This window comes from Thamnophis elegans, chromosome 11, assembly GCF_009769535.1.
Source record: "Thamnophis elegans isolate rThaEle1 chromosome 11, rThaEle1.pri, whole genome shotgun sequence".
NCBI classification, from domain to species: domain Eukaryota; kingdom Metazoa; phylum Chordata; class Lepidosauria; order Squamata; family Colubridae; genus Thamnophis; species Thamnophis elegans.
In genome coordinates, this window is record NC_045551.1 from 67,736,671 (window position 1) to 67,808,759 (window position 72,089).

Consider the following 72,089-nt stretch of genomic DNA (forward strand, 5'->3'; position numbering starts at 1 on the left):
ACACCCATCCAGCAACCAGGCAGACAACTGATTGCTAAAGTTTTTCAATCCCATCCCTGGATATGGTCATTGACATAGTAAACATGAATTTGGGCAAGCTCTTTGAGACAACACAGGATGGCATGTTGTTCAGTGACGTGCGGTGAGGTTTATGGCTGGTGAGGCAGCAATTTTTTTAGACTTGTGGACTTCAACTCCCAGAATTCCACAGCCAGGCATGCTCAGTTCCGATTTAAAGCAGCAGCATTTGTTTTTCTCCTTTGCTAAATAAGTTTCCTTCTTTCTTTTTCTTCTCCCTTCTCCTCCTTCCTCCCTCCGTCCCCCCCTTCTCTCTCTCACACACACACACACAAAGTTGCACCAGGAGGATGAAGTTTGAATTCCTCCCCCTCCTTCCGACACACACGTACCTTTTCCAGCTGTTTCAGAGAGGATTTCAACTCTGCTCTTGCCTGTCATCATGAAAAGAAAAAAAATGTAAAAGGAAAAAGGCAAGAACTGAGGTCAGGCTGGGCTAGTTGCTCCCAGAGTCACCGTGGATGACTCTGCTTAACTGTTTAAAAAAGCCTCTTAAAAAGCACCCTCTACAGGAGGAGGCAGGAGAATGACGTGCCTCGCCTACGTCAGGAATTTTTAGGCTTTTAACCCTTGCTTAACTATGCTCGCTTAAAGTCAAACTAGATGAGGCACATCGTTCTCCTGCCTCCCACTGTAGAGGGCACTTTTTAAGAGGCTTTTTTAAACAGTTGAGCAGAGTCACTGTGGGTGACTCTGGGAGCAACTAGCTCAGCCTGACCTCAGCTCTTGCCTTTTTCCTTTTACATTTTTTTTTATTTTCATGATGACAGTGGTGAGGCTCTGCCTCCCTTGCCTCCCCTGACTGCATGTCCCTGGTTGTGGTTCATGAGTTGATGAAGAGTCACACCTGACTCGTTCACCGAACCACAAAATCTATTTCCGCCATTTCAGCGTTGCATCACTCATCTCCTTATCTTAATATTAGCGATGGTAATAAGACTAATAAAAAAAAATGATTCCTAGAATACACATAAAAATGCTTTACGGCTGGAGATATTTGCTCAAATCTATGGGTCACCAAGGATTGCAACCTTTAAAACTAAAGAAAGGGTATTCATATTTCAAGCAAATTATCACTTGCCACAGATTTTCATAAAAGTCGTTCTACAAAATTAGAACGGCTTGTTCCAGCAGTAAATCCGGGCCACAAAGCTATTTCGGAAAATACAATATTATTGTTTTTTTTTTCTTCTTGCACCAACTACGCGGCTGAAAGTTCCTTGACTTCAGCAAATATTAAAATTCAGCGGTGGGAAGGAAGAAAAATAATACGTTATTTCTATGCACTGTCTTTGCTCAGGCCCATTATATATATGAGGGCAAACTTATGAAATTTAAACATCGCATTACGGGGAGCATTGCTACTGAAAAGGCAATTTTCAGGCGGAATGTTTACACAATGGCCTCGAAGTGTATTGTCGGTCCAAGCATCCCCCAAAAATAGTTGGAATTCTACGCGTGTCGGGGGAAAAAAAACACAATGCAGCAAAAGGCCAGGTTCAGAGCTACTGATGTTGCTCCCCCGTTGGTGTTTCAACCGCTCCTGTTGTTGCCTTCTGCAGGAAGGATGAGGAGACGGTGTCGCAGCTAAACACTAAAGATGAAATCCTGATGTTAACGACATGCTCAAGCTGAGGTTGGAGAAGCCGCAGAAATAACGAGGGGGAGAAGCAGCGGCAGGAAGCTGCCAAAACAAGAAGGGAAAACTTGAAAATAAGATTGTCAAGTGGCTGCGTCATCCACCATTCCCCCATCACACTGGAAGGTCCTATCTACCCACATCGCACACACAATTTCCTGATAAGATTGCTTGCATCGCTGGTGGGTTGTTGTTAGGAGTGCTGTGATGTCCATGCACGGAGGAGTAAAAAGAAATTAAATCAAATTGTTCTGATTTGGGAAGAAAGGGTTTATCAATCCCAGAACTCAGGCTGAGCATTCAGTTGTCTATACTGAACAGACAATCAAGAAAACCAATAACAGAAACCAAACCTGGTTTTTGTTATTGATGCTGTTAGCTAGTTGGGTCATGAAACGTCTGCAAGAAAACAAGCAAGCTCAGAGAGCACCAAGGACCCTACAGACATTCTCCTCCTCCTCCTCCTCCTCCTCCTCCTCCTCCTCCTCCTCCTCCTCCTCCTCCTCCTCCTCCTCCTCCTCCTCTCCAAAACCTCCACTCCCTTCTAGCACTGATGATGTTACCTAGTTGGGTCATGAAACATCTGCAAGAAAACAAGCAAGCTCAGGGAGCACTGAGCTACAGTCTTCTTCCTCCTCCTCCTTATCCTCCTCCTCCTCTCCCCCTCCTCTCCACAAACCCCACTCCCTTCTAGCACTGATGATGTTACCTAGTTTTGTCATGAAATGTCTCCAAGAAAACATGCAAGCTCAGAGAGCACCAAGGACCCCACAGCCGCCTCCTCCTCCTCCTCCTCCTCCTCGTCCTCGTCCTCCTCCTCTTCAAAACCTCCACTTCCTTCTAGCACTGATGATAATACCTAGTTGGGTCAAATTGCTTGGCACCCAACTCATATTTGTGACGGTTGCAGAGTCCTGGAGTCAAATGATCCTCTTTTGCAACCTTTGGATGAACCAGGTCCTGGGAGAAAGCTGGGGAAGTGTAGCCCTCTTAGCCAATTCTTCTGGCCCAAGTTGGTCCAGCCAAGAGATTCTCCCACAATGCACTTGCAGAACTGAAGGGAAGAGTATTTGCTCGTCTTGCTAAGAGATGGCACTGCATATTTGCTGACATCAGGCTCCAAAAACATCTGCTTCCCTTTCTGGCTTTTTTTTTTCTTCCCAGGAATCACTTGAAGAGCTGAGTCCAGCGTGTGTGAATGTCACTGCTTGAAATGAAAATTGGCCAAGCTGAATGACTGTTATTTCCCAGACCAGCTGTCAGAATCTGCTCGCCTTGCTGAAGGAACCCACTTTGTCTCTTTTGTTTAGTAGACTGAAAGGGGAGGGAGGGGATGGGAAAGGGAGGGAGAGAGGGAGGGAGGAAGGGAGGGAGAAAGGAAACAGGGAAGGAAGATATGTGGGTGGGTAGGTAGGTAGGTGGGAGCAAAGGGAAGAAGGGAGGGAGAAAGGAGGGGGAGGGAGGGAAGGAAGGAAAGGATAGAGGGAGGGAAGAAGGAAAGGAAGGAAGGAAGGAAAGGGAGGGAGGGAGGAAGGAAACAGGGAAGGAAGATATGTGGGTAGGTAGGTAGGTGGGAGCAAAGGGAAGAAGGGAGGGAGAAAAGAGGGGGAGGGAGGGAAGGAAGGAAAGGATAGAGGGAGGGAAGAAGGAAAGGAAGGAAGGCAAGGGAAGGAGGGAGGAAAGAAGGAGAGAGAGAGGGAAGGGAGAAAGAAGGGAGAGAAGAAAGAGGGTAAGGAAGGTGATGTGAAAAGGAGGGAGGGGAGGAAGGGAGGAAGAAGGGAGGGAAGGAAGGAGGGAAAGGAAGGAAGGTAATGGGAATGGGAAGGAGGGGGGAAAGAAGGAAGGAGAGAGGAAAGGAAGGAGAGGAAGGAAGAAGGGAAAGAGGAAGGAAGGAAGGAAGGAAGGAAGGAAGGAAGGAAGGAAGGAAGGAAGGAAGGAAGGAAGGAGAACCCTATAAGTAGTACGTTATATGCTTTCTAAAATATAAAAGCTCACACGCAATTCCAAGTTATTACAAATACTATTAGTATTACATTCAACATGAATTATGCAAAGCATTACATTTTATGTAAATGTACTTACTTCCCCAAGCTGACACAACATCTGTGTTTGATTATGCAACTACTTTTGTTTGGGGGTTTATTATTGTTATTATTTTATTAGTCATTATGTAGAATTTATAGGGCAGACTGTAACGTGCTGGAAACAAACTCCTGCAAAGCAGAGCAGGAGGATAATTTTAGCCTCTCAAAATCAGGAGCATTCAGGAATGATAGGGACTATTTATCAGGTTAAAAACTAACCAGGAAACATTAGAAATCCTTGCACGCACGCACGCACACGCACACACACACATACATACGCAAAAACACAATGAAAGATGAGAATGTGCTTGTTTTCAATAAAAGGAACCTTATTCTCTCTGGAGCAAAAAGAGAGGAAATTGCAGGAGTGCATAGAACAGACAGAGTAACTAACAGAGAGGTGTTAAATTGTGTAAAACCTGACACACAACTGGAAGCTAAGATCACAAGACTACCTCTGATTTACTTTGGCCCCCGTCCTGTTTGCAAATTCATTGGAGAAAGCTAGGAATGGTCAGTGGAACAAGGAGAAGGAGCAAGCCAAGAACACACTGGCTTGACAACATCAAATCTCATACAAAATTATCTACACAACCCCTCATATCCTGGACGTTAAATGTTTCAGCTTCTCCCCCTCAAGGTGACGCTACAGAGCATTGCATGACAAAACAACTTAGACACAAGGTCCGTTTTTTCCCCCACGTGCCATCACTCTGCTAAACAACTAATTCCCACAGCCCCGTCTTATGCCCTAGGATGCCTGGGCTGTGTTACTATTCTCCTTCTCATCTTTCCTGTTCCCTCTTCTTTTGGCATCTTATGACAACCACTTTGTTATTTGTATCTCGTGATTTATGTAGATGATTTTTATTTAGTATCCTATGACTATCACTGTGTTGTAGATTATGATTTACGTATGATGAATGTATTTTATGATGATTATGATCATGATTTGTCACTTGTTGCATGTATGTACAGTGAGAACTTATGCACTGGAGACAAATTCCTTGTGTGTCCAGTCACACTTGGCCAATAAAAAAATATTGTTTTGTTCTGTTCTGTTCTGTTCCGTTCCATTCATTTTCTATATTCTATTCTATGTTATTTCATTCCATTCTGTTCCATTCTGTTCTACTCAACTCTGTTCTATTCCATTTCATCCTATTCCATCCTATTCTTTTCATTTTCTTTATTCTATCCTATCCCATCTCATTCTGTCCCATTTCATTCCATATTTTCTATTCTATTCTATCCTATCCTATTCCATTCTTATACTCTATTCCATTCCACCCTATTCTATTTCTATATTCTATTCCATTCTATTCATTTTCTATATTCTATGCTATGTTATTCCATTCCATACCATTTCGTTCCATTCCTTTCCATTCCATATTCCTATTCTATTCCATATACCATATCCCATATCTCATATCCCATATCCCATATCCCATATCCCATATTTCTTTTCTATTCTATTCTACTCTATTCTACTCTATTTCATTCCATCCTATTCTATTTCTATATTCCATTCCATTCTCCTACATTCTATTCTATTCTATTCTATTCTATTCTACTCTACTCCTCTCTATTTCATTCCATCCTATTCTATTTCTATATTCCATTCCATTCTCCTACATTCTATTCTATTCTATTCTATTCTACTCTACTCTACTCCTCTATTTCATTCCATCCTATTCTATTTCTATATTCCATTCCATTCTCCTACATTCTATTCTATTCTATTCTACTCTACTCTACTCTACTCTACTCCTCTCTATTTCATTCCATCCTATTCTATTTCTATATTCCATTCCATTCTCCTACATTCTATTCTATTCTATTCTATTCTATTCTATTCTATTCTATTCTACTCTACTCTACTCTACTCTACTCTACTCTACTCCTCTCTGTTTCATTCCATCCTATTCTATTTCTATATTCCATTCCATTCTTCTACATTCTATTCTATTCTACTCCTGGAGAGGAGCCTATCAGAAATAATTCTATTATGTTTGATTAATAATGTTTCGATTAAAATCTGAAGTTTGTAGAAACAAAGTCGAACAGACAGCAACTGAAAGAAGTTTTGCTTGACAAGTTGGCATGGAGAGCAGTTGCCTATCAAATCACCAAGAGTCGGATGCGACTAAATGGTTAAAAATGGAATAGGCACGAAACAAAACTTCCAATGCCGGTAACGTTCTATGATTCCTGGTACAACTAAATCACTTTCGAACATGCTCTAAGTGAAGAACATGAGAAGGATGGCAATAGCAGCTCCTTGTAAATCAGATTACATCACCTTGCTAACTGTCAAAGAGAGAAATGCAAATGGTGGGGGAGCCCATTTCTTAGGACAAAATATTGTGCAACATAAGCATTCTCTGGCCAGCAATTTAAAAGGATTAGCCCTCTTCGTCCCTGGGGCAGGATGAAAGCTAACATGGCATTACAAATATCTTAGCGCTTCGATAGGAATGGTTGCAATGCAGTCCCATTTCGATATTGAATGTGAGAGTGGACTTTTACAACATTCGTGAGATTCGGCTGAGCAAGACTAGGGATCGAAACGAAATGATAAATATTTTTTTTAATAATCAGATTTTTTAATTATTTTTTCCCTTCTACAACACCTTACAGTCATTACATCAACATTGTTAGGTCATCATACCTGTACATGTATATAATATTTCACTTCTATATTTACACACCTTTATACACAGTTCTATATATATTTATATATAGTTTTTTGGCTTAATTAATTTTATTCTTGTTTTGTAGCCATTTGTACCAATTGTTCCAAATTTTGTAATATTCCGACTCTTCTTTCTCTTTTAATTTCAGTGTTAATTTGTCCATCTCTGCACAATCCAAAGGTTTTTTTAATCACTAATTCATTCAAGGGGGTATTATTTTGTTTCCAGCATTGGATAAATGCTATTCTAGTTAGCAGATGTGTTAATATGTACTTAATTTTCTTTGTATATTTCCCTTTGATTATTCCCAGCAGAAAGATTTCGGGTTTTTATTTTATCTGTTCTCATGTAATTTCTTGCATCCATTTCCAAATTTTTGTCCAATATTTTTGTGTTTCCGGGCAGGGAATTATATGTGATAATAAGTCCCTTGAACTTTTTTATACTTCCAGCAGGTCGGCTTAATGTTTGGGTACATTTTAGCCAATCTTGTTGGTGAATATTTATTATTTATTTTGAGTAGGGGTCAAAAAATTTAAAAAAATAGGGGCCAACCGATTTTCCAAAGTGCCAGAAAGCAAGGCAAGAAAGAACGGATGGAAACTAAGCAAGGAGAGAAGCAACTTGGAATTAAGGAGAAATTTCCTAACAGTGAGGACAATCAACCAGTGGAAGAGCTTGCCATCAGAAATCATGGGTGTTCCATCATTGGAGGTTTTTAAGAAGAGATTGGACAATCACTTGTCTGAAATGGTACAAGAATTCCTGCTTGAGCAGGGGGATGGACTAGAAGACCCCCAAGGTCCCTTCCAAATATTCTAGTCTATTCTAGTCTATTTTCTATTCTAGTCTATTCTAGTCTATTCATCTTTCCTCTTATGGGGACCCCATGCTTCTCTAGATAGCCACCTACAGTATCTGAAATGGTATGAGCAGAGGATTGGACTAGAAGACCTCCAAGGTCCCTTCCAACTCTGTGAGAACAATTAATTGTGAGAACAATCTAACAGTGGAACAGCTTGCCTTCAGAAATTGTGGGTGCTCCAACATTAGAGCTTTTAAAGAAGGGATTGGACAATCATTTGTCTGAAATGTTAGAGGGTTTCCTGCTTGAGAAGAAGGTTGGACTAGAAGACCTCCAAGGTCCCTTCCAACCCTGTTATTCTGTTATTCATTAAAGAGAGATCCAAGCTAGAATGAAGGAGAAATTTCCTGATTGTGGGAAATAATTAATTCATTGTGAGTACAATTAACCAGTGGTGCAGCTTGCCTTCAGAAGTTGTAGGACCTCCTTCACTGGAGGTTTTAAAGAAGAGATCAGAGAGTCATTTTGTCTGAAATGGTAGGGAGTCTCCTGCTTAAGAAGAAGGTTGAAGACCTCCAAGGTCCCTTCCAAGTATGTTATTCTGTTATTCATTAAAGAGAATAACAGAATAACAGAGTGGACCTTGGAGGTCTTCTAGTCCATCCCCCTGCTTAGGCAGGAAACCCTACACCATTTCAGACAAATGGTTATCCAACATCATCTTGAAAACTTCCAGTGTTGGAGAATTCACAACTCCTGAAGGCAAGTTGTTCCGCTGATTAATTGTTCTGTCAGGAAATTTCTCCTCAGTTCTAAGTTGCTTCTCTCCTTGATTAGAGATCCAGCCTAGAGCGAAGGATAAATTTCCTGATTGTGAGAACAATTAATTGTGAGAAAGGTTAACCAGTGGTACAGCTTGAGCCTTCAGAAGTTGTAGATCCTCCTTCAATGGAAGGTTTTAAGAAGAGTTCAGACAATCTGTTAACCCTGGAGCCATCTTTGAGCGCCTTCAGGATTGCCACCGCGAGGCTGGGTGGAGCTGTGGGAAACGGAGAGGGGGAGTAGAGATAGCTGAGGGGGATATGTAGCCAAAACAATATTCTTTCTCCTGGGAACCAAGGACACACTCACCAGCACCTGGAGGGGCATGGATGAGAGGCATCCAGGATGGGGAGGAAGACCTGATTGGAGCATGTGATGGCTGTGTGTAATGAGGGGAAGGAGGAATGTGGTGGCTCAGTGGCTAAGACGCTGAGCTTGTTGATCAGAAGGTTGGCAGTTCAGCGGTTCAAATCCCTAGCACTGCGTAACGGAGTGAACTCCCGTTACTTCTCCCAGTTTCTGCCAACCTAGCAGTTCGAAAGCACGTAAAAAATGCAAGTAGGAAAATAGGAACCACCTTTGGAGGGAAGGTAACAGCGTTCCGTACACCTTTAGCTTTTAGTCATGCCGGCCACATGACCACGGAGACATCTTCGGACAGAGCTGGCTCTTCAGCTTTGAAACGGACATGAGCAGCGCCCTCTAGAGTCAGGAACAACTAGTACAGATGTGGAAGGAGAATCTTTACCTTTAATAAATCTATACTTTGAGGAATCCTGCCTTGGAGTTTTGATTTCATATGGGCTGTTACTCGGAACCCTGACGCAAATCATTTCATTTGAAATGGTATAAATTGAAATTGAAATTTAATGAATTTATATGCCGCCCAATCCCGAGGACTCCGGGCGGCTTAAAAGATACAATTCTAAAAAAGATAAAAAATTAAAAATAGGGAAGAGAAACAGATTAAAAAGGAAACACGTCATGCACTCAATCTAGGCGGGATTGGACCTCATTCCTGAGGTCAACAGCCCCAGGCCTGCCGGAACAGCCAGGTTTTAGTAGCCTTTCGGAAGGCCGAGAGAGTGGGAAGGGTCCTGATCTCTGGGGGTAGGTCGTTCCATAGGGTCGGAGCAGCTACAGAGAAGGCCCTCCCCGGAGGAGTCGCCAGCCGGCATTGTCCGGTCGACGGCACCCGGAAAAGGCCCACCCTGTGAGATCTTATTGGCCGTTGGGAGGTATGTGGCAGGAGAAGACGGTCTTGCAGATATCCGGGTATAGGGTCTCCTGCTTGAGGAGAAGGTTGAAGATTGGCCAGAAGAAACGTTAAGCGAATCTCCAATTAAACATTCCAGGAGCCATTGTTTTTACGTTCTCAGCAAAGCGGAGAAGGAATAGCTTTGCACAAACCTACGGCAGGGTTGACATTTTGCAAACAACATGACACACACACGCCCTGAGTGGTTTCTTAAGCTAACCCCACTGAAATGAATGAGCATGCTGTGCCGGTCGCCTTAATTCCACAGGAATGTTTCAAGAACGCCCCAGGAGGCCCTTTTACTCCATGGCAAAGAAGAGTTGTAAATTCCACCCTGTCGGAACCCCTGACACACATTCAGACTGTGACCGAGGCAGACAGCACACACATTGCGATAGAAACACATTTTCTCAGCAAGTCATGATTGCAATTCTGAATGTTGGAGAAATGGAAGAAGCCGGTGAGAGGAGAAATGTTAAGCCCACAAAGAAAATATCCATTTATTTGGATGGCGGAGTGGAGAGATGATAGATAAATAGATAGATAGATAGATAGATAGATAGATAGATAGATAGATAGATAGATAGATAGATAGATAGATAGATAGATAGATGGGTAGGTGGGTAGGTGGGTAGGTGGGTAGGTGGGTAGGTGGGTAGGTGGGTAGGTGGGTAGGTGGGTAGGTGGGTAGGTGGGTAGGTGGGTAGGTGGGTAGATGGATAGATGGATAGATGGATAGATGGATAGATGGATAGATGGATAGATGGATAGATGGATAGAGAGACAGAGAGACAGAGAGACAGAGAGACAGAGAGACAGAGAGACAGAGAGACAGAGAGACAGAGATAGAGATAGAGATAGAGATAGAGATAGAGAGATAGAGATAGAGATAGAGATAGAGATAGAGATGATAGATAGATAGATAGATAGATAGATAGATAGATAGATAGATGATAGATAGATAGATAGATAGATGACAGATACGTAGATAGACAGACAGACTGAGATAGATATAGAGATAGATAGATAGATAGATAGATAGATAGATAGATAGATAGATAGATAGATAGATAGATGACAGATACGTAGATAGATAGATAGACAGAAAGACAGATATAGAGATAGAGATAGACAGACAATATAGATAGAGATAGTGACAGAGACAGAGACAGATACAGAGACAGACAGACAGACAGATATATACAGTATGTATGTATGTGTGAATAGATAGATAGATAGATAGATAGATAGATAGATAGATAGATAGATAGATAGATAGATAGGGAGGGATGGATGGATGGATGGATGGATGGATGGATTTAGAAAAATCCTGTGGCTGAGATGAAGGCATTGTTTTTATTTTTATTCATTCCAGGGGGGGAAAAAAACCACATTACATTTTATGCAATCTCAAATATACACAACAATTGCCGAAAACTGGTGGATCTGGAACAGATAGATGCTAATATAACTGAATGGGACCAGTATGCATCAGGCTCAAAATGGTTGTTATGGCAGCATGATTGAAGCCACGGCCCTTCCTGCCGCCATCTTAGCTTAATCCCCAAACCTCTCAATGGCTGCCACTCAAGGCAATTATCCTACTTTAAGTGCAGGTAGTCCTCGATTTACAACAGGTTGCCCTGGCACTGAAAAATATGGCTTCACAGCCGTTTTTTCAGAGTTATTGACCTTTGCTGCATCCCCAGAATCAAGTGATCAAAATTCAGATGCTAGGCAACTGCTTCACACTTATCACAGTTCCTTTGCCCCGGGGTCACGTGATCCCCTTTTGACAAACGAAGTCAAGGGGATTCACTTAACAACCGTGTGACTGACTTATCAACCGCGGCAGGAAAAGCCGCAAAATGGGGCAAAAAATGCACTGGACAAACGTCTCACTTAACAACAGGAATTTTGAGCTCAATTGTTGCCATAAGTCGAGAACTACCCATACTTTTTTTAAAAAAAAATGAAATTTATGTGAATCTGCTAAAATGGATTGTCCTATCTACACAAAATATAGGATATTGGGGTTGCAGTGTTAACCCAACAGGCTGCAGCTGGTTTAACCTTTTTTAATAAGTTCACACCACACACTGGACCATAAAAGTAATCGAACTTTTATGTGTTTGCATGACACTTTGTGGTATTAAAAAAAAAAAACATAATCAAGGAATGAAGGCCAGCAAAATTAGGAAGCCACTGGATCTGAAACCAGTTAGGTCTCTCGGGTTGAATATCAATAAAACTCTAAGCCTCTTTTCCCAAAACCAGTTCTCACCAAAAACCTATGCCAAATTTGTCCCAAAAGTAGAACAATTTGGATTGGTTTTCTTTCAGAAAACAGGAGTGTATAATCCCTGTTAAAAACAAACAATTGGGGGGGGGATTTTTTTCAACTCTCTCCTGATACACTGATTATATCACCTCTACTCTACCCAAATCCTGTTGTTGGCTTTTAAAAATATATATATTTTTAATGAAGTGAGCAGCCAATTTTCTTTGCTATGTTTGATCATCATCATACTCTTTTAATGACCCCATAATCCCTTGCAGGGTGAAGTCTGGGCAACCGAATGGACCTAGCAGAGTGTTTTAATGGCCAGATGCCCTTCCCTGTCGCCAATGTGGAGTTTTGTTCAGCAGATAAATTCTCAGTGTGCCCAGAGAGAGAGAGAAATATCTCCCTCTACCTAGGATTGAACACACCGCCTCCTGGTTGTGAGGCGAGAAGTCCACCCCTAGGCCACCGCACCACTCCTTTTGCTATGTGTGATGACGATTTGCCAATGGATCCAATCTTTGTTCCCTTTTGCCTTTGGATTTCTCAATATTTTGCAGGATTTGGAGAGTGAGAGCTTCTAATTTCCCTGGGAAAATTACTGTGGGGGAAGGGGCTCAAAATTTAAGCCGTAGCGAACCAGGTAACCATCGTTGTAGACGTACAGCCTCCTATCTATGGGGCTGTAGTTGATGCTCTGAATGGTTTCCAGGACTTTATCGACAATAATGCTCAGCCTCCCTTCTTTCCCAGTGTTGATATCAAAGGAGTAAAATATCTCCTCTTTCCGCGTGTTGAGAGGCCTGGTTGCATAGAGCACCCCACATATAATAAATGCATTAGAGACTGCGGGCTTATATTGCGTCGTTTGCCATGTGTTGAGCACATCCAGAGTCGTTTCATTAATCTTGCTAATGACAATGTTACCTTGGCTCGCTTCGGTGGAGTAAATCACCCACAAGCCATTCTCATCCACGGCAAAATCTAAGTCTTGCCAAGCTACCCCTGCGTAGGAGAACCGATTGTTATACACGGCATTTGGGAGAGGCTTCCTCAACACCAACGTATTGGTGGCCAAATTTATCCTGCCCATATCTCTTGAGGAATAGATATTAATGTACATGTGATTGTTATGCACAGCTGTTCCACTGCCTTCACCGTACCTATACATGTATTCCTTGGAGTATTTGAAGAGCAATAAGTTGTCATAGGAATCATGGAGTCGATAATATTCCAGGTATCTTCCTTCTGGGTTTAGAGGTGCAACCCAATACATCTCTTTTCCAGGGCTAAGAGGGGAGGAGTATCTTCCCCAGGCTCCGTATTTGTAGGAAAACCCTCTCCAATTCAGTTGGATCACGTAAGGTTGGCTGACGTTTGTAATCGGGCCATGACCACAGTTTCCTATAATCAAGGAGAAGAAGGGAAAAAACCAGAATGTTTACACGTGGGAGATTACAAACTAATTCATGTCTTTGGTTTCCAGGCCTGACATCCAGAATATTTGACATTCCCTGTAGCTACCTGTTGTTGTTGTTAGTTGCAAAGTCATGTCCGAGCCATCATGACCCCATGGACAATGTTCCTCCAGGCCTTCCTGTCCTCTACCATGCTCTGGAGTCCATTGAAGCTCACGCCTGCTGCTTTGGTGACTATCTATCTATAGGTACATCGTAGCTACCTACACATAAGCCTAAGATTCAAAATCAGGCTTGCCAGATGCTACCTTGCTCTGTAGAGTGGAGAGTTGGTCTCAGACAGAAAGCCACTTGAAGGGACTAGAAGCATTTGCAATGTAGATTTACTGGCAGCTGTTATGTGTAAGTTCAGTTGACAAAATCAGAAATGAGGAGGTGATAGGCCACCTGGGAAAGCCAAGGGAAATCATCAAAACCATTAAAAAGTGAAAGTTAGAATATTTTTGACATGTGATGAGACACTCTGAAAAAATATGACATCCTGTACTTAATCCTCCAAGGAAAGATTGAAGGCAACTGAGGTCCAGGCAGAAGACGAACATCATGGCTTCAAAATCTAAGGGGCAGGTTTGGACAAAACTCAACAGCACTTTTTCATATGGCTGTTGATAAAAATAGAGTCGCCAATATGATCGTTAATGGCTGATGATGGATATGGAAGAAGAAGAAGAAGAATGAGAAGGAGAGGAGGAGGAGGAGGAGGAGGAGGAGGAGGAGGAGGAGGAGGAGGAGGAGGAGGAGGAGGAGGAGGAGGAGAAGAAGAAGTAGTAGTAGTAGTAGTAGTAGTAGTAGTAGTAGTAGTAGTAGTAGTAAGGATTGCCCCTGGAGTTAACAATGGTCGTACTGAAACTCAAAGCTCTTCTGTTGACTCCACCTTTTATTCTTCCAAGGTGGGTAAAATGAGGACCCACATTTGGGGGGCAAGAGGGTGACTCTGTAAACTGCTTAAAGAGGGCTGTAAAGCACTGTGAAGTGGTATATAAATCTAAGTGCTATTGCTATTGGATGTCGTTCCAACTGTTGAAATGAATACTGGGATGAAGCTACGATAATGATCTCTCTAGTCTTCTCCAAATGAATCCTGGGATGAAGCTATCATAATGGTCTCTCATTTTCTTCTCTCAGTGAATCTGGGAATGAAGCTATCTTAATGATCCCTCTTGTCTTGTCTCAATGAATCCAGGGATGAAGCTAGCATAATGGTCTCTCTTTTTCTTGTCTCAATTAATCTGAGGATGAAGCTACTCTAATGGTCTTTCTTGTCTTGTTTCAGAGAATCTGTGGATGAAGCTATCTTAATGATCTCTCTTGTCTTATCTCAATGAATCAAGGGACGAAGCTATCCTAATGGTCTCTCTTTTTCTTGTCTCAATGAATCTGAGGATGAAGCTACTGTAATGGTCTCTCTTGTCTTGTCTCAATGAAACCTGGGATGTAGCTATCATAATGGTCTCTCTTTTTCTTATCTCCAAGAATCCAGGGATGTAGCTATCTTAATGATCTCTCTTGTCTCAATGAATCCTGGGATGAAGCTATCATAATGATCTCTCTTGTCTTGTCTCAGAGAATCTGTGGATGAAGCTATCTTAATGATCTCTCTTGTCTTATCTCAATGAATCAAGGGACGAAGCTATCCTAATGGTCTCTCTTTTTCTTGTCTCAATGAATCTGAGGATGAAGCTACTGTAATGGTCTCTCTTGTCTTGTCTCAATGAAACCTGGGATGTAGCTATCATAATGGTCTCTCTTTTTCTTATCTCCAAGAATCCAGGGATGTAGCTATCTTAATGATCTCTCTTGTCTCAATGAATCCTGGGATGAAGCTATCATAATGATCTCTCTTGTCTTGCCTCAGAGAATCTGGGGATGAAGCTATCTTAACAATATCTCTTGTCTTGTCTCAGAGAATCTGGGGATGAAGCTATCTTAACAATCTCTCTTGTTTTGTCTCAATAAATCCTCGGATGAAGCTATCATAATGGTCTCTCTTTTCCTTGGCTCAGAGAATCTGGAGATGAAGCTATCTTAATGATCTCTCTTGTCTTATCTCAATGAATCCAGGGATGAAGCTATCCTAATGGTCTCTCTTTTTCTTGTCTCCAAGAATCCGGGGATGTAGCTATCTTAATGATCTCTCTTGTCTCAATGAATCCTGGGATGAAGCTATCATAATGATCTCTCTTGTCTTGCCTCAGAGAATCTGGGGATGAAGCTATCTTAACAATCTCTCTTGTCTTGTCTCAGAGAATCTGGGGATGAAGCTATCTTAACAATCTCTCTTGTTTTGTCTCAATAAATCCTCGGATGAAGCTATCATAATGGTCTCTCTTTTCCTTGGCTCAGAGAATCTGGAGATGAAGCTATCTTAATGATCTCTCTTGTCTTATCTCAATGAATCCAGGGATGAAGCTATCCTAATGGTCTCTCTTTTTCTTGTCTCCAAGAATCCGGGGATGTAGCTATCTTAATGATCTCTCTTGTCTCAATGAATCCTGGGATGAAGCTATCATAATGATCTCTCTTGTCTTGTCTCAGAGAATCTGGGGATGAAGCTATCTTAACAATCTCTCTTGTCTTGTCTCAGAGAATCTGGGGATGAAGCTATCTTAACAATCTCTCTTGTCTTGTCTCAATAAATCCTCGGATGAAGCTATCATAATGGTCTCTCTTTTCCTTGGCTCAGAGAATCTGGAGATGAAGCTATCTTAATGATCTCTCTTGTCTTATCTCAATGAATCCAGGGATGAAGCTATCCTAATGGTCTCTCTTTTTCTTGTCTCCAAGAATCCGTGGATGTAGCTATCTTAATGATCTCTCTTGTCTCAATGAATCCTGGGATGAAGCTATCATAATGATCTCTCTTGTCTTGTTTCAGAGAATCTGGGGATGAAGCTATCTTAACAATCTCTCTTGTCTTATCTCAATGAATCCTGGGATGTAGCTATCATAATGGTCTCTCTTTTTCTTGTCTCCAAGAATCCGGGGATGTAGCTATCTTAATTATCTCTCTTTTTCTTGTCTCAATGAACCCTGGGACGAAGCTGCCGTAATGGCCTCTTTCGTCTTCTCTCAATACCTCCAATGCATCTGATCTGGCATCATAACGCCAGCCAAAAACAGGGGAGCTACGACATTGATTTTTTTTCTGCTGGCGCTACAGGAAGAACCAGAGGAATTGTCTGCCTTTATACACTGGCATGACGTCCAATGGATGTCTTTGTCTTTGATGCTTACAGGGAGCTTCGTGACCAAAACTGTCAATTTGTATCTCAGAAGTTTCCCAGTTTGTGGATCTATTGCAGTTAAGAAATATCTTTGTGTGTGTGTATCGATCAAAATTCACCTTTGGGAAAGATGAGAGTCAAATGCGTATTCTCTGTTGAGTGCTTTTATAATAAGCAATTGAACTATGATTCATTTCATTCTCCTCTCTCTCTCTCTCTCTCCAATTGGCATGCACTAGAGTGTTCTGCATTAGCAGGTGAGGGAAATCAAGAGAGGTTTGATATGTAAAAATAAAAAAACAGCATCCATGAATTATAAAGGAATTAGCTCAGGGTTTCTCTTCAGTTTCAGTAGGTAGCTGTTGCCTGCGATGTTTGCAAGAGATATTTACCTCCATTTATAGGTTGAATGATCTCACAATCAATAAAGAAGCTACGAGTGGTGCAAAGATCCATGCTCGGCATCACAAGACAAGATAGAAAGACCGGCGCATGGAAGGAACTAAGGAAAGGATACAATGCCGTCAAAAAAGAACAAGAATTGAAGTGGAAAAGGAGAACTGATGGAAGGTGGCCCAGGGATGGATTTTTGCCACCAGTACTGCTGGTTCGGTGCACTTTTTTTTGGCGCAAATGCATGCGTGCGCATTTGCACCTTAAAAGGTCTGCGTTAGAAAAGGGGGGGGGGAATTGATTTTTTTTCAGTGAAGATTGTTCTGCGCGTGCGCAGAAATGAAAATCAAGATGGCGCCGCCGCCAATAGAACCAGTTCAGGGGCGTGGCAGGCCAAGTTACTACCTACTCAGCCGAACCGGTCCGAACCGGTAGGAACCCATCGTTGAGGTGGACCAAGGTGGTCATAGAATGGAACTTAATGGAGAGATGACAACAGCAGGGATGGCTGGCCCAATTGGCAAAAGAAAGTTCAGGACTGCATGGGTTGGAAACATGTGGAAGAGGCCTTCATCCTGTAGTGCATAGACAATGGGGAGGAGGAGGAGGAGAGGAGGAGGAGGAGGAGGAGGAGGAGGAGGAGGAGGAGGAGGAGGAGGAGGAGGAGGAGAGGAAACCATGGATGGAAGCTTACCAAGGAGAGAAGCAACCTAGAACTAAGGAGAAATGTCCTGATATTGAGAACAGCTTGCCACCAGAAGTTGTGGGTGCTCCATCACTGGAGCTTTTCAAGAAGAGATTGGGCAACCATTTGTCTGGCATGCTATGAGGTCTCCTGATTCAGCAAGAGGTTGGACTAGAAGACCTCCAAGGTCCCTTTCAACTCAAGTTATTCTGTAAGAAGGAGGAGGAAAAGAATCAGAAAGAGAAAAGGAGGAGGAGGAGGAGAAGGAGAAGGAGAAGGGGAAGGGGAAGAAGAAGAAGAAGAAGGAGGAGGAGGAGGAGGAGGAGGAGGAGGAGGAGGAGGAGGAGGAGGAGGAGGAGGAAGGTAGGTTGAAACCCAAATATAAATACTAAATTTGGGGGTGGAAATGTCCATAAGGATTTAATGTCTGTTGACAAATTTCTCCAAAGTTGCTTTTTCTCATCCAAGAAGCATCTTCAGCTTAGAACTGAAGACGCTTCTTGGCTGAGAAATGAAACATCTTCCAAAAAAAGGCAGTTGAAGTGTCCCAGGGTCACATGATTCACCTCTGTGACTTTCTGACCATCAAAGGCAACGGGGAAGCCAGATTCACACAACGACTATGTCACTAACTAAAAAAAAAAACCTGCAGCTGTTGACTTAACCTCTGGAGCAAGAAAGGTGGTAAAATGTGACCAACATTTAACAACAGTCTGGCTTAGCAATGTTGATCTCAATTGTGGTCGTAGGTTGAAAACTACCTGGGGTATTAATACTAATGTAAAGGAGTTAGGGCCTCCTAGTAAATTCATAGGGACACAGTGGCTCAGTGGCTAAGACGCTGAGCTTGTCGATCAAAAAGGTCGGCAGTTCGGCGGTTCGAATCCCTAGCGCTGCATAACGTAATGAGCTCCCGTGACTTGCCCCAGCTTCTGCCAACTTAGCAGTTCGAAAGCAGGTAAAAAATGCAAGTAGAAAAAGAGGAACCACCTTTGGTGGGAAGGTAACAGCGTTCCGTGCGCCTTTGGCGTTGAGTCATGCCAGCCACATGACCACGGAGACATCTGCGGACAGCGCTGGCTCTTCGGCTATGAAATGGAGATGAGCAGCACCCTCCAGAGTTCAGGTATAACTAGCACATATGTGCGAGGGGAACCTTTACCTTTAGTAAATTCATAAGCAGCGGGTCTTCCAAATTCCTATTCTCCACACTTCTGGATCTCTATGTAATCAACATTAGCTTTTGGCCTACATACTTTTCTGAATATACCTCCATCAGCACAATAAAAAAGCCAATACAGATTACAGTCATTTTATGAGCCAGGTTTATGGCTAAATGCCTTCCAGCTTACCAGCTTTTAAATCAATAGCAGCCTTTTAGACAGCCGAGATATAAGGTAATATTGCCGCCGTAATTTATAGTTTGTCCTTAACTGTCAACACATTGACTGAATTAATATTCCTAAATCAGTAACGTTCTTTTCAAATTAAAGGCTTATTAATGACTTGCATAAATCTAAAAAAATATACTTAAAAGGAAACACCTGTATCCTGCTGCTCAGGTAAGAAAGAAAATGTCACATAGATTTAGTCTGGCACGATTTTTCATGTCACTAAGCTAAGCGCTTGGCCTGGTTTCAGTTTAATAATTCATGCCTTGTTTCATAAATTTAAAAAAAAAAATCATCTATTTAGCCATGAGATTTTTATTACATTAAAGTAACAAGAATTCTTTCTTTTAAAAGTGATCTCACACCGAAACACTTCTGGCTGGTATTTTTTTTAAAATTTATGGAATAATCCATGAATGATTAAAGTGATAAATTTATTTGATTTAGTATCAGGCGTAGGTGTAAGTTTTAACACCGAATTTAGACTTTCCTTTCATTAACAGAAATAATAAATACTTTAGGAAATGGCCTTTACCTTAAGTGGAAAAACAGTATGCTCATCGAGGGAAACAACCATTTCCTGTACAGGTTTCAAAGTTCGTATGATAATTAATTTTGTTTAATGTAAGCCTGATGAACTGGAACTTCAGGTTGAGGAATGCAATAAAAGCACCAATTCAAACAGGAAATAGAAAAACACTTATGACATGAATTATTAAGCTCATTTTGCGAAGCTTCTTCTCCGGTAGCACTGCCATGCTACAAAGGGCATACAAAACCTTTGCCAGACCAATCTTCGAATACAGCTCTTCTGCCTGGAATCTACACTGTGTATCGGACATTAATATGATTGAGCGTGTCCATAGGTATTTCACGAGAAGAGTTCTCCACTCTTCTGCTCACAATAGGGTCCCTTAGGCCACCAGACTTGAAATTTGGGGCTTGGACAACCTGGAACTGATGCAGGAGGGGGTGCACAGGTAAACCCACCAGTGGCTGGCCAGGTTAGGTGGTCTTAATTGAATGGACTTTATAAATTCATATTAGCTTGGCTTTTCCTTCTAGTGCTCTGGAGTTCCAAAGTTGACTTTTAGCTGGAGTGAACTTTCTCTCCAACTTCCTCATAAGTATTAAAAATAGGGCTGAACAGTGTGGCAAGACCCTGTAAAGGAGGGGCACAGGAAGCCAGGCGTGGGGGAGAGATAGAACAGAGGTAAAAATTGCTGACAGCTTAAGACATTATAGGAACTTCTCTTTTTTGTATTTTTCCTATGTACTTCGCTGTAACATTCCAAATGAACTTCTGCTTTTCGAAATGTCATGCTTGTCTCGTGTATGGAAACGCCTTGAGAATGCACAGTGTGGAACTCGGCATAAAAATAGCATCCTGGGCAGAGCCCAGGCAGTTCAGATTTTGGTCTGTGAACACGCTGAACTCGATGCATCCAATAAACCTGTTTCTCTCACCTTCGTGGTCTCAAGTCCTGGTCTTTCGTAAGTAGATTACAAACCTCAATCTGCTGCAACAGAACTACACAACCTAGGGTCAGACCTAAGCACAGTACACAAAATTGTCTGCTACAGCATCCTACCTGTCAACGACTACTTCAGCTTCAACCACAATAATACACAGGCAAACAATAGATACAAACTCAAGGGAAACCGCTCCAAACTCGATTGCAGGAAATACGACTTCAGCAACAGAGTGGTCAACGCCTGGAATGCTCTACCTGACTCCGTTGTTACATCCTCTAACTCTCACAGCTTCAACCTTAAATTATCTACCATGGACCTCACCCCATTCCTAAGAAGTCCATAAAGGGGGCCGTGAATAAGCGCACCAGCGTGCCTAACATCTCTGTCCTACTGTCCCCACCTATTTGTACTCATTTCATGTGCTCATGTTTACCTGTTATCTCATACATATTTGACAAATTAAATAAACAAATAAATAAATGTCAACATTTCTCACTTCCTTTCAATCTTTAATTTTCTGTGCACTGTAACCATTGTGTTGATGTCCACCCTGCTGTAGCTCAAAATCCAAATTCAAGATAGCTTGAATGCTGACAGAGAAATATTGGGAAAATTTCACACACGAGGGTCAATAACCAAGAACTGAACCTCCGTGGCATAAATCAATGATGTTCCTTAAATATGTAGACTTCGCTTCCCATGTTTTCATGCCTGGTTAACCCAGAGCAGATATGAAGAAAAAAATGAGCAGGACTCATATTTTGGAGAACACCACAACAGCAATAGCAATAGAAATATCACTGAGAATTATATGCCACTTTATAGCACTCTCTCAGTGGTTTACAGAGTCAGCACATTGCCCCCAACAATCTGGGTCTTCCTTTTACTGACTTCAAAAGGACGGAAGGCTGAGTCAACCTTGAGCTGGTCAGGATCAAACGCCTGGCAGTGTAAATGGTTTTTATAGGCATAGCGTAACATTGGCCACCAAATGAGAAGAGAAGTCTCCTTGCAGAAGCCCCTGATGTTGGGAAAGATGGAAAGCCAAAGGAGAAGGATATGGCAGAGGATGAGATGGTTAGATGGGGTTCCTCAATGCAATGGTCAAACTCCAGGAGGCAGTGGAGGACAGTGGGAGACCTGTCCTCCACTGGCCACCAAAGGAGATGAGAGGACTCCATGGAAAACACCCGGATCTCAGGAAAGATGGAAGGCCAAAGGAGAAGGGGACAAGAGAGGATGAGATGGCTAGATAGTATCACCAACACAATGCATATGATTTTGGGCAAAACTCTAGAAGACAGTGGAGGAGAGGCATGCTATGGTCCAAGGGGTTGCAAAGAGTCAGATTTGGTAAGGCCACACTTGGAATATGGCATCCAGTTTTGGTCACCACGGTGTAAAAAAGATGTGAGACTCTAGAAAGAGTGCAGAGAAGAGCAACAAAGATGGGACTGGAGACTAAAATACATGAAGAATGGTTGCAGGAACTGGGTATGTCTAGTTTAATGAAAAGAAGGACTAGGGGAGACATGATAGCAGTCTTCCAATATCTCAGGGGTTGCCACAAAGAAGAATGAGTCAAACTATTTTCCAAGGCACCTGAGGGCAGGACAAGAAGCAATGGGTGGAATCTAATCAAGGAGAGAAGCAACTTAGAACTGAGGAGAAATTTCCTGACAGTGAGAACAATTAATCAGTGGAACAGAAGTTGCCTCCAGAAGTTGTAAATGCTCCAACACTGGAAGTTTTAAAGGAGATGTTGGATAGTCATTTGTCTGGAACGGCATAGAGTTTCCTCTCTAGGCAGGGGGTTGGACTAGAAGACCTCTAAGGTCCCTTCCAACTCTGTTATTCTATTCTATTCTAACATGATTTAGTGGCTGAACCACAACCTGTAGAATATTGATTTAATAGCACCTCTACTTCCGAAAGGACCCACAGATGCACCGTTGTGTAGGAGCCTAGAAACCAATGACCATTAAGAATGAAAGCAGGGAAAGCTTTGATGTCGGAATGGTGACAATCATCCGTTCTCATGGCAAAGGTTGAACTGTCTTGTGGAGCTGCCTTAGTGAAACAGATGGAAGTGTCAAGGAATGGCCAAAAGATACTGCAGAAAGCAAATATAATTTGGCATCTGCCAAAGACTGTTTTGCTCCCTGAGTGAGCATCGAGCAGGTGCAAAGGAGAGAAGGACCTGTTTGGCTTCAACATCACTGCAAACTGAGCTAATCCCCTCGATGGGAGAGAGCCACGGGAGAAGCTTATTGTTCTGACCAAAGCTTCCTCAGCAGCACGAAGCCGAGTCCTCCTCCTGATAATCCCCTTTTATTTAATTTACGGTGAATTCCTCTCCAGCAAACTCTTTCCTCCCCCATCGTCTTTCAAGATAGTCCACAATTACCGACCTTGATCAGGCTTGGAGAGTGGGCAGGCCGATATCTTTCAGATGCCGCAGCACTTGGCAAGAATGCAAGAATGAACTAATCGCCTCCTGCAAACTCCACTCCCCTTTTGCTTCTCTTTTATTCCCTATGGGAGGGGCCATTCACCGTCCACCTGTGGCCTTACTCACAAGTCAACCCTTGTCCCTTAGCTGTTCCCTTCTCCTGGCAACTCTGTGCATGCACACTTTGGGAATAGGCTCCACCTGTTCTTCTGCCCCACTGACGTCTGACTCTGAAGGCAGCTGATAAGTGGAATATGGCTCTGGCCCCCCTCTCTGCCTCTGACACAGAGCCCTCATCAGAGCTTTCCCAGACTTCAGGACTGGCCCATCTTCCTCCCCAACCTCCTCACTCTCCGAATCTGCTGCCAGCTCCACAACAGCTTGGCTATCTCTCACAATGGTAAAACCTCTGCCGCAGTCATCAGCTTCACATATTCTCATTAGATTTATCAGCTTAGATAGCACCTGGGGTGACCTGGCACCCTTTGTTTTTTGCGCCCGCCGCCGAATTGTCAAGAAAAGAAAGAAGAAGGCAAGCAATGCCTTGGAACTAGGACGAAGCATAAAGACTCAGCATGGTTCAGAAATAATAAAACTTCCAGGAGCCTTAAAGCCAACGGTAGCCAAAAGAAATCAGCTGGCAAGGGAGCAGGTTTACGGCTATTTGGAGGATGTACTTAACTATGTGCTCACCTGTTCAAAGAGGAAATGCAAAATGGAGAGGATTCGGAGCTGCTCCTTAGAATGCAAAGAACCAGGTGCAACCTTTCCTCCCTCCGATTCCCCAAGAGAGGAAATTTAGCAAAAAGGATTTTCTTAACAACAGAGTAGAAAGCGGGGGGGGAGGGGGCACACTCTGAACATTTGGCTGCAACTGTCTGGTTCCAGGATAGAAAAACGGACAATATGGTCGGGTGTCTCCTTTAATTTATTATATCCAATCAGCTGTAAATAAGGGGAGGGGGGGGAATGGAGTTTGCATATATGCACTGATTATCAAACTAGAAGAAGCCAGTGGGTGGGTGGGAGGCAGAAAATCTGTTTGCTAAAATCAGCGCAAAGCTCACCTCATCACCATTACCGAAAAAAATATCTTCCCTGCCTGCATGAGGTTCTGGCTGCAAACAGATAAACAAACCCTTCACAAAGAGAGAATCTATCTATGCAAAATCCCTCCCTGCACAGGGAAGCATTTTCATGTGTTATTAATAAGTCTAACAAAGCCTTCTGCTTCTCCTTTATTTATTTATTTTTATCCCCCTGAATCTGCAGATATCTCAATTCAGAAAGGGGAAGAAAACAGAATTCACCTACAAAAGGCATACAAAACCTTTGCCAGACCAATTTTCGAATACAACTCATCCGCCTGAAATCCCACCTGTATATGGGACATTAATACGGGCTTCTCTTTTACGGCATCTCATAGTCCAGCTGGATGACTCCCCCCCCCCACAGCTCCCCTATTTTCAAAAAGGTTCAGGTTCAAAATTATCTAGGTCATCTTGGATTCAACTCTCCTGGCATGGTGTTAGAAAGAGTCACGATTGAACTGCAGGTGTTCATCGTGGCTCTCCAGGCAGAATAGAGGGAAACTAGATCGTCTTTATTAAAAGTAAAGCTTCCCCTCGCACATCTGTGCTAGTCGTTCCCGACTCTAGTGGGCGGTGCTCATCTCCATTTGAAAGCCGAAGAGCCAGAGCTGTCCGAAGACGTCTCTGTGGTCATGTGGTCAGCATGACATAATGCCAAAGGCCCCCGCTGTTACCTTCCCACCAAAGGTGATCCCCTATTTTTCTACTTGCATTTTTTACGTGCTTTCGAACTGCTAGGTTGGCAGAAGCTGGGACAAGTCACGGGAGCTCACTCCATTACGCGGAGCTAGGGATTCGAACCGCTGAACTGCCGACCTTTCTGATCAACAAGCTCAGTGTCTTAGCCACTGAGCCACCATGTCCCTCTATCGTCTTTATTAGCATGATATAAATCGGAAAGCTTTCATTGCCTCTTCAGGATTATCTGCCCAACATAAGTTAGAGCTTTGGGTCAAGCCCAGGTTTATGTCCTTCCCTCTACAATTTTTTTTTTGGGGGGGGGCAGGTATAACAAAGTCCCCATTTGCAGCAGGAACCTGCTCTTCTGGCATGGAGAGACTCAGGGTGTTCCTTATACGTCCTTTCTACAGTGACCTGTGACCCACCGTCATAAGTTGGCTTGCTAATAGAAGTCCTCCGTGTTATTAGGACAATCTTAGTGGCTTTTTGCCACTAAGAGAGTCGCAGCCTTTCTTTCAACTGCCGTTGCTTTACCCAGAAAAATATTCTTCTAATTTTAGGGTCTCATATAGAGAATAAGAGATTGGAAGGGACCTTGGAGGTCATCTAGTCCAACCCCCTGCTCAAGCAGGAGACCCGCTACCATTCCAGACAAATGGCTGTTCCATCTCTTCTTGAAAACCACCAGTGATGGATCAACCATAGACAAACCTGGAGACAAATCGTTCCACTGATTAATTGTTCTAAGGGTCAGGAAATTTCTAAGTTGCTTCTCTCCTTGATTAGTTTCCATCCGTTGCTTCTTGCCATGGAATCTGGTGCTTTGGAGAATAGCTTGAACCCTATCCGACCTTAAATACTGGAAGACTGCTATCTATGTCACCCCTAAGCCTTCTTTTCATTTCATACTCAATACCTTTTTATGCTTTCTATGTTGTTGTTTTTTCCTGTTTTCTCGGATGAGTGCAAGTTTATAGATGTGATATTAGTGAGTATTATTCGTTTAGCACTTGGTGTGTGGTATTTTATTCATAACATAGTTTATAATCTAATTACTTAGGCTTAAATATTTAGATGTTTAGTATTCTGCTATTTATGGTCTTTGGTGCCCTGAAGCATTCATCTGCTTCTATGAATCTTCCAGGAAAAAAAAATGGTTCTGTAGCTCAATTTGAGCGTTGCAACGTCTTACAAAAGTTGTACAACATTCTGGACAATTGTGGTGATAAATTACTACCTTCCTCCCAGAGTAACTGTTTCGTAACGTTAAATTTGAAGGATTTTAAGACCGGGGGGGGGATGTTTGAGAAGTTATAGAGATTCTCCTCTGACATGCTGTCACCCTTCACAAGAACTCAAACGCTGGCTTTCAAATGTTTTTTTTGAAAAACTTCTTAGCCCTTCTTTGAAAGAAAGAAGTGTCCTTTTCTTAGCCTTTAGAGATGGCGCGTCTGCATTTTATGTCCATATGTGTCGTCTTTTTTTCCCCCCCCTACACACTTTTGACCCAGGAGGCAAAAGGTTTGTCATCTTTCAAAGAGAAAACAAAACAATCACCTAGAAAGCAGGTAGTTTAAAGCTGCGTTTGGAAAAAAAGGAAAGGGTCTCTACTCCCCTCCCCTTCCCCCCCCCCCCAATATTTCTTTTCTCTTTTTTTCTGCTAGGGAAATATCTGAAGGTCCTTGGAGAGAAAAAAATGTGGCATGTGGCTTTTGGGTTTCTAGAGACACGTATTCCTTCATCAAGCAATTCCTTCAAAAGAGTTCTCTTTTATAGGCATAAGGGAATAAACCTAGGATTCGGTTCATATCATACGCCTTGGTAAGACCACGCTTGGAATAGCATGCATCCAGTTTTGGTCACCACTGTTTTAAAATGATGTTGAGATGCTACAAACAGTGCAGAGAAGAGCAGAAGAGACAATCAACCAGCCAGAACACAATGGCTGGAGACCATCAAACCTCACACCAGCCAGGGCGCAGAACAATTCAAAGAAGTAAAAAAGTTGTGGAGACTCTAGAAAGTGTGCAGAGAAGAGCAAGAAAGTTGATTAAGGAACTGGAAGCTAAAACACATGAAGAACAGTTGCAGGAACTGGGTATGTCTAGTGTCAGTGGCTAAGATGCTGAGCTTGTTGATCAGAAAGGTTGGCAGTTCAGCAGTTCGAATCCCGAGCGCCGCGTAACAAAGTGAGCTTGAGGTTTGAGGTTTTGAGGTTTTATTTGCATTTGTAGGCCGCCCTTTTCCCTGAGGGGACTCAGGGCGGCTCACAGAAAACCAGGGAAAGGGGAAATACAACATTGAGACAACAACACATAATAAAATAATGAGCAACATGCATACAACATTCGGGCGGGGTAGAAATCCTTATCCCCAGGCCTGACGGGCGAGCCAGTTCTTCAAGGCAGTGCGGAAGGCCTGGACGGTGGAGAGGGTACGAATCTCCACGGGGAGCTCGTTCCAAAGGGTCGGGGCTACTGCTGAGAAGGCCCTCCTCCTTGTGGTTGCCAGCCGACACTGGCTGGCTGATGGAATGCGGAGGAGGCCTAATCTATGGGATCTTATAGGTCGTAGGGAGGTAATTGGCAGAAGGCGGTCTCTCAAGTATCCAGATCCACTGCCATGTAGGGCTTTATGGGTGATCAATAGCACCTTGAAGCGCATCCGGAGATCGACAGGTAGCCAGCGCAACTCGCGGAGGATAGGTGTAATGCGGGTGAATCGGGGTGCACCCGCAATCACTCGCGCGGCTGCGTTCTGTACTAGCTGAAGTCGCCGGATGCTCCTCAAGGGCAGCCCCATGTAGAGCACGTTGCAGTATTCCAGCCTAGAGGTCACAAGGGCCCGAGTGACTGTTGTGAGGGCCTCCCGGTTCAGGTAGGGTCGCAACTGGCGCACCAGGCGTACCTGGGCGAATGCCCCCCTGGTCACAGCCGCTATATGATGGTCGAATGACAGCTGTGGATCCAGGAGGACTCCCAAGTTGCGGACCCTCTCTGAGGGGTGTAAAATTTGACCCCCCAGCCTGAGTGTTGGATTATTGGCCGAATCTTTGGGAGGAAAACACAACAGCCACTCGGTCTTTTCCGGGTTGAGCACAAGCTTGTTAATCCTCATCCAGTCCATGACGGCTTCAAGCCCCCGGTCCATCACGTCAACCGCTTCATTGATTTGGCACGGGGCGGACAGATACAATTGAGTATCGTCCGCATATTGATGGTATCTGATCCCGTGCCTACGGATGATCTCTCCCAGCGGTTTCATGTAGATGTTAAATAGTAGGGGGGATAAGACCGAACCCTGCGGCACCCCATATTTTAGGGGCCTTGGGGACGATCTCTGCCCTCCCACTAACACCGACTGCGACCTGTCCGAGAGGTAGGAGGAGAACCACCGTAACACGGTGCCCCCCACTCCCACCTCCCGCAGTCGTCGCAGAAGGATACCATGGTCGATGGTATCGAAAGCCGCTGAGAGGTCAAGGAGCTCCCATGACTTGTCCCAGCTTCTGCCAACCTAGCAGTTCGAAAGCACGTAAAAAAGTAGAAAAATAGGAACCACCTTTGGTGGGAAGGGAACAGCGTTCCGTGCGCCTTCGGCATTTAGTCATGCCGGCCACAATACCACGGAGATGTCTTTGGACACATCTTTGGACAACACTGGGAGCCAGTTATGTGACGAAACCTTCATCTTACTTGTGCCAAGGGATTGATGGTTTTATAATTTTTTCCCTGTCTGCTGTGTGTGTGTTTTTATGTTTTTATTATTCTTAATATTGTTAGCCACCCAGAGTCACGCGTCGGAGACGGGAAGACGTATAAATCTAATAAAATATATAAATAATAAAGACGGTGGTTGCAGAGGAGGTGGATGGAAGACATACCTGATTTACTTCTTCTCATGCGGAAGCTAATATATCTTCCAGAGCTGGCTCTTGGGATTGTGTGAGCTTTTTTACTAAAATTATTTCAACTTCATGGTATTGGACCTGGGTACTTGAGAGACCGCCTGCTGCCAATTACCTCCACTAGACCGATTAGATCCCACAGATTAGGCCTCCTCCGAATTCCATCCGCCGGCCAGTGTCGACTGGCGACTACCCGGAGGAGGGCCTTCTCTGTGGCTGCTCCGACCCTCTGGAACGAACTCCCCATGGAAATTCGAACCCTCACCACCCTCCAGGCCTTCCGCAAAGCCCTTAAAACCTGGCTGTTCCGACAGGCCTGGGGCTAAAGAGCTGTTGCCCCCGTCTCGAATTGGTATGACTGTTGTGTTTTAATTATGCATTGTTTTTTTATGTCGTTTTAAACTCTGTTTGTATCCCCCTTCCCTGGTTGAGTTGTGAGCCACCCTGAGTCCCCTTCGGGGGGGAAAGGGCGGCATATAAATAAAATCAACATCAACATCAACAACTGGCCCCACTTTCTTCCAGGATCCATTTCTTTGGTGAAAAGTAACTATATGGCTAAATGTCTACGGAGATTCTCAGCCCTCCAGATCATGGTTGTCCCAAAGATGCTTTTTTTCAGGAGGCAATTGGACTTTCTGGTTTTTCTCAGAGCTGAAGAAGCTCCTTGGATGAGAAGTAAAACATCTTCAAAGAAAAAGAAAGAAAGTCCAGTTGCCTCTTGGTATTGGATCTGGGTACTTGAGAGACCGCCTACTGCCAATTACCTCCACTAGATCGATAAGATCGCATAGATTAGGCCTCCTCCGAATTCCATCAGCCAGCCAGTGTAGACTGGCAACTACCCGGAGGAGGGCCTTCTCGGTGGCTGCTCCGACCCTCTGGAACGAACTCCCCATGGAGATCCGGACCCTCACCACCCTCCAGACCTTCCGCGCCGCCCTTAAAATCTGGCTATCCCGGCTGGCCTGGGGTTAAAGACTCTAACCCCTACTCGAATTGTATGACTGTTGAGTTCTTAAATGATGTAGTGCCTTTATGTTGTAAATTGTTTGTCCTTCCCCCCCCCCTTTGAACTGTGAGCCGCCCTGAGTCCCCCCAGGGAAAAGGGCGGCATACAAATAAAGTGAAACTGAAACTGAAACTGAAACTGAAAAAGCACCTTTGGGATAAGCATATGGCTCTTTGAGATGTTCAACAAAGATTGATAGGAGTGACCAGTTGCTCTGCACCCCCACAACGTCCATCTCCAATGAATTATAGAGTCAATTATGGGTCATTGGAAGGCTAGGACCTATAGAGGAGGATGTTGGCAGCTCAGAAGTGAATTGTGGGGTCCTTGGTGCTCTCTGAGCTTGATGGTTTTCTTGCAGATGTTTCATTACCCAACTGGGTAACATCATCAGTGCTAAAAGCTTCTAGCACTGATGACTGATTGGTTGGATAATGAGACTTGGTCCTTGGTGTCTCTGAACTTGGTCGTTTTCTTGCAGACATTTCATTGGCCAACTGGGTAACATCACTAGTGCTAAAAATGTCTAGCATTGGTGACTGATTAGTTGAGTAATGAAACATCTGCAACAAAATAACCAAGCTCAGAGAACACCGAAAACCCCACAAATATAATAAGGACTTTCCTCCAAAGATATTTAAAATACTCATTAACTATCTAGATCAGTGTTTCTCAACCTTGGCAACTTGAAGAAGTCCGGACATCTTCAAGTTGCCAAGGTTGAGAAACACTGATCTAGATCAAAGAATAGGCAGAGGGGAAGCCAGGAATTTGTGAGGCCAAATTGCCCCTTCTCCAATGTTGAGTTAATATGTTCTCCATATGTCCTGGCATGACAGCAACACAAAAGGCACCGACCCAATTGATAATCTGGTTGTCAACTTTAAAGGTCTTCATGACTTGGGACCAAGTTATCTGAGGGACCATCTCTTGTCAGTCACATCCACTAGAACAGGGGTGCTAAACTCAAGGCCTACGGCCAGATGTGGCTCACGATGTGGTTTACTCTCAGAATTATGAACAGGAAGAGAAAAAACACTATCTTCCAGGTGTGTGTGTGTGTGTGTGTGTTTTCAAGAGTTAAACTGGACTTTCTGGTTTTTCATTTGAAGACATTTCACTTCTCATCTAAGAAGCTTCTTCAGCTCTGACTGGATGGTGGGGAATGAAAGGATTTAAATTCCTGGCAGTCCTGTGGTCATTAGTACCCTTTCCATTCTCCACCATTCAGTCAGAGCTGAAGAATCTTCTTGGATGAGAAGCAAAACATCTACGAAGAAAGCCAAGAAATTCCAGTTGCCTCTTGAAAAAAAGCACCTTCGGGACAACCCTGGCTGAGGATCTCCATAGATTCATTTATCTCCTAGTTGCGATAACAGGAATCAATTCTGCAAACGTATCCTTCTCAACTTTTGGAAGAGCTGAAAAGCTAGGCCGTATCTGGATAAAATCGATAGAAATAGATCTGGATAAAATCTATTCCCATTGCCCCTAAACGTCAACAGGAACTTGATGGGATACAATGAATTGGTCAGTGAGTTCTCCCTCATGTAGCTAACTTCACACGTATTGAATATACATTGGTGCAAAACTGCCAAATAAAGAGTTCTTCACCTTGTGGATTACCGCGTGTTACACGCTAAGAATTCTGCACCGATCTTAACCAGAGTTGGAGAAGATGCGTTAAGACAGTGGTTCCCAAACTTGGCAACTTTAAGACTTGTGGACTTCAACTCCCAGAATTCTCCAGCCAGCAGAGCTTAAAGTTGCCAAGTCTTAAAGTTGCCAAGTTTGGGAACCACTGCGTTAAGAGATGCATAAAAGGACCATCAAAATGAGGAATAATTTGGAACAATTCCCCAGGGTTATAACCAGTGACGCTTTTAAGCTGAGAGAGAGAGAAAAAAAAACAATGCATCTAAAGAGGCAGCTTGATAGAGAGGTATAAATTTATGCATCCCATCCGGGGTGGGGGGGAAATAGATGAAGGCTTCTTTTTATTATTCTTTTGTCATAATAGACACATCGTGGGTCACCCAATGTTGCTAAATGGTTGTTGATTGGGGAAAGACAAAAGGAGCTACTTTATCACCCAGCCTGTACGTGAATTACAGTATTTGCTTCCAAAAAAGAAGGAATAATGGCTGACTTTAATAGCTTTAAAAGCAGATGAAACAAATTCATAAAGGAAATGGCCTGTCAATAGCTATTAGTGTCAGGAGCCCCATATATAACTTCAAAATTTCCAGGCCGGGAGAAATGGAATGTTTCAATTTTGCGCTGGTTGCATTTGTTTATTCAGCCCTTTTAAATCGGCTTTTTATGCCAGATTATTTTCTGACGTAATGGACATGTCAGTTTCATTCTTTTTCTTGGTTCTAATCTGCCCTTTGGATTTGGTTGCGTTTTATTTCTTGAGTGCTTATTAATTTATTAATTCCATTTATATCGCCCTCCCCCCATGGGCAATTTTAATCTCACCACTTGCAAACACCTTGTCCGTTGCCAGTCAATATAACCAAGGACCGTGTTGGCACCAAACTCTGGATTTTAACATGCCAAAAAGTAGACAGACTGGAGGAGACTCTGTTCAATCAAATCTATTGATTGGGGATGTCTAGTTTAATGAAAAGAAGGACTAGGGAAGACATGATAGCAGCCTTCCAATATCTCAGGGTTTGCCACAAAGAAGAGGGAGTCAAGCTATTCTCCAAAGCACCTGAGGGCAGAACAAGAAGCAACGGGTGGAAACTAATCAAGGAGAGAAGCAGCTTAGAACTGAGGAAGAATTTCATGACAATGACAACAATTCACCAGTGGAATGGATTGCCTTCAGAAGTTGTGGGTGCTCCATCACTGAAGGTTTTCAAGAAGAGATTGGACAACTATCTATCTGAAATGGTATAGGATATCCTGCTTGAGAGAGCCGAGGTGGCACAGGTGGTTAAATGCAGCACTGCAGGCTACTTCAGCTGACTGCAGTTCTGCAGTTCGGCTGTTCTAATCTCACCGGCTCAAGGTTGACTCAGCCTTCCATCCTTCCGAGATGGGTAAAATGAGGACCCGGATTGTTGTTGGGGGCAATATGCTGACTCTGTAAACCGCTTAGAGAGGCCTGAAAGGCCTATGAAGCGGTATATAAGTCTACTGCTATTGCTATTGCTATTGCTATATAAGTCTAACTGCTATTGCTATTGCTATTGTGTAGAGGGTTGGACTAGAAGACCTTCAAGATCCCTTACAACTCTGTTATTCTATTCCAGTGATGGCTAACCTTTTTGTCGCCACATGCCAATAGCGCAAACGCACACATGCCCCCACCCATAATGCAATACGTGTGTATCACCCCCACATGTACCTTGCCCCCCCGTGCATGCATGTATGACCCCCTACCCTCCTTCCCCCCACGACACCCCCCCCTGAGCCCCATTCCCTGCAGCCTCCTGGGACCAAAAATGGACCACAAGGGGGCATTGCACACACACACGCCCCCGCGCTCCCCCTGCCCTCCCCACATGCTCGCATATCTCCCACATCCGCCCAGCCTGCCCCCATGCTCTGTCTGCCACCTGTGGCATGCGTGCCATAGCTTTGCCATCACGGTTCTATTCTGATCTTTATTGTTCTTCTTTCTCAGTCCTTGCAGGGCAAACTGGAGAAGACCATCAGTTGAATTGTTGGGTTTAGGGGGGCGACATCATAACCCAGATTTAGGAAATGATCCTTTGTTGATTTTTACTAGCGCCCCCCCCCCCCCCGAGCAAGCAACCCAGCCCCCCCCCTCCTTTCCTGCATCCACTCCCTGCTGCTCACATTTCCATTTCCAAAACAAATTTAAAAACTGCTCACCAGGTGGGAAGTAGGGATGTTGGACGGTCTGGTTTCGAGCCTTCTCACACTCCTCCAACTTAGCCCGCAGCGCGGCAACTTCCCGGCGAACCGCAAGGACGTTATTCTTATCGAACACTTCCAGTCCATTCACCATGACGCTCAAATTCCTAATCTGGGTAAAATGAAAACGGTTCTTTGGATTATTTTTCAGTGTTTCAGACGTTTGGCAGGTGCTGGAGGAGGTTCAGCCTGACTCAAGGGAAACCTTAGCTTTCTTGCACACGTATTTTCACACAAATTTGCCTTGAAGAGCCTAAACAGGAGGACCTCAATTTACAACAGTCCATTGAGTGACTGTTCGAAGTTACGACATCACTGAAAAAAGGGGGCTTATGAACGTTTTTCACTTCTACCGCCGTTGCAGCATCTCCAGAATCATGTGATCAAAATTCAGATTCTTGGCAACTGGCATGTACTTACGACAGTTGCAATGTCCTGTTGTCGTGCGATCTCCCCATTTTGCGACTTTGTGACATGCAAAGTCAAGCCGGATTCCCTTAACAACTGTGTTACTAACTTAATAACTGCAGCGACTCACTTAACAAATGGAGCCAGCAGAGTCGTAAAAATGGGGCAAAACTCACTTAACAACTGTTTCGCTTAACAGCAGAAATTTTGGGCTCAACTGTGGTCGTAAGTCGAGGACTATCTGTAAAGAGCCGTGGTGGTGCAGTGGTTAGAGTGAAGTACTGCAGGCAACTTCTGCTGACTGCCAGCTGCCTGCAAATTGGCATTTTGAATCTCACCAGGCTCAAGGTCGACTCATCCTTCCATCTTTCTGAGGTGGGTAAAATGAGGACCCAGATTGTTGGGGGCAAGAGGCTGACTCTGTAAATCGCTTAGAGAGGGCTGTAAAAGCACTATGAAGCGGTATAGAAGTCTTAGTGCTATTGTTATTGCAGGCTAATTCTGCCCACAGTCAGGAGTTCAATCCTGACTGGCTCAAGGTTGACTCAGCCTTCCATCCTTCAGAGGTGGGTAAAATGAGAGCCCAGATTGTTGGGGGCAAGAGGCTGACTCTGTAAACCGCTTAGAGAGGGTTGTAAAAGCACTGTAAAGTGGTATATAAGTCTAAGTGCTATTGCTATTGCTACACAGATCTATAAGCGTTGAACTCCAAATTTGTTTGCTCTTGTTTGTGTTATTATGATATATATTTTAATCTGCTGAACCAGCTTCCCTTTTGCACATATTCCATTTTTGTTGCTACAACAAGCACCGCTTTCCAGCCACAGGTAGGTCCATGAAGCGTGAACCAAACTACTATTCTTAAAACCTCAAACATGAAGTCAAGTATGAGACAATTCGAGGAATATTAGCTCTCTGTGGGCAATTTCCAATTTCTTCCACAATATCAGTAACAAAAAAGCGATAACAAATTGCCTTTCTGTATGGCTTCCAAGAAAGCTATGTATTATATCAGCAGGAGCTTTTATTTACTGGGACAACTTCCACCAGATGCTCGTCCTTGTATCTCTAAGTGATTTGGGTCCCTGCTCCTGGGTGTTTATTCTTCCTGACTTCAGCTGTTTTGAACTTTTTCACATTTGCTGTCTCTCCCTCAAGGCCCATAAGTTTTGTCACCCCTAAAATAAACTTTCCTCTATTTTATTTTATTTTTAGTTTGGGGTGTTGCAGACCAAGATGCAATCCTATCCAACATCTTTTCTTGAGAAGACTTCTAAGGGAAGAAAAGGAGGAAGAAGAAAGTAGGACCACGCCTAGAATCCTGCATCCAGTTTTGGTCACCACGCTATAAAAAAGATCTTGAGACTCTAGAGAAAGTGCAGAGAAGAGCAACAAAGATGATTAGGGGACTGGAGGCTAAAACATATGAACGGTTGCAGGAACTGGGCATGGCTGGTCTAGGGAAGAGAAGGACCAAGGGAGACATGATGACAGTCTTCCAATATTTGAGGGGCTGCTACAGAGAGGAGGGAGTCAAGCTATTCTCCAAAGCACCTGAAGGCCAGACAATGAACAATGGATGGAAACTGAACAAGGAGAGATTCAACCTGGAAATAAGGATAAATTTTCTGACAGTGAGAACAATCAGCCAATGGAATAGAAGTTGCCTTCAGAAGTTGTAAGACTTCCATCACTGGAAGCTTTCAAGAAGAGACTGGACTACCATCTGTCAGAAATGGTCTAGGGTCTCCTACTTGTAATGAGGGTTGGACTAGATGACCTACTAGATGAATTACCGCCCAACTCCTGATTATTCATTCAAAAGTGATGGACCACTCCATGAGGGACACAGGAGGCTCGAACGAATCAAGAGAAAGCCCAAGAAAAGATTTTACCTCGACATACAACTGCTCCACCAACACGTTGCTTCCCGTAAGCGACGTCTTCAGCTGGACAATCAACCTCTCCATCTCCGTGATTTCCAGTTTGATTAATTCGAAATCCAACTCTGTGTAAGTTATGCTGGACTTCTCCATGTGCTCAATCTTGACGGTTAAATTTTGAATCTTTTTTTCGTAGAGCGTGATTAATTCGGTGTACTGGCTCACCTGTAAGCAGGTAAAGAAAAAGGCATTCCATCTGAGTCAATCTCTCAAAGACACTTTTCAGAAGACAAAAGTTTGGCCCTGTTGTCTCTTTAGAATCTCACCGAGATCAAAGAGCCGAGATGGTGCAGTGGTTAAATGCAGCACTGCAGGCTACTTCAGCTGACTGCAGTTCTGCAGTTCAGTGGTTCAAATCTCACCGGCTCAGGGTTGACTCAGCCTTCCATCCTTCCGAGATGGGTAAAATGAGGACCCGGATTGTTGTTGGGGGCAATATGCTGACTCTGTAAACCGCTTAGAGAGGGCCGAAAGCCCCATGAAGCGGTATATAAGTCTAACTGCTATTGCTATTGCTAAAGAAAGAGAAAGAGAGGAGAGAGAAAGAAAAAGAGAGAAAGAAAAAGAGAGAGAGAAAGAAAGAGAGAGAAAAAGAGAGAGAGGAGAGAGAAAGAGAGAGAATGAAAAAGAGAGAGAAAAAGAGAGAAAGAAAGAGAAAGTGAGGAGAGAGAAAGAAAAAGAGCCGAGGTGGCGCAGTGGTTAGGGTGCAGCACTGCAGGCCACTTCAGCTGACTGTTATCTGCAATTCAGCGGTTCAAATCTCACCGGCTTGAGGTTGGCTCAGCCTTCCATCCTTCCGAGGTGGGTGAAATGAGGACCCAGACTGTGGGGGCAATATGCTGACTCTGTAAACCACTTAGAGAGGGCTGAAAGCCCTATGAAGCGGTATATAAGTCTAACTGCTATCGCTATTGCTAAACTACGATCGCAGCCACTGAGCACAGAAGTTTAGCTAAATGAGTCTTTATTTATAGACTCATAGCTAAGATTACAGATGAAAGATCTTTGATAAAGTAAATAATCTGTAGAATAGGGGATGGGGGAAGCATTATCATTTTATCAGAAACATTCTTCCCACTTTTTGTAACCAAAGACAACAAAAAGTGCAGCAAAATGTCACCAGGTTATTATTATTATTTTTATCCAAGCCCTCCACTATTTTATTTCTTCTTCTCCTTTTAAAAGTTAATCTGATGAAATCCTCTCGGAATGATTTCCAACACCATGCAAAAAAAAAAAAAAAAGGACTGGGGGTTTTTTGGGGGGAAGAAGTATCTCTGCGTAATGATGTCATGATGGATTATGCACGGGCAATTGGCCACGAAATCTACAGCTCTGCATCTGCACCGTTTTCAGGTCAACAGCTTGACATGCAGCCTGAAGGATGCTAAGCAGCAGGTAGGCTGTGGTGCAATTGATCAAAGGGCACCCAGATCACAGCTGGTTCAAGAGCTTTCCCTGGCTGAGATGGGAAACTGAATCAGTGGTGAAATTCACCTTTTTTTTTTTACTACCGGTTCTGTGGGTTTGGCTTGGTGGGTGTGGCAGGGGAAGGATACTGCAAAATCTCCAATTCCTCTCCACTCCAGGGGAAGGATACTATAAAATCCCCATTTCCTCCCCACTCCAGGGGAAGGATATTGCAAAATCTCCATTCTCTTCCCACTTCAGGGGAAGGATACTGTAAAATCTCCATTCCCTCCCCACTCCAGGGGAAGGATATTGCAAAATCTCCATTCTCTTCCCACTTCAGGGGAAGGATACTGTAAAATCTCCATTCCCTCCCCACTCCAGGGGAAGGATATTGCAAAATCTCCATTCTCTTCCCACTTCAGGGGAAGGATACTGTAAAATCTGCATTCCCTTCCCACTCCAGGGGAAGGATACTGCAATAATCCCCATTCCCTCCCCACTCCAGGGGAAGGATACTGTAAAATCCCCATTCCCTCCCCACTCCAGGGGAAGGAAATACTATAAAATCTCCATTTCCTCCCCACTCCAGGGGAAGAATACTGCAAAATCCCCATTCCCTCCTCACTCTAGGGAAAGAATATTGCAAAATCCCCATTCCTTCCCCACTCCAGGGAGAAGGTTACTGCAAAATCTCCATTCTCTCCCCGCTCCAGAAAGTCCACTTGCCTCCTAAAAAAAGCACCCTCGGGACTATGATAAATGTGCATTTTGGAACCACAATGCAAGATTTCCCTCTCTCTTTTTTTGTGCTTTCATTGCTCTGCCACAGCTCACATTTTCATCCTCTGCCCTTCTGTGGACACCAATGAATTCACCCCAAGCCACAGTTGCAACCAGGAAGTCAATAAAAACCAAACGGAGATTTAGTATCCTGAAATTAAATCCCTGTTTATTCACTGACCTGTCACCCAAAGCCAAAAACAAGCCAACCACTTTGTATGAATTAATGAAGATGTAGCTCACTTACCAAATTCCCTCCAGGGATAGCAACACATCTTGGCTGGGTAGGTCCTTGATACAGCTAGTCCTCGACTTACAGCAGTTCATTTAGTTCAAAGTTACGACGACACTGAAAAAGTGACTTATGACCATTCTTCCCAGTTACGGCCTTGCCAGCATCCCCACAATCGTCTGATCAAAGATCAAACGCTTGTCAACAGTCTCGTATTTATGACCGTTGCTATGTCCAAAAGTCACATGATCCCTTTGTCAGGCCTGCAATTATATTCCTTTTAGAATTTTGGCCTGCCACACTTTCTCTTATTTCATTATGCTGTTTCATTAGTATAGTTGATGGGAGAGGGGAATAGAAAGGAGTAGGATTGTGGAATGTGTTGTTGTCATTCTTTACTAGAAGCCAAGTCATCTTTTATCTCTGCACTTTTACACCTGACCGGAAGCAGCTGGGTGTGGATGCCAGTGTGGAAGAAGAAGATTGGACCATGTGATGAATTGTGGGTGTGGGGGCAAGATCATGAACTTTTAACTGGGTGGGATTCTGATGTAATTTCCAGAATTGGGATTAACACAGGTGTGCTAAGATGTCTGCTTTATTAAATTGGAACTTTAAGGATCGTTTTGCCTTGGACTCTGATTTAATTCTACATGATACTTGGAATGCTGACACCCTTTACTTAATGGAGAAGCCAGATTCGCTTAACAAATGGGTTACTAACTTATCAACCGCAGTGATTTCCTCCACAATGGAGGCAGGAAAGGTCTAAAAATGGGGCACTTAACAAATGGCTTACTTAACCACAGAAATGTTGGGGTTAGTTGTGGTCGTAAGTTGAAGACTAGCTGTATATTGAGGGGGAAGAAACCCGCATCAAAAGTGCTAGGAAAATCTTGAGACAAACAACCAGCCAAAAAGGGAAGGAAAAGACCTGAGCATCTCCCCATCAGCAATCACCCTCCAGATCAGCATAGATGAAGTCCAAGGTCAACTTCAGACCAACAATCAAGAAGCAAATAATTCCCCCATCAGGAAACTGCCAAAGAAGCCAACAGCAAACAGGCCCATCAAAGAACCTCTAAGATTTCCCCCACCACCAGGGCAAGACACTAGAATATAAATTGACAATTAACCCAACTCCTTATCAGTACTGATGATGTTACCTAGTTGGGTAATGAAACATCTGCAAGAAAACAAGCACCAAGGATCCCTTAGTCCTCCTCCTCTCTGCAAACCCCACTCTCTTCTAGCCCTGATGATGTTACCTAGTTTGCACCATGAAATGTCTGCAAGAAAACAAGCAAGCTCAGAGAGCACCAAGGACTCCCCAAGTCCTCCTCCCCCTCCTCCTCTTCCTCCTTGCAACCTCCTCCTCCTCCTCCTCCTCCTCCTCCCTGCAAACTCCACTCCCTTCTAGCACTGATGATGTTACCTAGTTTGCACCATGGAATGTCTGCAAGAAAACAAGCAAGCTCAGAGCACCAAGGACTCCCCAAGTCCTCCTCCCCTTCCTCCTCTTCCTCCTTGCAACCTCCTCCTCCTCCTCCCTGCAAACTCCACTCCCTTCTAGCACTGATGATGTTACCTAGTTTGCATCGTGAAATGTCTGCAAGAAAATCACCAAGCTCAGAGAGCACCAAGGACTCCCCAAGTCCTCCTCCTCTTCCTCCTTCCAACCTCCTCCTCCTCCTTTCTGCAAACTCCACTCCCTTCTAACACCGATAATGTTCCCTAGCTGGGTAATGAAATCTGCAAAAAATAACCAAGTTCAGAGAGTATCAATGACTCCCCCAGTCCTCCTCCTCCTCCTCCTCCTCCTCCTCCTCCTCCTCCTCCTCCTCCTCCTCTCTGCAAACTCCACTCCCTTCTAGCACTGATGATACCTAGTTTGCATCGTGAAATGTCTGCAAGAAAACCACCAAGCTCAGAGAGCACCAAGGACCCCACAGTCCTCCTCCTCTTCCCCTCCTTCCCCTCCTCTTCCTCCTCCTCCTGGGCACAATGAGAACAACACTCCATATTGGTGACAGGGAAGGGCATCCGGCCAATAAACACTCTGCTAGTGCTATTCAGTTGCCCAGACTCCACCCTGCAAGGGATTATGGGGTCCCTAAAACAAGATGATGATGTATGTAGGCTTGATCAAACAGATCATCTTCATCTGCGTGGGATCCTGATTCTTCACGCCTAAAAATCTCACCCAGGGATCTACTTTAAACTCAACCCCAAAGTCTGTTTTTCCTACTTTGCAGTTGACTTCCCTTCTAAGCGATTCCGAGCACAGAATCAAACCCCAGAAACTGAAGTATTTTAATGGATGGCCGTGTCAAGATAACAAATAGCATTAAGCAAATCCTCAGCCAAAGGGACTCTGGTGAGAGATTACAAAAGCAATATAGGACAAGTTGTAAGAACCCCCACAACATGATGGTTGTGCTGTGATGGTTGAAAAGACACACACAGACGCACACACCCCTTCGGATAAAAGCGAATGTCCTCGTGCTCCTTTTGTCTCCGAGCCATTTCCAAGAAGAGTGATGCGTTTATGAAAGGCATCAATCACTCAGTTCTGGCAAAGAGCGGCTCGAACGGCGTGTTCATTCAGAAGAAATGTGCATTAAACACCACTTCCAAATAGTCTTAACCCTGAGATACAATGAGCAACCCTGAAAAAATTCTCTTGTGTTGTTGGAGGGTTTTTTTGTCCTCTCCGTATTAAAAAAATGTCAAAACTAAATCAATCTCTTTGACGCCACCGTAGCAAAGCAACCAAAAGCATTTCCCTCACATTGGATAACGCAGCGTTCTGCATTTGGGTTGGTGTGTTTTGCCACGCAACTTGGCTCAAACGGCCCCCAAACAGATTTGCAAAGCAACAAAGCTGGGTGGGTTGTTGTTGTTGTTTTTCATTCTGTTCTACAGATTGAATCTGTCATCTGCACCTCTATAACTGTCTGGTTTGCCTCTGCAACTGAACAAGACAGACAGAGACTTCAACGGATAATTAGAACTGCAGAAAAAGCAATGGCTACCATTGCTGCCTTCCGTTGAGAACCTGTACGCTGCGCGAGTCAAAAAGGGGGCTGGGAAAATATCTATAGACCCTTCACATCCTGGACATGGGGGTTGGACTAGAAGACCTTCAAGATCCCTTTCAGCTCAATTCTGATTTCTGGGGATAACAGAAGGAGAGAACAGGGGCTCTTCTTGAACAGTGGGCTGGACTAGAAGACCTCTGAGGTCCCTTCCAGTTCTATTCTGATTCTGACTTCCTGGGTTAGCAGAAGGAGAGGATAGGGTTTCCTCTTGAGCAGTGGGCTGGACTAGAAGACCTCTGAGGTCCCTTCCAGCTCTATTCTGATTCTGACCTCTGGAGGTAGCAGAAGGAGAGGATAGGGTTTCCTCTTGAGCAGTGGGCTGGACTAGAAGACCTCTGAGGTCCCTTCCAGCTCTATTCTGATTCTGACCTCTGGAGGTAGCAGAAGGAGAGGATATGGTTTCCTCTTGAACAGTGGGCTGGACTAGAAGACCTCCGAGGTCCCTTCCAGCTCTATAGCAATAGCAATAGCAGTAGACTTATATACCGCTTCATAGGCCTTTCAGGCCTCTCTAAGCGGTTTACAGAGAGTCAGCATATTGCCCCCAACAATCTGGGTCCTCATTTTACCCACCTCGGAAGGATGGAAGGCTGAGTCAACCCTGAGCCGGTGAGATTTGAACCGCTGACCTGCTGATCTAGCAGTAGCCTGCAGTGCTGCATTTAACCACTGCGCCACCTTGGCTCTTAATCTATTCTGATTCTGACCTCTGGCGGTAGCAGAAGGAGAGGATAGGGTTTCCTCTTGAACAGTGGGCTGGACTAGAAGACCTCTGAGATCCCTTCCAGTTCTATTCTGATTCTGACTTCCTGGGTTAGCAGAAGGAGAGGATAGGGTGTCCTCTTGAGCAGTGGGCTGGACTAGAAGACCTTCGAGGTCCCTTCCATCTCTATTCTGATTCTGACCTCTGGGGATAGCAGAAGGAGAGGACATCTGGTCTTGAGTCACTCCATTCCTATTCCTGAAATAAAGTTATTGTTTTAGAAAAGTGTCTCTGAGTCTGATTCCAGCTCTTGATTTATAAGGGAAGATTTATCAGAGATAGATTGCAAAATAGAATGTTCTCTTCATTCGTGAAGGAACTCTTGGGAAAACGAATGGCCAGGGCAGTCATTGACTAAAAAAAGGGAAACGCCATGGCTAGGGTTTTGATTTGAAGATCCCAGATGAACTCATAAATCATCTTGCTAATCTGCTTCCCTTGTCGCCTCCATTCACTTCCTTCCTAAGTAATACAATGCACCTCCGAATTCAATGCGCTCGTGTCTGTATGCTGTTCCATGCAACTAAGGCCATTTCCCACCGCATAATGCAAACAAGGGAGTTTGAAGGAGTCTATGGCAAAGACATAAGGTAAAGGTTCCCCTCGCACATATATGCTAGTTGTTCCTGACTCTAGGGGGCGGTGCTCATCTTAGTTTCTAAGCCAAAGAGCCAGCACTGTCCGAAGATGTCTCTGTAGTCATGTGGCTGGCATGACTAAACACCGAAAGTTCATGGAATGCTGTTACTTTTCCACTAAAGGTGGTTCCTATTTTTCTACTTGCATTTTTATGTGTTTTCGAACTGCTAGATTGGCAGAAGCTGGGACAAGTAACGGGAGCTCACTCCATTATGCGACACTAGGCATTTGAACTGCTAAACTCCTGAACTTTCTGATTGACAAGCTCAACGTTTTAACCTCTGAGCCACCGTGTTCCCATTGGGGGTAGGTAAAGGTTTCTCTCGCACATCTGTGCTAGTCATTCCCAACTCTAGGGGGTGGTGCTCATCTCCGTCTCAAAGCCGAAGAGCCAGCGCTGTCCGAAGACGTCTCCATGGTCATGTGGCCCGCATGACTCAATGCCGAAGGCACATGGAACACTGTTCCCTTCCCACCAAAGGTGGTTCCTATTTTTCTACTTGCATTTTTAAAAAGTACTTTCGAATTGCTAGGTTGGCAGAAGCTGGGGGAGGTAACAGGAGCTCACTCCATTATGCGGCACTAGGGATTCGAACCACTGAACTGCCGACCTTTCTGATCGACAAGCTCAGCGTCTTAGCCACTGAGCCACTGCGTCCTCTTTGGGGGGGGGGGGGTAACTATGGGGATATGTATAGGTAATTATGTATGCATGTATGGGGGCATGTATAGGTAACTCTGGTATCTTTTGGGGGGTCCTAGGGTGTTGTCCCATGTCTCACACATGCGTCCCATCGCTTCCGACATAAGGATCAAAACAAAATCCTTTTTTTTTAATTCTCAGTTTCCATATTTGGATGAAAAATATGCAGTCTTTCAATTAGGGTTTCAGGAGTCTCCAACGCCTTCAGCCCCTTCCTTCTTCTATGTGCGTGTGTGTGTGTTGTTTTTTCCCTTTCGAAATGAGTAAACGTCTCTCTGATTATACTGGGCGAGAAAATTATGAATATTTATGGCCGGGAATTTATAATTGAGTGCTCTGTCTTTTTTCCTTCTGATTAATTCAAGGACACTTCATTCAGTGCCACCGATGCCAGGCTGCTGGAGCAGGCAAGCCACTTCTCCCGGATACCTAATTGTAAACCCTGCCGTTTCAAACGCCCTGCGAAGGGGGCGGGTGGGGGGGGAGGCTCCCCATCTTCTCCCATCCAGGTTTTCTGGAGATTGAAGAGCTGGGGAATTATTTAGGGTGGGTTTTCCTCCTTTGAATTTATTTATTTTTGCAAAGGAAACAACGGCCAACTCCACAGAGCCAACAACAACACACCATGGAACTAAGGAGCTTAGTTTTAATTAAAAAGGCATTAGGAAACCTGTCTCGCTGTCACCCAGCTTCAGAGTGTAGGGAGTCAGCACCCACCCCTCTCCTAGGAAAATGAGATATTTTAGGGAATATGAAAAGGGCAGAATATTTCCCTTAAAAGGGAGGCAGAAACTCATCCCTGCCACACCTTTGTCAATGGGCCATTAAGGTTCCAGCCAGTGTATTCTACATAACAATAGCAATAGCAATAGCAGTTAGACTTATATACCGCTTCATAGGGCTTTCAGCCCTCTCTAAGCGGTTTACAGAGTCAGCATATCGCCCCCACAGTCTGGGTCCTCATTTTACCCACCTCGGAAGGATGGAAGGCTGAGTCAACCTTTGAGCCGGTGAGATTTGAACTGCAGATAGCAGTCAGCTGAAGTGGCCTGCAGTACTGCACTCTAACCACTGCACCACCTCGGCTCTAAAAAGATCTACCTCCTTCAGGCAGAGCCATAGTAGGAATTGCCCAAAACCCTCTACCCATCTCACCACATGGGAAACGTTTAGCATTCAGGGGGAAACCAAGAACTGGGTAAGTTCAACTTAAGAAACCTGTGGTATCTTAGAGAGGGAAGAGTGATGGATAATTGAAAAGGCTTAAGTGCTTTTCGCTGACATTCCTCTCACATAAATAACACAGATAATGCAGCCAGGTTGAGGTCAGGACTTTGGGGTAGGATGCTCTTTTACAAAGTCTTGCAGCCCTGTTGTAGTTCCTCCAGCTGCTACAGCAGAGGAAGATAGTGTGACATGACCTGGCTTCATTTTTCGGGCACTGAACCGGTAGTAATGCCAACAGGAACCCACCCCTAGAGACAGCTAACGGTCACTGTTACAAGATCCAGGGCTTTTCAAGAAAAAGGAGTACAGCATTCTAAACTGGCAGTCCTTAGCTTCTTGGATGCTATCTATCTATCTATCTATCTATCTATCTATCCATCCATCCATCCATCCATCCATCCATCTACTCATCCAACTATCCATCTATCCATCTCTCTGACTGTTATCATCTGTCTGTCGTCATCCACCTATCCATGTCTGTCTGTCTGTCCGTCCATCCGTCCGTCCGCTCATCCAACTATCCATCTATTCATCTCTCTATCTGTTATCATCTGTCTGCCTGTCTATCTCTCTATCTAATCTATCCATCCATCCATCCATCTCTATATTTCTATCCAGCTATCCATTTATCCAGCTATCTATCTCTATCTATCTATCATATCTATCTATCTATCTATCTATCCATCCATCCATCCATCCATCTATCCATCCATCCATCCACTCATCCAACTATCCATCTATCCATCTCTCTGTTATCATCTGACTGTTCAGTCATTCACCTATCCATGTCTGTCTGTCTGTCTGTCTATCTGTCTGTCCATCCACCCATCCACTCATCCAACTATCCATCTATTCATCTCTCTATCTGTTATCATCTGTCTGTCGTCATCCACCTATCCATGTCTGTCTGTCTGTCTGTCTGTCTGTCTGTCTGTCCATCCATCCATCCACTCATCCAACTATTCATCTATTCATCTCTCTATCTGTTATCATCTGTCTGTCTGTCTGTCTATCTCTCTATCTAATTTATCCATCCATCCATCTCTATATTTCTATCCACCTATCCATTTATCCAGCTATCTATTTCTATCTATCCTATCTATCCTATCTATCTATCTATCTATCTATCTATCTATCTATCTATCTATCTATCCATCCATCCATCCATCCATCCATCCATCCATCCACTCATCCAACTATCCATCTATCCATCTCTCTGACTGTTATCATCTGACTGTCCAGTCATTCACCTATCCATATCTGTCTGTCTGTCTATCTGTCTGTCCATCCATCCATCCACTCATCCAACTATCCATCTATTCATCTCTCTATCTGTTATCATCTGTCTGTCTGTCTCTCTATCTTATCTATCCCTCCCTCCATCCATCTCTATATCTCTATCCAGCTATCCAGTTATCCAGCTATCTATCATATCAATCTCTATCTATCATATCTACCTACCTACCTACCTACCTATCTATCTACCTACCTACCTACCTACCTACCTACCTACCTACCTACCTACCTACCTATCTATCTATCTATCTCTATTATGCCCCTCAACTCCCTCACAAGGTGACTCTGGGCATCTTCCAAACTTGGCTTTCCTTGATGAGACCATGCAAATTAGCCCTGTCACCCCGGATGGCACAGAAATTAAGAGACCACATTCCTTCTCAGATTCCCTTCGTAAGAATCCCTCCAACAACAAGGAAGCTACCTGTGAAACAAGATCTGCACCTGATGAGGTCTACCTAAACATCAAGGACTTGGTCTCAAGATCTGCTATCCTTCCGCTCAGTCTCTTAAAGATAAAGGCGAAAGCCACTTACTTTTGAAAGTTCACTGTCAAATTTGACGGAGAGCTCCTTAGCCAGAATTTCAAGGTATTCCACTTTCTGTGCAGGAAATGTCGTATCGGGCAGGTAAACTGAGCACTGGCATATTCCGTGGTCATCCACAACGCCGGTCACATTGGTAAATGCCTGAAAAAAAAGATTTAAAAGATACGAAGCTTCAGTAATCCACCTAGTCAAGGGCATTTCATTTTGTGGGTGCTCACCAGGGGTGGGTTCCTGCCAGTTCCGTGATCTGACAAAAGGGTTAACGTCAAAACCGCGCCCGACTAAACCGCATTGCTAAAACCGCAACGTCATCAACGCGGCGACAACGGCACAGAGACAACAGCATGGAGACAGAAGGGCGCTTTACAATAGACAGAAAGCCGATAACTTAAGGTAAGGGTTAGGGTTAGGGTTAGGGTTAGCGTTAGGGATTAGGGTTAGGGTTAGGTTTAGTTTTACAGCGCGCTTCTGTCTCCGCGCTGTTGTTGGTGCGATTCAGCGCTCATTCGTCGGAGCGCTTTAGAACACGCGGTTTTATCACCACGGTTTAGTCGGGCGCAGTTTTGTAATTCGCCCTTTTGTCAGTGAACCGCCAGTTCTAACCTCTTCTATAGAAGAGGTTCCACAAATCTACCATGCCGTTTAGAACCGCTCCCTCCCCAATATATGTAAATAATATTTGGTCATAAGTAGCTAAGTACAAATAAATAAAGAATTGTACATGGATAATGAATAAGGAGATTATGAACGCAAGATAGAAATGTATAGAAGGGAAAACTCTTAACTGCAAAGAAACCGATTCGGAACTGCGGTATGATATACGATGGAACTTATTGTTCCCATGTTGTTTTTAAGTCATGTGTTTGTCTCTGTTGATGTGCTTATGTGTTTAAAATATAAATTAATAAAAAAATAAAAAATAAAAGTGGAGGTATGTTGATGGTAAATATCCAAGTTAAGATATTAGAGTTAATATGAATTATATTTGATGACAGTGGAAGAGATGCCACAAAAGCCTTTTGTAACCAGCTGATGCACTTTCTACAGTATGTAAAGAAGGAGGATTTGTATGTTTGTTTTGAATATATATATATATATATATATATATATATATATATATATATATATATATATATATATATAGAACCGCTCTCTCCCCCTGCCCGTCTGCACCACACTTGCCCCGCCGGCCACTCACCCATTGGCTGGCTCACCAATTGCCCCACCCACCTCTAAGAGTCCTATCTAAACCTTAAAGTCTTAAAGCTGTCAAGTTTGAACATCCCTGGGGTTTTTTTTCTAAAGGGTTAGGGGTGCGAGGGTCTTGTAACTTGACAGCTTTAAGACTTGCACACTTCAATGCCAGAGTTTCTGAGCCAACATTTTGCTTGCTAAGCAAGAGCAAGCGCGTTGTTAAGTGAGTTTCACCACATTTTACAAGTTGGCCATGCCCACCCAGTCACATGGCTGGCAAGCCACTCCCACCCAGTCACATGGCTGGCAAGCCACTCCCACAAAGCAGGCCACACCTACAGAAAAGGTTCTAAAATAAATTTGAAACCCACCACTGATGCTCACCCTGGGAAAACCAACCACGAATCCTAGAAACTTATTGAGACATAAATAAAACACTATTCATAAAAATAAAAATAAAAAAAAGACACAACTTGGCTAGAATAATTAGAGCCATTGTTACATCGCAAACTGTCTCTGATCTGAAGCGGCTCGAAGATTAATGCTTTGCAGAATAACTCAATAAAAAATCATGAAGCAAAACAGCCTTTTCCGATGAATAATGCTTTTAAAATGATCTATTCCCCAAACTGGAAGATCTGCAGTAGTTAGTTTACTAGTTTTTATTTTATTTTTATTTTATTTTATTTTATTTTTTTTAAAAAAAAAAACCTGTTCCTCCACACTGGAGAATCTTGAGTTTTAATTGAAAGCAACTTGGGATCATATATCTACGCTGATTTAGTGCACCGTGTTCTCACTTAGCCAGTCAATACCGTGCAGGCAGCAAAAAAAAAGAAAAAAGAAACAGAATGGGGAGAACTTTAATCTATTATAATCGACGGAAAGAGAGAGAGCATCTAGCTGAACTCAGCTGCCACTTGGGGGGGGGGGGGCTAAGATCCTGATTGTTCTTCCTATAGCGTTGATTTCCCTACTTCCCTGCAATCTATTTTGCTTCTGCTAAGCTCAGCAGGTTTTTTTTGGCCTGCTCAGGAAAACGGTCCTTGAAAGTTTGCATTGAAATCGCTTCGCGAGGTCTCTAAATGGCAAACGTGATTCCTTGGTCCAGCCACAAGTCATGTCTCATTAGCCGGTTGTACCTAAAGCCACCAAGGTTGGACAGAAGAACAGAGTTGGAAGGGAACCCTGGAGGTCTTCTAGTCCAACATCCCTGCTCAGGCAGGAAACCCCTCTACCATTTCAAACAAATGCTTGTCCAATCCCTTCTTAAAAACTTCCAGTGTTGGAGCGTTCATAACTTCTGGAGGCAAGTTGTTCCACTGATTAATTGTTCTGTCACTCATGCTTTTCTCGGTGTCCTTGCGGCTGTTTCCTAAACATTGATTATGATTCGAGGTGCGTGCCTGCAGTGATGCAATTCTAGGAGTCAAAATATCACCCTACACTATTTCAGACAAATGGTGGCCCAATCTATAGGCATAGGTTCTCCCCCTTGAGCTGGACTAGAAGACCTCCAAGGTCCCTTCCAGCTTCTATTCTATTCTATTCTATTCTATTCTATTCTATTCTATTCTATTCTATTCTATTCTATTCTATTCTGGTAAGAGGGTAAATCCAACATTAGAAAGCACATTTGGTCCAGATATTTCCCCCCTATAAATAAATACATGGGCAACACTGGGTTATTGGTGTATATAATCTATGCTTTTATCAAAAGTCTGCTATGAAATTCTTCTAGTTTCCCTTGGCTTTTCCTTGTGTTTACAAGGGTGACCACAGTTCACTGTGAAGAAAAGAAACTAAGTTTTTTTTAAAAAATAAAAATAAACCTGTAATCCCTTTTCTCAAGATGGGGTCGGGGTGATTGACTAGAACTGAGCGTTTGCTGGCCAGATGCCCTTCCTGCCTCCTATAAGGAGTTCACAGCAGATATTATCTCTCTGCACTCTGATAGAGAAACATCTGTCCTTGCCTAGGATTGATCTCTCAACCTTCCAAATGGGAAGTGAGTGTCTTCACCTCTAGGCCACTGAAGGAAATAAACTGTATATTAGGTCAGTCATTCCTAAGTATTCTGGGATTGATAATTATATAATTACCACATTTACTGTTAAGCTGTTTTAAGCTGGGAGAAAAAAAATACTTTACATCCCTGTTCCCTGAGGCTGAACATGACCTTCAGGCTCCAGAAAGTATTTGAGTTTTGTCTCTCCTTCTCAAATCAGTTTCTAGAGAATTTTATTAAAATGCAATTAAAAGGAAATGCATCCTATCAATGCACATTTCACATTTCATTGAAAAGGGAAACATGAATGTTTCCAGACACTGGAGATATATTCCAAACAAAACAGAAATACTCTGTTCTACATCTAGTTAATTTTCTACCTCTAATTAATTTTCTACCTCTAGTTAATTTTCTACCTCTAGTTAATTTTATATCTGCCTCAGCAGTACATCACCTGAAAAGGTATCACACTAAGTGTAATTTTCTGTGTTTGGGAGAAGAGTTGCTACTAGAGATGTGTAAAAACCCTTCAAAATTTGAAACAATTTGAGCTCAAAACTCCCACAATGAACTGAATTTCCAGTGATCACCTAAATTTTTACTCAGCCCCATGTCTACCTACTTGAGTTCTTTTTTTTCTCCTTAAAAAAATAAGAGAGAAGTGAAGAAGTTAATTGGATGAGAAGTGAAATGTTTTCAAAGAGAAAAAAAAAACAAGAAAACTCAGAAAAACCTTTTAGAAAAAGCACTTTTGGGACAGCCATGATCTGGATGATGGAGAATCACCGTAAACAAATGAAAATGGTCCTTCTTAAATAAATGTGTGTATTGTGCATGTGTGTGTGTGTGTGTTTGGGATGCACGAGATTGCAAACAAGGGTTGACTTTGTTCTCTCCAACGGATTTTGGAACTAACCAGTGCTAGAGTTTATGGAGTGTTAACTACAGCAAAGTCGTTATAAGCTCCTTACTGGAAAAAAAATGTGTCCTTGGAAGAATGGAGAATCAAGGTATGGAAGCATGCTTTGATGCTATAAATGTCAGCTTGCAGCCATCTTTACTTTTGGGTCTTGGGCCTGCCACACTTTCTATTATTCTACTATGCCTTTGCTATTGTGGGAAAATGGGAGGGGGGATTGTAAAGAGTGAGATGCTATGCAGCCATAACAACATTCTTTCTAGGAAACCAAGGTCATCCTTTGTCTCTGCACCTGACCGGAACTGGATGGGAGGAAGCTGCCAGCATAGCAGTAGAAGATTGGACCATGGGATGGACTTGTGGGTGTGGGGGGCAAGATCTTGAACTTTCAACTGGGTAATACAACAAAGGGAGATACAACAAATGTAACAAAAAGGCAACAGTAAAAATATTGGGTTCTGTCTGGATGGTCTCTTGTGACGAGCTGAAGGACAGAGAATGGAAGTAGTGATCTTCCTCCCATATTTGAGCATACTGGGGGTTGTAAAATCTAATATATATATGATTGATATATAGAGAGAAAGGACGGATGTGGATGGATGGATGGATGGATGGATGGATGGATGGATGGATAGATAGATGATAGATAGAGGATAGAGAGAGAGAGAGAGAGATGATTAATGGAGAGAGAGAGAGAGATGTGGATGGATGGATGGATGGATGGATGGATGGATGGATGGATGGATGGATGGATGGATGGATAGATAGATAGATAGATAGATAGATAGATAGATAGATGATAGATAGATAGATAGATAGATAGATAGATAGATAGATAGATAGATAATAGGGAGGTAGGAGGTCAGTACATAGATAAGGAGGCAGGCAGGCAGGTGGGTAGGCCGGCAGGCAGGCAGATGGAGAAGGAGAAGGAGAGAGAGAGAAGGGGAAGAGAGAGAGATAAAGAGATTTATATTATATATGTATGTGTGTTTGTATTTATTTGTGTGTGTGTGAGTGTGGGTGGGTGGGTGGATGGGTGTGAGTGGATGGGTGGATGTCTTTATAGATAGATAGATAGATAGATAGATAGATAGATAGATAGATAGATAGATAGATAGATAGACAGACAGACAGACAGACAGACAGACAGACAGACAGACAGACAGACAGACATAGACACGTAGACAGGTAGAGAGGTAGACAGACAGACAGACAGATTTAATCCTGACAAAGTCTTGCAGGGCATATAAACTTGTTTATTTTGCTCTACCCTGGTTAGTTTTATTTCATTCATTCATTCTGTTTCATTGCAATTTCTTAAAGGAAAGAGAATCTTAAAACTTTACCTCTGCAGGATGCCTTGTCTCTGGAAATACAGGAGGCAGATACCGGGCTGAAGTTGGATACTAGACGACAGAGAGATAGATAGATAGATAGATACAAGTGTCGTTATTGATCTGTTTTTAATTGATGGCCAACACAGTGTGGAACGTTGAGTATTGAATTTCTGCATTTCAAACCCAGCCGGGAGTGATGCACTTATCTCTGGGAAGGTGGTTTGTTTGTTTTTATGGGGTTTTTTTGTCTCTTCATGATTCCTGGCAACTACTTGGTCAAATCCATGCCATTTTTTTTCTTGGCTTTTTCTTTGGGAAGTGACCTCCTTCTCCTGGCCTTGATGATGTTACCTAGTTTGGGTAATTAAACGTCTGCAAGAAAACAAGCAAGCTCAGAGAGCACCAAGAACCCTGCAGTCCTCCTCCTCCTCTCTGCAAACCCCATTCCCTTCTAACACTGATGATGTTCCCTAGTTGGGTAATGAAACATCTGCAAGAAAAGAAGCAATCTTCTTCTTCTTCTTCTTCTTTGTCTCTGTCTCCTCCTCCTCCTCCTCCTCCTCCTCCTCTCTGCAAACCCCATTCCCTTCTAGCACTGATGATGCTCCCTAGTTGGGTAATGAAACATCTGCAAGAAAAGAAGCAATCTTCCTCTCCCTCTCCCTTTCCCTCTCTCCCTCTTCTTCTCCTTCTTCTTTTCTTCTCCTCCTCCTCCTCATCTTCCTCCTTGCAAATCCCATTCCCTTCTAGCACTGATGATCTTCTCTAGTTGGGTAATGAAATATCTGCAAGAAAATAAGCAATCTTCTTCTTCTTCTTCTTCTTCTTCTTCTTCTTCTTCTTCTTCTTCTTCTTCTTCTTCTTCTTCTTCTTCTTCTTCTTCTTTGTCTCTGTCTCCTCCTCCTCCTCCTCCTCCTCCTCCTCTCTGCAAACCCCATTCCCTTCTAGCACTGATGATGCTCCCTAGTTGGGTAATGAAACATCTGCAAGAAAAGAAGCAATCTTCCTCTCCCTCTCCCTCCCTCCCTCTCCTTCTCCTTCTTCTTTTCTTCTTCTTCTCCTCCTCCTCCTCCTCCTCCTCATCTTCCTCCTTGCAAATCACATTCCCTTCTAGCACTGATGATCTTCTCTAGTTGGGTAATGAAATATCTGCAAGAAAATAACCATTCTTCTTCTCCTTCTCCTTCTCCTTCTCCTTCTCCTTCTCCTTCTCCTTCTCCTTCTCCTTCTCCTTCTCCTTCTCCTTCTCCTTCTCCTTCTCCTCCTCCTCCTCCTCCTCCTTCTTCTTCTTCTTCTTCTTCTTTGTCTCCTCCTCCTCCTCCTCCTCTCTGCAAACTCCACTCCCTTCTAGCACTGATGATGTTACCTAGTTTGCATCGTGAAATGTCTGCAAGAAAACCACCAAGCTCAGAGAGCACCAAGGGCCCCCTGACCTCCTTCTGCCCAGGGCTGGGAAAGAGACAGATACATGCTCAATCTTATGCAGTTGGCATTGTGTCTCACAGCAGATTAAAGCTCATAGTTTCTCCATTTCTACCTCGCTGCCTTTAAGCTCTACACAAAGTGACTGTCTCTGCGTATCCTGGGCATAAAAAACGCTACCTTCACACAGCGTTAAGCAAACATAAAGTGTTCCTGCTGGCAACGGCTGGGCTATTTGACCATCTGATGGAGAAAAGACCGCAAGCATTGGGTTTTGCCTTTTCTCCAAGAGCTCCATGGATTCTTACGTGGAGAGAGAGAAAGAGAGAAGGAAATGCCAGGCATTTTTATTATTCTTGGAGCAGATCCATCTCTCTTATTTCCTATGTGAAGTTTGCACTGGAACTTGGGACAGTGCTCCTCTTAAAGACAGGTCTCTGGTCTTAACTGGAGGCAAGTTGTCCCACTGATTAATTGTCCTAAAAGTCAGGAAATTTCTCCTTAGTTCTAAGTTGCTTCTCTCCTTGATTAGTTTCCACCCATTGCTTCTTGTTCTACCCTCAGGTGCCTTGGAGAATAGCTTGACTCCCTCTTCCTTGTGGCAATCCCTGAGACATTGGAAGACTGCTATCATGTCTCCCCTGGTCCTTCTTTTCATTAGACATCCCCAGTTCCTGCAACCGTTCTTCATATGTTTTAGCCTCCAGTCCCCTAATCCTCTTTGTTGCTCTTCTCTTCACTCTTTCTAGAGTTTATACAATACAATATAATAGCAGAGTTGGAAGGGACCTTGGAGGTCTTCTAGACCAACCCCCTGCCTAGGCAGGAATCCCTATACCATTTCAGACAAATGGCTATCCAACATCTTCTTCAAGACTTCCAGTGTTGGAGCATTCACAACTTCTGGAGGCAACTTCTGTCCCGCTGATTGATTGTTCTCACTGTCAGGAAGTTTCTCCTCAGTTCTAAGTTGCTTCTCTCCTTGATTAGTTTCCACCCATTGCTTCTTGTTCTGCCCTCAGGTGCCCTGGAGAATAGCTTGACTCCCTCTTCTTTGTGGCAACCCCTGAGATATTGGAAGACTCCTATCATGTCTCCCCTAGTCCTTCTTTCTATTAAACTAGACATCCCCAGATCCTGCAACCGTTCTTCATATGTTTTAGCCTCCAGTCCCCTCATCTTCTTTGTTGCTCTTCTCTGCACTCTTTCTAGAGTCTCCACATCTTTTCTACATCGTGGCGACCAAAACCGGATGCAGGATTCCAAGTGTGGCCTTATTACCAAGGCCTTATAAAGTGGTATTAATGCTTCATATGATCTTGATTCTATCCCTCTGTTTATGCAGCCTAGAAGTGTGTTGGCTCCTATTTAAATGGTTGTCCACTAGGACTCTGAGATCCCTTTCTCATTTCATCTCCTCTTCTTGATAATCCCTGCTGCCATAACCATTCATGGGAAGATTCTCGTCAACTTGCTAAGAGGCCCTCTGAGGCAGCCTGCTCTATTCACTTAAAAAACAATCAATGCGTGTACCTGAAATAAAGACATATTTTTCCACCGTTGATCCCACTCTCACCTTCCCTGCATTGATTTATGGATTAAGAACGCTTGCCAGGGAAACAGTCTCTAGCATTGTGCACAAGGCACACGGGTGAGTTGATAAAAATAGGCATAAGGTTGTTTTATTCTCTATTCTGCAGCAGATAGTTGCAGAATAATAAACTCGCAGATCAGGGCTCCTGTTTTTTTTTTTGCAAAATTAAGAGCCCGATACAAGCTTCCTCAGCTTAAACTGGATGTCATTCTAGGACTATAATTCACCAGCACCAGGCTACAGACTAGGTGAATTCCAAACTTTTCTTACCGCTTCCTCTGGCATTGCTGTAGTTGTTCCTTCTGCAATCAGATTCTGCGCAAGCAGCAGCACCCCCACAGCTGCAAGGAGCTTCATCTTCTCGCTCTTGACAGATGTGAAGGAGGCTGTGAAGAAGGAAGCCTCTTTATAGGGCAGGCAGGGTATTTCCCCGCCAGAAGGTCGAATTCAGAAGGAGGAAGTTACACAATGACTGCTCAATGTGGTGCCAATACAGGTGGGTGACAACACTGTCAAAGGAGTCACATTACACCACAAACTGTACAAGAACCTCCTTTGTTCCATGTTCCTCACTAATCAAGGCCACTCACGGAGGGTCGGAATTTTAGCCAAATGCTTCTAAAAGAAAATTAAATGAAGGAAACAGAAGATCCATCAATTTATTCAATATAGAGATGAGAGAGAGAGAGACAGAGATGATTGAAAGATAATAGGTGATATACAGAAGATAGACAGATGATAGTTGATAGTACACACAGAGAAGATAGATAATAGATAGATAGATAGATAGATAGATAGATAGATAGATAGGTAGGTAGGTAGGTAGGTAGGTAGGTAGGTAGGTAGGTAGGTAGGTAGGTAGGTAGGTAGGCAGGCAGGCAGGCAGGCAGGCAGGCAGGCAGGCAGGCAGGTAGACAGACAGACAGACAGACAGACAGACAGACAGACAGACAGACAATGATAGATAGATAGATAGATAGATAGATAGATAGATAGATAGATAGATAGATAGATAGATAGATAGAGACAGACACAGACAATGATAGATAGATAGATAGATAGATAGATAGATAGATAGATAGATAGATAGATAGATAGATAGATAGATACTTTAAATAGCTAGAAGAGGGAAAGATTATGAGAGAGAGAGAGAGAGAGAGAGAGAGAGAGAGAGAGAGAGAGAGAGAGAGAGAGAGAGAGAGAGAGAGAGAGAGAGACCAATACAACACATATAATATAATTTACCATTTGTTTAGATTGGGCATTCATTTCTGTAAACAAATTAAAAACATTCTCCCCAGACTGCAACGCCGCATCTTAATATTATTATTCTCACTCGTCTGCAGAATTATATCTAGGACTTTGCCTATACTTCATATTTTTTATGGATTGCCGTCTTTCAGAAGTTATGTCCATAATGAGCAAAAGAAAAAAATCATTATGGCAGGAAGTATGGGTTTTTCTCTCCATATTTTCTATTGGAGTGTTATTTATGGGGGCATCAAAACCAGATTAAATTGGTGCAGACGTCTCTGAGTCAAGAAAGTGAGAAAAAGGCATTTTTTTTTAAAAAAAAAACCAGTAATACAGGGATCTTTTTTTTTAATTAAAAAGTACAATACATCAGTCAATTGCTACATAAAAAGGGCAAATCTCCGTGCATTTTGCTGCAGCTCGCTCTTGTGCGAAAAATCAGTCTGTTGCAATAGTAATAATACTTTTGCTAATCAAATTCTAAACTGAAAGGTAAGTTCCTATGTGAATTAACTAATTATGATAGCGATCATGAAACATAGACATCTTTGTTACGTGATCACGTGAAGTGTTAAGGCCACTTTGTAAGGCCTTGGTAAGGCCACGCTTGGAATACGGCATCCAGTTTGATCGCCACGATGTAAACAAGATGTGGAGACTCTAGCAATAGCAATAGCAGATTTTTATATACCGCTTCATAGGGCTTTCAGCCCTCTCTAAGTGGTTTACAGAGTCAGCATATTGCCCCCAACAACAATCCGGGTCCTCATTTTACCCACCTCGGAAGGATGGAAGGCTGAGTCAACCCTGAGCCGTTGAGATTGGAACCGCTGAACTGCTGATCTAGCAGTCAGCTGAAGTGGCCTGCAGTACTGCACTCTACCCACTGCGCCACCTCGGCTCTCTTTATTGCCCTGCTCTAGAAAAAGTTCAAAGAGCAACAAAGAGGATTAGGGGAATGGGTTGGTTCCAGCAGGCACTACTGGTTAGATCCCCTCTTGTGCGTGCTTCGCGCGCATGCGCAGTGCAATTAAAATTGTTCTGCGCACATGTTAAGAACAAGATGGGGGCCCTGATGTCACTGACCCGGGAACCGGTTCGGGGGCGTAGCAGGCCTCGGTCACTGCCGATTCCAGCGACTCATGCTGTCAAACCACTACGGTTCAGCCGAACCAGTCCAAACCGGTAGAAACCCACCACGGATTAGGAGACTGGAGGATAAAACATATGAAGAACGGTTGCAGGAACTGGGTATGTCTAATTTAATGAAAAGAAGGACTACAGGAGACATGATAGCATCTTCCAATATCTCAGGGGCTGCCATAAAGAAGAGGGAGTCAAGCTATTCTCCAAAGCACCTGAGGGTAGGACAAGAAGCAATGGGTTGAAACTAATCAAGGAGAGAAGCAACTTAGAACTAGGGAGAAATTTCCTGACAATTAGAACAATTAACCAGTGGAACAACTTCCCTCTAGAAGTTGTGAATGCTCCAACACTGGAAGTCTTTAAGAAGATGTTGGATAATCATTTGTCTGAAGTGGTGTAGGGTTTCCTTCCTAAGTAGGGGGTTGGATTGGAAGACCTCCAAGGTCCCTTCCAACTCTGTTATTCTATTCTATTCTATTCTATTCTATTCTATTCTATTCTATTGTAAATTGATTGTATTTTTAAAATTAAGCTTCAGTCATGGTGACAAACGTTCTCATTGATCTGCAGACAAATTAAAATTTGCAACCTGGGCTGAGCCAAGTCAAGAAAGAAAGAAAGAAGAATAACCTTATGTGATTGTTGGCACACAAAAATAATATTCTCCACCTCCCCCCCCCACAAAAGAATATGTACTTAGTGGGGATAATCAAGATTGGTTTGTTGGCCCTTCACCATTCCAAATTTGTATCGCCCCTTGGGAAATGCATATTTCTGAATCATAATTTAGGATGGTTAGTAGTGACATCAATGCAATGAATTTGGCAAACTCCGGGAGAAAGTGGAGGATAGGGGACCTGGCATGCTATGGGCCATGAGGTTGTGAAAAGTTGGACACAATGGAGCTGGAAGGGACCTTGGTGGTCTTCTAGTCCAACCCCTGCTCAAGCAGGAGACCTGATACCATTTCAGACAAATGGTTGTCCAATCTCTTCTTTAAAAACTCCAGTGTTGGAGAACCCACAACTTCTGATTAGATGCTCTCACCATCAGGAAATTTCTCCTTAGTTCTAGATTGCTCCTCTGTTTGATCAGTTTCCCTCCGTTGCTTCTTGTCCTGCCCTCAGGTAGTTCACAGAATAGCTTGACCTCCTTCTTGTTTGTGACAGCCCCACAAATATTGGAAGGCTGCTATCACGTCTCCCTTGGTCCTTCCCTTTGTTAGACAATTCAAATTCCTACAACCCAGTGGTGGGATTCAGCCGGTTCGCACCTATTCGGGAGAACCAATTCGTAACTTTCTAAGCAGTTCGGAGAACCGGTTGTTGGAAGAAATCTTATTTTATTTTTTTCCCACTTTCCAGGGCTAATCCTGTAAGGAAGGCGGGAAGGAAACATTCTGGTGCTGTTTCTAGCCTAATCTCCTGCTTACAGAAACTGCCTCTCCAGTTAACCCTTATTACCATTGTAACAACTAAGGCGAAGCGCCCATCGACGTGAGTTGGCCACAGCCACATTGTCACATGACCACCGAGCCATGCCTACCCAGCTGGTCATTATGGCAGAGAACTGATTGTTAAATTATTTGAATCCCACCACTGCTATAACCGTTCTTGGTATGTTTTAGCCTTCATTCCCTGATTATTCCTGCGGCTCTTCTCTGTACTCAAAACTATGCCATAAGAAGCAACACGATGGAATTGCAAGTTCGGTTAAAGAATTTCACACCCAATTCTGTAAGAAATGGATGTATGGCTTGCCAAGAGCTGCTCCCCTTCTTGCTCATGAGGAAGTTGACACAATGTTAGAACAAAGCGATTTACCTTAAGTATCTTGTATATTCTTAGGACATTCTTGGGCGAGAGAAGGGAGCCGCCATGTGTCCCCACCACCACCAGCAAAACCACAAAACCCACCACACCCATTTCAGGCTTTCCACATCCAGCACCCTTATCTCTACTCTGCATTTTTCAGTATCCTTTCACAACTTGCTATTTGTGGTGTTAAATCTACAGCTTGCAGGCATTACTCTGTTCCTTAAAAGCCTGGGGAGGAAAAATCCCCTAAACTATTGGGTTTTGGTTCTGTTCACTACTCAGCAGGTTTTCTAGTATGGCCCTTGAACTAATGGGACAGCTGTCTACCTTTGAACCTTAGATGTCTATGCAGGAAGCTTCTGTTAAAAATCACAGTCAACCTATCAGTTTCTTTATGGCAAGTCAGTTATAGTAGACTTAACCCCTGAAAGTAGATCTTCAAGAATAATCTAGAGATATTAAAGGCAAGGCAAAGATTCCCCTCGCATGTATGTGCAAGTTGTTCCTGACTCTAGGGGGCAGTGCTTATCTCTGTTTCAAAGCCGAAGAGCCAGCACTGTCTGAAGACATCTCCGTGGTCATGTGGCCAGCATGACTAAACGCCAAAGGAACAAGGAACTCTATTACCTTCCTATCAAAGGTGCTTCCTATTTTTCTACTTGAATTTTTACATGCTTTCAAACTGCTAGGTTGGCAGAAGCTGGGACAAGGAACAGGAGCTCACTCCATTACGCGGTGCTAGGGATTCGAACCGCTGAACTGCCAACCTTTCTGATCAACAAGCCCAGCATCTTAGCCACTGAACCACCATGTCCCCCCTAGGCATATTACCTTGAGACAAATCAGCAATCTGTACTTGAATTAAATCAGTAACACACACACACACAATTTTGTTGTAGTCTACATTGAGGGCAATTCATCAGTGGAACAACTTGCTTTCAGGCATTGTGGATGCTTCATCACTGGAGGTTTTTTAAGAAGAGACTGGACAGGCAATTGCCTGAAATGGTATCGGGTCTCCTGCTTGAGCAAGGAGTTGGACTAGAAGACCTCCAAGGTCCCTTCCAGCTCCATTCTGATTAGTTGTGTCCAACTCTTCACAACCTCCATAGCATTCCAGGACTCCCATCCTCTACTCTCTCCCAGAGCTCATCCAAATTCCTTGCCTTGATGTCACTGCTAGCCATCTCATCCTCTGCTGTCCCATCTCCTTTGGACTTCCCATCTTTCCCAACATCAAGAAGTCCTCCTTTGGTAGCCAATGCATTTTAGCTTTAGCTTCTGCATCCGTCCTTTCAAAGGGCAATCAGGACCAATTTCCTTTAGGGCCGACTGATTTGATCTCCTTGAGGTCCAAGGATGATACAAGGATCCACACAAGATACAAGAATCCAAGACATTAGATTATTTCCATTGGTTGATTTATATTTCTGTGTTGCTTGCAGAATCTCCAGATATGTTTTGGTTGGACTCCAACTTCTAGACAAGAAAGTACCACTTCTTAAATCACTTTGTATTTATTCTTCTCAGCTCATGACAAAAAGAGAAGGTTGTCAACCCTGAAAATGACCTGAATGAAGCCAATTTAGAAGCTTCAATGTTGCCACACTGGGGCTGAAGGATAGGGAGGGAGGGATTTTAGATAGCTGGGTTTTTTGTAGCCAAAACAAAATACTTTCTCTTGGGAACCAAGGACATTCTCACACCTGGTCAGAAGAAGGAGTGATGTCACCAGGCAACCAGACAGTACCATGATTGGACCAGGTGATTGATTGTTTTGAGAAAGTATCAACCTTTTACTTTTAATTAGGTGAAAACCGTGGGAACTTTCAGAATTGGTTTTTGCCCAATCTATGCCAATATGACATATCCAATAAAGCTATTCTTTGAGGAATCCACCCGCCTGAGAGTTTTGCTTGTTATGGGTCTATTACTTTGAACCCTGACAAAGGTCTCAGTCTGCCTATACCTGCCAAACCTGGGATGCTGACATCTATATCAGGGGTACACAACCCCCAGGCCATGACACAATCCCCGGCCTGGCCTATTTGGAACCAGGCCACGGAAGTGGCAGGCGAGCACATGTGTTTACCTCCACTTGGAGTAGCCGGCAAGCACGCACGTATGCACAGCTCCATATGTGCAAGCAGCGGGCGCACATGCTGGCTGCTCAAGCAAATGGAGCTGTGCGGGCACCCGTCACTCACACGAAACCTTCCCCAAGCGAGAAAGGTTGAGGGGCCACTGATCTAGATAGTAATAGCAATAGCAGTTAGACTTATATACCGCTTCATAGGGCTTTCAGCCCTCTCTAAGCGGTTTACAGAGTCAGCATATCTCCCCCACAGTCTGGGTCCTCATTTCACCCACCTGGGAAGGATGGAAGGCTGAGTCAACCTTGAGCCTGGTAAGATTTGAACCGCCGAACTGCAGATAACAGTCAGCTGAAGTAGCCTGCAGTACTGCACTCTACCCACTGCGCCACCTCGGCTCTGTGATGCAGCAAAGCGACTCCTCCCCAAATCAGGGATGGGTTGCTTCTGGCATTACTGCCGGTTCAGAGCACGCAAAAATATTGCTCCGTGCAGATACGCATGCGCAAAAATTAAAAAACATATAAATCTTTGCAATGAAAAACAAGATGGCACCGCCGTAGGAGAACCGATTCAGGGGCATGGCAGGCCTGGGTCGCTGCCGGTTCCAATGACCCAGGCCGCCAAGTTCCTACCGGTTCGTCCGAACCGGTAGGAACCGACCTCTGCCCCAAATCCCCTTTCCACTCCTCTCCCCAGTCATTGTCAGGATTGTTGCAGTCTAGATATGAAGACCGTGGGAAAGGCCAGCCTTTTTCTGACCTTTTGCTTATTTGATAGATCTTTTCAAACTTAATTTGTTAAGTCAATGTTTACTTTGCCTCGTGCTGGCGTCTTCATTTCACCTTGTAGATTTTAGCTGATCTCACCCAGTACTGTAGAAGCAGCGATACACAGAAACACACACACACACAAACACACACACACACACACTTACCCTTTGAGCTTTTTTTCAATCCAGACCAAAAGACAAAGAAAAGTTGAGTTTTTGTCCCCCACAAGGCACAATATCGAGGGTTCCTCGGTGTTATTTTTTTTTTTCCTCCACCTCATCTGAATGCAAAGCGCTTCTTTTTCTGAAGCTAATCAGGTCATTACCTTAGTGGTTTGTTTTCTCTGAAAACAAGGAAACAGAGAGATAAAAAAAGTAAACTTTGATTGTGGGGGACGCAGAGCCTTTCCTATCTGGCAACGTACAGCCTCAGAAAGAGCTGGAAACTTCCTCCTGTCTCCCTTGACGTTGTCCTTGTCCCATTTTCAGACCGTTTTATTTATTTATTTTTATTCCAAACTTCAAAACACCAGCCAAGAACCAAGTAGAATAAAAGGTTTATAGCAACTCAAGAGAAACCAGAACACAACCTAAAACGAGAGTAGTATCAGGTTCGAATCACGGTTGTGTTATGGCAACCATTATCACTTCTCAGCTTGCCAGCAAAACCAGGAAGATGGAGAGATGAGATGGAATGTATACCATTCCAGACATCAAGAAGACAAGAGAAAGAGCCAAGGTCACTTCAGCAGGTGTTTGCCAAAGCTAGAGAAAAAAATGGCAAGAGCGATGGAGGAGATGGCTGGGCTGAAACTGAGGGAGGGGTCAAACACGTCATCAGCCTCGAGTCCTTCGCACCACAGGAGATCTAAGTCTGTCTGTCACTCTGTGTGTGTGTGTGTGTGTGTGTATCTCTATCTCTCTATGTCTGTCTCTCTGTCTTTCTCTTTGTGTGTCTCTCTCTCTGCCTCTGTCTATGTCTCTCTCTCTGTCTCCCTCTCTCCTTCTCTCTCTCTGTGTCTCTCTCTCCATATGTGTGTGTGTGTGTGTATCTATCTCTATCTCTATATATCTCTCTGTCTCCCTGTCTCCCTCTCTGTGTGTGTCTCTCTCTGTCTCTGTCTCTCTCTCTCCTTCTCTCTCTCTCTCTCTCTGTCTCTCTCTCCGTGTGTGTGTGTATCTATCTCTATCTCTCTATATATATCTCTGTCTCTCTGTCTTTCTCTCTCTGTGTGTGTCTCTCTCTCTCTGTCTCTCTCTCTCCATGTGTGTTTGTGTGTGTATCTATCTCTCTATATATATTTCTGTCTCTCTGTCTTTCTCTCTGTGTGTGTCTCTCTCTCTGTCTCTCTCTCCGTGTGTGTGTGTGTGTGTGTATCTATGTCTATCTCTATATCTATCTATCTATCTGTCTCTCTGTCTTTCTGTGTGTGTGTGTCTCTCTCTGTCTCTCTCTCTCTCCGTGTGTGTGTGTGTGTGTGTATCTATCTCTATCTCTCTATATACCTCTCTGTCTCTCTGTCTTTCTCTCTCTGTGTGTGTGTGTCTCTCTCTGCCTCTCTCTCTGTCTCTGTCTCTGTCTCTGTCTCCCTCTCTCTTTCTCTCTTTCTCTCTCTGTCTCTCTCTCCGTGTGTGTGTATACATGCGCCTTTTGTTTGCAAAAGACCCAGATATGAGCATCACTTCTCAAACTTCCACTTGATTTCCCATAAAGGAGAGTACAAGATATCTATATTGATTAAAAGATTTTAATCATTTTTTTCATGTACATTTCCCTGAAAGGAGAGAAGCTGTGGCCTTACCAAAGCTGTACATATCTGACTATTTCCCAATGCTTGGAACAAGAGGTCCAGTTTCCCAATCTCTGACACAATACAACTGATTTTATTTTTACTACCTCTTATCTTTCCCTAGGCAGTACTTCCTTCTGAAGACTTCACTCTGAACCCAAGAAAATGGCAAGAGGTAGCAGGATGCCAGTTAATAGAATAGATAGATAGGTAGGTAGGTAGGTAGGTAGGTAGGTAGGTAGGTAGGTAGGTAGGTAGGTAAATAAGTAGATAGATTAGATGATAGGTAGGTAGGTAGGTAGGTAGGTAGGTAGGTAGGTAGGTAGGTAGGTAAATAAGTAGATAGATTAGATGATAGGTAGGTAGGTAGGTAGGTAGGTAGGTAGGTAAATTAGATAGATTAGATGATAGATAGATGATGATAGATAGATAGATAGATGGATGGATGGATGGATGGATGGATGGATGATAGATAGATAGATATGATGGATGATAGACAGGCGATAGACAGATGAGAGAGGGAATGAGAGTCAGAGGGAGAGGGAAATGGAGAGAGAGGGAGAGTGTCTATTCGTAGTACATATTTACCATTTGCATGGTGTACCTAAACGTATAATTTCACATCGTGGGGTACAGTTTACTGCTCAATTTTGGCGCAGTTTCCTGCAGAGGGTGGAGTCCTCTCAGGGTTTGAGTTCTGCATTCCATTCGGCTACCAATGGCACAACAGAAAGAACTAATGCTGCAGTGGAATGGTATCTCCATTGTTATGTGCATTACCAGCAAACTGACTGGGCGTGTCTACTGCCATTTGCTGAAGTTGCACATAACAATGCAGTACATAGCAGTACTGGGTATACCCCCTACCGTATTGTGAATGGGTTTGATTTCATGGCTATACCTGAATGTCCTCAAGCCACTTCTGATCACGGAACTATAAAGGAATGGATAGATTACATGTATTCAGTCTGTGGAAATGTCCGAAAAGCATTGCAGGTTGCAGCAGACCCGTACAAGAGACACGCTGACAAGAAACGCAGTCCACAACCAACGTTTCGGGTCGGGGATAAAGTATTTTTATCTACCAAGTATATACGCCTTAAAGTGCCCTGCTGTAAGCTGGGTCCCAAGTTCATAGGTCCATTCCCAATCGTCAGAGTAATTAATCCGGTCACGGTAGAATTAAAGCTGCCTCCCATGTTGGGGAAAACCCACCCGGTGTTTCACAGCAGTTTACTCAAACCGGTGACCACCACTGGGCTGTGTAATCTTCCAACACCACCGTCTTTGATGCAGGTTGATAGTGAACGCCATTATGAAATCGAACAGATAGTAGATTCCCGTCATCATCATGGCACTTTACAGTATTTAGTAGTTTGGAAGGGATACCCGTTTACCGATGCATCGTGGGTGAGGTCATCTGAGGTGCGTGCACCATGCCTGGTCGCCCGGTTCCATCGTTGATACCCTGATAAACCTATAGAGGATACTGCTGTTTCATTAGTATAGTTGATGGGAGGGGGGAATAGACAAGAGTAGGATTGTGGAATGTGTTATTGTCATTCTTTACTAGAAGACAAGTCATCTTTTGTCTCCACACTTTTACACCTGACAGGAAGCAGTTGGGTGTGGATGCCAGTGTGGAGGAAGAAGATTGGACCATGTGATGGATTGTGGGTGTGGGGACAAGATCATGAACTTTTAACTGGGTGGAATTCTGATGTCATTTCCAGTATTGGGATTTCATAGCATAATGCCAAGATGTCTGCCTTATTAAATTGGAACTTTAAGGATCATTTTGCCTTGGACTCTGATTTAATTCTACATGATACTTGGAACGCTGACACCATCCACATTCCGTTTTTGGTCCCAGGAGGCTTCAGGAGGCATGCTAGGCCCAAAACGGGGTGGGAGGGTCAAGTGCATGTGCAGGGGCAGGGCGCATTGCATTGTGGGTGTGTGCGCATGATTTTGGCCCACGAGGATAAAAAGGTTAGCCATCACTGAACTAGTATATGCATTCAAGCGGTTAATGTTAAATAGTGTATTTGTGAGAATAAAGAAAAATATTTATAGCTCATGGTTGACATGAGACATCCTTGGTGCTCTCTGCACTTGCTGGTTTTCTTGCAGACGTTTCCTGACCCAACTAGATAACAACATCAGTGCAGGGATGTGATGATCAGGGATAGACAATGTTAGCCCTGATGATGTTACTTAGCTTTGGTCATGAAACATTTGCAAGGAAACCACCAAGCTCAGAGAGCATCAAGGACCCCTCGGTGCACAGATAATATCTTTTCTTACAATGCTCAAGGACCGTGATCGAGAACCTAGGGAGTGTTACTGGCAAATATCTCGTCCTTCCTAGCTACCACTTGCTACGAAGGAGGTGGTTTTTTTCCCCCTCTCACTGACTTTTGACCTAACAATTCCTGATAGAAAAAAGAGGAAGAAGAAATAAGTGAAATGTCTTATTGCCCAGGACAGATTTATATAGGTTCCTGCTCACTCTTGATCTGTAATTTTCATGTTCCGAAGAAAACCTTGTCAAGGAAGGTCCATTAGCAAAGAGTTCAAGCAAGGTATTTTCCCAGCAAACTGTCTTTCAACATCAGAAGAATGTACTCTTAAAAGTTGATGGGTTTCACCCAGTTTTTAACAAGTCACCCAAGTTTCCAAGATAATCATTTTTAGTGTCTATTTGCTCAGATATTCGTTTTGTTTCCGGCTACTAGCTCAACTGAATACTTAGAGGAAAAAAGATTATTCATTGATTTATTAAAGCAAGAATGGAATAGAATAGAGTAGAGTAGAGTAGAGTAGAGTAGAGTAGAGTGGAGTGGAGTGGAGTGGAGTGGAGTGGAGTGGAGTGGAATGGAATGGAATGGAATGGAATGGAATAGAATAGAATAGAATAGAATAGAATAGAATAGAATAGAATAGAATAGAATAGAATAGAATACCATGCCATACCATACCATACAACAGAACAGAAAAAAATAGAAATAGAATAGAATAGCAGAGTTTGAAGGGACCTTGGAGGTCTTCTAGTCCAACTCCCTGCCTAGGCAGGAAACCCTACACCACTTCAGACAAATGGTTATCCAACATCTTCTTAAAGACTTCCAGCGCTGGAGCATTCAGAACTTCTTGTGGCAAGTTGTTCCACTGATTAATTGTTCTCACTGTCGGGAAATTTTTCCTCAGTTCTAAGCTGCTTCTCTCCTTGATTAGTTTCCACCCATTGCTTCTTATTCTACACTCAGGTACCTTGGAGAATAGTTTGACTCCCTCTTCTTTGTGGCAACCCCTGAGATATTGGAAGACTGCTATCCTGTCTCCCCTGGTCCTTCTTTTCATCAAACTAGACCTACCCAGTTCCTGCCACCGTTCCTCATATGTTTTAGCCTCCAGTCCCCTAAGGCTTGGCTGCCTTTTCACCCTCTTTCTGTTTGAGAGGGTTAAAATAAGGAATGCAACAAAGGCAATCAAGGGAAGTGAAAACGTTTTTTTAATTGTCATTTATCGAGTTCATCAAGTAAACGGAATGTTCCTATTTGCATTTTGTAACAAACATCTTTTGCAGCGGGAACAAAAACCGTTCAATCAAAGCAGAAGATCTGCTGTAATAAATACTTTGAAAGGCTGTGAAAATCACCAGGACTGGCAGAATCTCCTTGGCTCAGAATTCTACCTAGGTTAGATCTACTGCAATAAACACTTTAAAAGGTTGTGAAGAATCACTGGGGGGGGGGGGGGAGGGGACGTGTTTTTTTTTCTTATGTTCCCACGAATGGCAAGAAAGCCTCAGCAACAATGTCAAAAAAGATGTGGAGCCAGAGCTCTGGAGCCGCATGTGGCTCTGTCATCCCTCTGCTGCAGCTCCCTATCACCAGTCAGTGCCATAATTTTCTGGTTTGGGGAAGGGGAGGGAAGCAGGCCGCTCCAGGAGAAGACTCTATGGCCAGCGGCAGTTTTCTGGTCAGCTCCACAATTGATAGGGCTTTCGGTTAGGACAGGTAGAGCAAAAAGGATGCCACGCTAGGAGGAGACTCTATGGTAGGGGAACCGGACTTCCGCTTGGCAGAGGAAAAAGGATGCTGCTCTAGGAGGAGACTCTATGGTGGGGAAAACGGACTTCCGGTTGCCTCCAGAATTGAACGGGGGGCTTCTGCTTAGGACCCTTTTGGCTCTTTGAGTGTTTAAGGTTGCCCGCCCCTGTTCTAAAAAGAGTGCAGAGAAGAGCAACAAAGATGATTAGGGGACTGGAGACTAAAACATATGAAGAACGGTTGCAGGAACTGGGTATGTCCAGTTGAATGAAAAGAAGGACTAGGGGAGACATGATAGCAGCCTTCCAATATCTCAGGGGTTGCCACAAAGAAGAGGGAGTCAAGCTATTCTCCAAAGCACCTGAGGGTAGAACAAGAAGCAATGGGTGGAAACTAATCAAGGAGAGAAGCAACAAAGAACAAAGGAGGAATTTCCTGGCAATTAGAACAATTAATCAGTGGAACAACTGCCTCCAGAAGTTGTGAATGCCGAACACTGGAAGGTTTTAAGAAGAGATTGGATAACCATTTGTCTGTAGTGGTGTAGGGTTTCCTGCCTAAGCAGGGGGTGGATCTAGAAGATCTCCAAGGTCCCTTCCAACTCTGTTTTTCTATTCTATTCCATTCCATTCTAAATACTCAGCAGGTCTGATCTGGCTTAGTCTGTGTGATTTTCCATGGCCAGCTAAGATGTTCCATATGTTTCTATCAAGTCCCCATATACAAATAGCCAATTTCAAATTAATTAACGTGGTTTATGAAATCGTGTTAGGAAAAGAGGGCTACAAAAGTAAACAACATCAATTTCATCAAGCGGTTGTTCATTTCAACGGGAGTGCATTAAGCAAATGCATACAAGCTTTCTCAACTTTTTAACACCATTCGAGACCATTTTTTTGACTGTCTTCTTGTTCTCGTATGAAGCTGCGTTCGAAATGCACAGCCGGCTCACGCAATTAATCTCATATTGCTTCATCTACCCTCTAATATCAGGAAGAAATGCAACCCTTAAAGGTTTCCATATTTATGACTTCATTGAGGCTGTTTCAAATCAGGACTTTTATATTCAACTCGGTTTCTCTTTTCATCCCTTTAGAGGGAAAATGAAACTCCTAATAATCGTGTGTGATTTGGCTGGTGAGAAAAAGTGGCTTGAAAAAGAGGTCAACGTGGGATTTTTCCACTACCTGGCAAAATATTGAGGGCCTGTCTTAACAAACACAGTGAGACTTCTTCACAAAGTGTTAAGGAATACTTTCACTTCTAAATTGTGTCATCTGAAAAAACACAAATTCTAAGTTAGGGATGGGAAATACAATAGGTCACCCCTGTGTTTCATCCAGAGGTCCAGCCAGAGGTGGCATTCAGCAGGTTCTGACCAGTTCTAGAGAACCGGTAGCGGAAATTTTGAGTAGTTTGGAGAACCAGTAAATACCACCTCTGGCTGGCCCTGCCCCTATCTATTCTCTGCCGAGTCACAGCTGATGAGAAGGGAATGGGGATTTTGCAGTATCCTTCCCCTGGAGTGGGGAGAGAAGGGGGATTTTACAATCTCCTCCTGAAGTGGGGAGGAAATGGAGATTTTGCAGTATCCTTCCCCTGGAGTGGGGAGGGAATGGGGATTTTGCAGTATCCTTCTCCTGGAGTGGGGAGAGAAGGGTTTTTTTTTTTACAATATCCTTCCCTTGGAGTGGGGAGGGAATGGGAATTTTGCAGTATTCTTTCCCTGGGGTGGAGAGAGAATGGAGATTTTACAATCTCCTTCTCCTGGAGTGGGGAGAGAAGGGGGATTTTGCAGTATCCTTCCCCTGGAGTGGGGAGGGAATAGGGATTTTGCAGTATTCTTTCCCTGGGGTGGGGAGGGAATGGGGATTTTGCAGTATCCTTCCCCTGGGGTGGGAGAGAATTGAGATTTTGCAGTATCCTTTCCCTGGGGTGGGGAGAGAAGGGTTTTTTTTTATATCCTTCCCTTGGAGTGGGGAGGGAATAGGGATTTTGCAGTATCCTTTCCCTGGAGTGGATGGGAATGGGGATTTTACAGTATCCTTCCCCTGCCACGCCCACCAAGCCACACCACACCCACCAAGCCAGGGCCACAGAACCAGTAGTAACAAATTTTGAATCCCACCACAGGCTCCAGCCTAGACAATAATGCTATGTCTCTTGAAGCTATTGGCAAGGTTCAAGGCTCAAGCATTTGGTAATGATGGTTAAGGTTCTGAGCAGTTTGGAACCAAGATATTGATGGCCTACCTTGATAGCTACAGGCCCAGTCAATCACTTGGTTTCATAGAGAGAAAGATTTTATTGCTTATGCTTAGAACTTTAGAATGCCATCATTCATGGGTGAGTTTTCCTTGTGATACTACCTTCATTCTGGAATTAGTGAAAAGTAAGTTTTTGCAATTAGGCCAGAAAAATCAAATGCAAAGTTATAGAATAGATGGTACCTGGTTGAATTGTAGTAACTGCCAGAGGATCTTGAAGTCCTATTGGACAATCACTTAAATATGAGCCAGCTGTGTGCTGCAGCTGCCAAAAAAGCCAACACAATTCTAGGCTGCATAAACAGAGGGATAGAATCAAGATCACATAAAGTATTATTTCCACTTTATAATGCCTTGGTAAGGACACACTTGGAATAGTGCATCCAGTTTTGGTTGCCACGGTGTAAAAAAGATAGCTGAGATTCTAGAAAGAGTTCAGAGAAGAGCAACAAAGAGGATTAGGGGACTGGAGGCTAAACATACAAAGAACTTTTGCCAAAACCGAATATGCCTAGTGTAATGAAGAGAAGGACTAAGAGTGATGTGATAGCATTCTTACAATACTGTAGCTAAGGGGCCGCCACAAAGAATAAGGGTTCAATCTATTCTCCAAAGCACCTGAAAGAGGGACAAGAAGCAACGGAGGGAAACTAATCAAGAAAAGAGAGGCAACCTAGAACTAAGGAGAAATTTCCTGACAGTTAGAACAATTAATCAGTGGAACAACTTGCCTCCAGAAGTTGTGGGTGCTCCAATACTGGAGGTCTTCAAGAAGAGATTGGACAACCATTTGAAATGGTTGAAATGGAATGGGGTTTCTTGCTTGAGCAGGGGGTTGGACTAGATCAGTGGTCCCCAACCCCCGGTCCGCGGACCGGTGCCGGGCCGTGGAGTACCTGGCACCGGGCCGCGCAGCGGCCGGGGGACATGAACAGCTGCCCAAAGGTCCGCGCGCGCGCTGGTGGAATCCCCGGGCGCTGCTGGTACCGCCCCCACCGCTGCCCCCTGTGAAACCCAAGAGCGGCTCTTCTCCTGCGAGGCGGCTGGCTGAACAGCTGCCCAAAGGTCCGCGCGCGTGCTGGTGGAATCCCCGGGCGCTGCTGGTACCGCCGCCACCGCCGCCCCCTGCGAAACCCAAGAGCGGCTCTTCTCCTGCGAGGCGGCTGGCTGAACAGCTGCGACCGCCGCGCGCCTTCCTGCCTCAGCCGCTCCGTCGCTTCCAAGGAATGGCGTCAGCGGCGGCAGCTTTACTTCTGAGGCGCTGCACACTTCCCCAATAGTCGTCACAGCCCAGGTAAGAGAACGGGAACTTCCCGCCTGGCTTCCAGCCCGCACTGAAAGGGCGCCGTTGGGGTTTTTTGTGGAGCTCGGAAAGACGCGCATCAGCTGTGCGCGTCCGCCTCCTCGGGGCCACTTTTGCCCAAGCGCCCGAGGCAGCCAACCCTGGTAAGCAGGTGGTGGTTAACTGGCGCCTTTGCTGCAGGTTTTTCTGGAAGGGGCCACTGCCGCTGTCCGGAGGTGACCTTGAGCTGCTCGCTCACTCTATGCGGGGCTGGTGGGGCTGTGACGCTCGGAGGTGGCGCGTGTGGGAGTGAGAGGCGCGGGGACTGGTTTTCTCCGGACCGGCTTTCTCCGGGGGGGGGGGAGGCGAAGGACCAGGCTGCAGCGCAAAAGCTCCTGGGCCGTGCGCAAAGGCTCCAGGGAAGAGAGCCCCGCGCGCCCCTGCGCGCGCTCAGCGGGCCACGGTAAAATTATCAAAGGCTGACTGGTCCGCGGCGATAAAAAGGTTGGGGACCACTGGACTAGATGACCTCCAAGGTCCCTTCCAACAGTGTTATTCTGCAATATTTTCACTGATTACATTCCCAGGTTCCTACTTTTTTTTTTTAGACCTCTTTTCCTAGAGACCTTTTCTGCATGAATATTTTGCTTTATGCTGCATAGCATTCTGTAAATATTTGAGGTGATTTTGTCGGCGAGGGGATAATAAAATAGAGATGATGATGGTGGTGGTGGTG

The 72,089-nt window shown here is 43.9% G+C and overlaps 1 protein-coding gene across 1 annotated transcript; it reads right to left on the reverse strand.

Annotated features, from left to right (window-relative positions):
• Positions 1-10,724: 10,724 nt before the first annotated feature.
• On the reverse strand, positions 10,725-55,278 carry OLFM4 (olfactomedin 4). The gene is made up of 6 exons (XM_032226953.1): positions 55,148-55,278; positions 51,871-51,930; positions 46,389-46,541; positions 35,651-35,863; positions 33,306-33,459; positions 10,725-13,070 (listed from the first exon to the last, which is right to left on the reverse strand). Exons 1-6 carry the CDS (start codon positions 55,232-55,234, stop codon positions 12,265-12,267), a joined length of 1,473 nt encoding a protein of 490 aa, XP_032082844.1. The 5' UTR covers positions 55,235-55,278; the 3' UTR covers positions 10,725-12,264.
• Positions 55,279-72,089: the final 16,811 nt, after the last annotated feature.

Bases quoted from the DNA above. Each gene is read 5' to 3' on its own strand.
- OLFM4 (XM_032226953.1), bottom strand. From the start codon at position 55,234: ATGAAGCTCCTTGCAGCTGTGGGGGTGCTGCTGCTTGCGCAGAATCTG. The intron at 33,460-35,650 runs GTAAAATCTTTT...CATTTTACCCAG, and splicing joins TGGAGCAGTTGTATGTCGAG to ATTAGGAATTTGAGCGTCAT. The intron at 13,071-33,305 runs GTGAGCAGTTTT...CCTTGATTATAG, and splicing joins ACATCCCTACTTCCCACCTG to GAAACTGTGGTCATGGCCCG.